Source organism: Mastacembelus armatus, chromosome 6 (genome assembly GCF_900324485.2).
Source record: "Mastacembelus armatus chromosome 6, fMasArm1.2, whole genome shotgun sequence".
Lineage (NCBI taxonomy): Eukaryota > Metazoa > Chordata > Actinopteri > Synbranchiformes > Mastacembelidae > Mastacembelus > Mastacembelus armatus.
Genome location: NC_046638.1, coordinates 14,231,716 through 14,303,804, shown reverse-complemented (window position 1 = coordinate 14,303,804; position 72,089 = coordinate 14,231,716). Strand labels below are relative to the sequence as shown.

Below are 72,089 nucleotides of genomic sequence, written 5' to 3'. Positions count from 1 at the left end.
AACAGCACAAGTAAGGGATGGTTCAGAATCACCTGAGCCAGCCCTAACTATAAGCTTTGTCAGAAAGGAGAGTTTTAGGTCTAGAGAAAAACATAGGAGATTTAAACCATTTCTCCCAACAATTATTATGGGGAATGTGAGGTCATTCTGCAACAAAGTGGATGAACTTTCTGATTTAGCTAACAGCCAGCGAGTGTACAGAGAGTGTAGCTTGCTTTGCTTCACCAAGAACTGGCTGAATCAAAATATACCGGACAGCTCTCTTGAACTGCCTGGGTTCTCGCTAGTGTGAGCGGACAGAGGGAAACAAAGTGGCAAGAGAAGGAGAGGTGGTCTCGATATTTTTTTCAACTCCAAATGGTGCAACCCCTCGACATGTAAAAGTGAAGGACTGCATCTGCACTCCAGACATTGAGCTGTTGGTGGTTGGACTGACGCCATACTACCTGCCCCGTGAGTTTTCACACACCATTGTTGTGACTGTTTACATTCCTCCATCAGCTGCAGCACAGAGTGTATGTGACCTCATCCACACAGTTGTTGTTGGTCTCCAGACAAAACACCCCAACGACCTTATAGTAATTAATGGGGATTTTAACCATGTCAGTATTTCGGGAACTCTGACCAACTTCAAACAGTACGTGGACTGTGCAACTTGAGAAAATAAGATTCTTGATCTCCTTAATGCCAATGTGAAGAAGACATACAGCTCTTCAGCTCTCCCTCTGCTTGGTGGATCAGACCACAACTTAATATATTTAGTACCAACATACAAGTCCGTAGTAAGACAACAGTCAGCTACCAAGAGGAATGTAAAGATTTGGTCAAAGGAGGCTGAGGAGGCCCTGCAGGAGTACTTCAGGGTTACAAACTGGGACCTTTTCATGGATGCTCATGGTGGGGACATCAAAGGCATCTCTCACTGTATCACAGACTACATCCGCTTCTGTGAGGACAATGTTGTTCCATCCAAAAAAGTTTGTTGTTTCCCCAATAATAAGCCATGGATAAATAAGGACATTAAAGGTCTCCTCAACAAGAGGAGACCTTTAATGTCTCATGGCAAGAGACAAGGAGGAACTCCGAGCTGTGCAGAAGGAACTCAAGAGGAAGCTGAGGGAGCCAAAGAGGCTCCATAGAGGCAGAGAAGAGCACAAGTAGAGACAGAGTAATGTCAAAGAGGTGTGGAATGGGATGAAAATAATGACTGGCTATAAGAAGTCACACACTGCTGTGGAAGGAGACTCAAAGTTTGCTAATGAACTTGACCTGTTCTTTAATAGATTTGACACCACCTCTGCTTCTTACTCTGATCCATTGTCCTCACACACCATCCCTCCTCCCTACACCACCTTAGCTGATGCCTTGGGGTCTCTTCACATCCCCCCACCCAACATCTCTGCCAATGCTGCCTCTCCATTGCCCACTGATGCAATACCTCCTCCCCTGCCCTCACCATCTGACTCCTCATCAACACAATACACAGGCCCAGCCTTTGCCACAGAACAGGTGAGGAAGGAACTAGCTAAACTAAAGGCCAACAAAGCAAAAGGACCAGATGAGATCAGTCCCAGAGTACTTAAGGTGTGTGCTGGACAGCTTGAAGAGATTTTCCAGCAACTCTTCAACCTCTCTCTGAAGCTCAAAAAGGTGCCTAAGTTATGGAAAACATCCTGTATTGTCCCATTACCAAAAAGAGTAGTGCTAACATCACACGTCATGAAAGTGTTTGAGAGACTGGTCCTGCAACACCTGAGGTCTCAAGTGTCTGAATTTGCATATCAGTTTGCATATCAGGAACACATTGGAGTGGAAGATGCCATAATCTTCTTAATGCACAGAGCATACTCCCATCTGGAGAGGCAGTTGCAGTTGTGTGCTGGGGAGGTGGCATCAAGGCTGGTGAGGCCAACAGACAAAACAAGTTGATCAGGAAGGCAAAATCTGTTGTTGGACTGGGACTGGACAGTCTGGAGGCTATGGCAGAGAGGGGGATGGTGGACAAAATCAACTCCATACTGGACAATCCTGCCCACCCACTTCATGAGGAACTGTGGCTGAATGAACGTCTCATTCCTCCTAAAGCCGAGACTGAGTGATTCAAGAAGACTTTTGTGTACACGGCCATAAGACTCTATAATTCCACAATATAAACAATAGCACACACACACACACACTCTCCTTCTTCTTCTGAAAGTATAGAGAGTGTCTGTCTCAGGAGAGGAGCTGGATAGCTAAAGGATCTGCCTCCCATTCTACTGTTGGAGTCAAGCAATTTTGGATAGTGGGATACTTGCGCTTGTCTTTAGGCTTCCCCCCTCTCCCTAAAACACACACACATACACAACAACAACTGATTTGACTCCTTCATCTTGATTTTGCACTGCACGTCTTTTGATCATCACTTAGAGTAACTCTTTGACTTTTGACTTGAATATGAGCTACTCAGCAAATACGTGACTCTAAGCTTTTCCAGTGTTCTTTCTTTGCACACACACACTTATACACACATCATACACCAGGGTCCACAGTCCATCGCAGCTGTTTGCACTTGACAAACCATCAAAACATATCTTAAAGCACTTCAGGGTGTTTTCCATATCACAGTAACAGAGCAGAAAAATCTTGTTCTCAACTTGCTGAGACACTGTGTGGTGTATTCTAACTGAACAAAAACCTTCAGATTGACTTCTAGTGTGATGGATCCTTTTTATAGTAAAGAGCCTCCACTTCTATAATAATTGTACCTTTACTCGTCAGAGCTGAACAGGAGCCCATAGGAAGTTGATGTTGAACTTCCACCTCCCACCACATAAAAGCAGTGTTCCCCGTCACCATGCTGTGCAGAGTCTCACATTTACAAATTCCCCAGCCCCTGCAAAATTATGTGCGATTCTGTGCTACACACCAGGTAGCTGCTGAACAACTCAGCATGTATCATTAGAGCGCTACATAGCTCACTCACATTTTATGCCCAAAGACACCAACAGAATGGGATAGAGGAAAACAGTGTATCCTTTGATTTTTACTAGTCACAAAGACTGACTTAGCCTATAAAAACAATCTTCTGAGGTTCTGGATGAGATCTGTCAAGTTAAGACAAAATAACTCTGATGATATAATTTTGATGTCATTATGATTAAAGTTATTCCTTGAACATCAAGGTAACACAAAGGCTGCATTAAAAATTGGGGGATTTTCATTGATGTGGGTGTTTACCAGGAAGGAAGGATTCTAATGGAAAATGCTTCTGATACTTCCGCTGGTGTCAGCAGGTTCTAATCCTGTGTTTTCAATTTGAATACTGGGGCTACCTTTTGTATTTATTTTAATTGTGCCCTTAGGTTTTAATATACTACTTTTATCTGACAACAAAAAATACATCAACTATTGTCCTTAAGAACTGTATATCATCTGTTGTTTTCATTTTTGTGAACAGTAAAATTTGCTCACAGTTAATTGTATGAACATTTGTTGGTCCCACTTTTTAAGTACAAACCATGCTCATGAGTCAGTTTTGAGAAATTTGAGCATTTTCTCACCTTCTATCCCCTCAGCATACACTGAAGCAGGTGTTGCTGCACATACTACATGGCAAATCACCATAGACACTATCTGACTCTCAGATCACCCAGCCGCCATGATGTAAGCCCCCACAATCCCTCATGTCCCAAATTCATTGTTACAGGACTATTCTTTGGCCTCTCCACCTTCTCTAATCTTCTCTGTCTCTGTGTGCAGAGCAGCTGAGGACACTTTGGGCTCACAGCTCAAATATCACATAGCAACAAACTCTCAAGACCCCCTGTGTTCTACTCTGTCTCTCTCTCTCTACACTCTCACTTCACGCTGACACCCTGCTGCCTGCTCAAACTGATGATGTAAAATTTCTCCAGTCTGAGTTGAAATCATTTAGGTTTGGAGGATGTCAATGCAAATATGACGTTTACCACAGAATCAGTGACTTGGAACATTTTAATTAATGTATGCTCATTTCCATTGCCTCTCCTCCGAGAAAGTCATTATGCCAGATTGATGTCATATTAGGTTTATTATAAATACAAACTCGTGACAAACAGTTCACCTTACACTGATACTAGAGTCATTTGGTGGATTCTTATATTTAATATGATATAATTGTTTATAGATATCAAAAAGATATTATAAGCCCATAAGAGCACATGAGAAGTTTACATTAGCCTTTGGAGAAACACTTGATTTGTGTGAAGTTAGGTTTTCTCATAGAAGCTTTTTTTAAACTGACTTGAATCTTTTTTCAATTGTTCTTAACAATGGTTAACCAAATAATTATTTGATGGAAAATTATTTATCTTTTCAGGCTCCATAGAAGCCAGTAATGATCAATATAAAAGTCCATTTTGTTATTATATCTGACCTAATGTCATTACCTGATGCCTAACACAGAGGAAACTGCTCACAAGGTGCACTTAAAGACAGTGGAGGCACCTATGAGAGTAAAGCCTGATGGGCAGCGAAGTCACTGTAGCTGCCTCACTGTTTGAGATGAAACCTGACAGTGCGTAGGAGGCTTACAGATTCATCTCCACTACCGCTGGAGGGGAAAACAATGCAACACTAAAACCTGCTTTTGGCTTTTCCCTCCCTCTCTCTTATTTAGATCCACATTCACCATCTCACAGCTGACTTCAGAAGTGCTTTACTGGCACATGCAAGATGGTATTACCAGAGCAAAACAACACATTGAATGGAGAATGGAATGGAAAAAATGATCCTCAGAGATATAAAGATGCTTTTTTTATCTGTAATTTTATATGTATACTGTTTTGCATGGTTCCATAATGGTTTGTTTAACTCTTTTGTTTTATACAATGACAAAACGTAAGATAACCATTTTTTAATTATTTACATTTATGAATGCAGATCATCATCTAGGTTACACAATCTACTCAGGATCCAGAAATGTTTCTTTTCTTTTCCTTTCTTTTCCTTTCTTTTGTTTTATTAGGATCCCCATTAGCACCACCTTCTGCATTGGCTATTCTTCCTGGGGTCCACCACACATACACGTACACCATACATCCATTATCTATGGGCAATTTAGAATCACCAGTCAACCTGTGGGAGGAAACCAGAGTACCCAGAGAAAACCCATGGAAGCACAGGGAGAACATGCACACTCCGCACAGAAATGCTCTTGCTGGATTTTGAACCCGGAACCTTCTTGCTGTGAGGCAACAGTGGTCAGAACAGTGGTTATAAGCTCATCACAAAATGTTCCAATATTCCTCAGGTAGACAAATGGAGTAGATCTGAGTCTGTGGCTGGACTCTCTATAAATTAGATGACATATCCTCGTGCTGCTTTTATGTTTGATGAGCTTGAGTTTTCAGATGCACTAGACAAAGTTTTGTTGATTTCCTTCACAGAATTCCTTTGAGCATGTTACAAATATCTGTTTTTCAGTACATGATCGTAAAAACTGGTTTGTACTGCTTTATAGCTTTGCTTCTTTAGACTAACATGACCAGTGGAAAAAAGCCTGCTTTAGCTTTCCAGACATGTTCTATAAAACATATAATCTTACAAGGCTCATTTCAAAAGGATTTATTCTGGGTTTCTTAGTCACCACTCCTTCTGCTGCACAGATTTAACTTTCTTTTTGTTACTACATTGATCTGTGTTTTGCTGAGAGAACATTTTCTGCTATAGTCTAGCATGTTCTACCTTCAATTATAAGCCAACAAGTGAAGGGTTTATATTTTATTTCTGTGAGCCAGTAACCAATATGTTTTTCATTGCAGGTTTTTCAATCCACTAAATCCTACAGTGTGACACAGTCTCTGTATTTAATATCATTTGCCACCAAACCCTCTAAATCCATTGACAGTAGAGCAGCAGCTTATGACTGATAAGATGTTTATCACTGATACATTAGTTCAAAAATTATTTTGCATACAAAATGTTATATATTTCCTCGCAGAGTAAGTGATGCTTCTGGGTGTTCTGCTTCATCTGACTATAAATGTATTACAACATTTACAGAACAACAACTGTTTATAACAGCACCTGAGGCACTGATAGGGCAACCAGCATTTTTAAAGCATAGCATTCAAAATTTACCATCCATCCATCCATTTTCTTCCTTTTCTTCCCCTTATCCAGAACCAGGTCATGGGGGCAGCAATCTAAGCAATGATACCCAGACCTCCCTCTAACCCGACACCTCCACCAGCCCTTCAGGAGGAATACCAAGGTGTTCCCAGCCAGGAGATATAATCCCTCAAGTGTGTCCTTGCTCTGCCCCAGGGCCTTCTCCCAGTGGGACATGCTTGGAACACCTCCCTAGGAAGGCACCCAGGAGGAATCTGAACTAGATGCCCGAACCACCTCAAATAGCCCCTCTCAATGTGGAGGAGCAGTGATTCTATTCTGCGCTCTTCACCCAGGGGGGTACCCAGCCACCCTGTGGAGGAAACTCATTCCGGCAGCTTATATTCAGGATCTTGTTTGACCAGCACATTGAGAGTTTTGCCTTTGGGCTTAGCTCCGTCTTCACCACGACAGACCAGTACAATGACTGCATCACTGCAAACGCTGTCTCAAATCTCTAGAACTGCCTTCTTTCACTTATATAACATTGCCAAAATTAGGAATATCCTGTCTTAAAATGATGCAGAAAAACTAGTACATGCATTTATTACCTCAGGGCTACATTACTGTAACTCATTACTATCTGGATGTCCCAGTATCTCCATAAAAAACCTCCAGTTAATCCAGAATGCTGCAGCCAGAGTCCTGACAGGAACTAGCAAGAGAGATCATATTTCTCCTATATTAGCTTCTCTTCATTGGCTCCCTGTAAAATCCAGAATAGAATTTAAAATCCTTCTCCTCACATACAAATCCCTTCATGATCAAGCTCCTTTATACCTTAAAGACCTCATAGTACCATATTATCCCAATACAGCACTTCGCTCTCAGAGTGCAGGTCTACTTGTGGTTCCCAGAGTTTCCAAAAGTAGAATGGGAGGCAGAGCCTTTAGCTATCAAGCTCCTCTCCTGTGGAACCAGCTCCCAGTCTGGGCTCAGGAGGCAGACACTCTCTGTACTTTTAAGGCTAGACATAAAACCTTCCTTTCTGACAATGCTTATAGTTAGGACAGGCTTCAGGTGATTCTGAACCATCCCTTACTTGTGCTTAGTTATGCTGCTATAGGCCTAGACTGCCTGAGGACTCTCAATCGGTGCACTGAGCTCCCCTACCCTCCCCTATACTAACCCTCCCCTCCCTTCCCTCCCCCAGTAGAGGTCATGCCATCCATACTGTATACAGTGTGGATGGCACGCTGTTTCCCCCTTGGTGCACTAGACGTTTTGCCAGAATCTCTTTGAGGCCGATTGTAAGTCTTTCTCCATGGCCTTACCAAACTCCTCCCACACCCAAGCTTTTGCCATGGCCATTGCCAGGACCACAGCTCGTTTGGCTAACTGACTTATTAGACTTCGAAATTTTATATTTCAAAAAATCTGAATGAATTTCCAGAATTAGTGGTCAACATGCAAGATCCAGACTGTGACTGGCAGAAAAATTTGCTGACACTAACATTTTCTTGGCAATTACCAGGGCAATGTCACTCACTAGTCATTTCCATGTTGTCCATCATGCTGTCCAAAATTTGCTGCTCACCATAGAGCAAACCAATGAGTGTTTGTTACATAGGGAGTTTATTCCATGGCAATTTAACAAACTCAGTCTTCAGATTTTACAGTTGAAATCTCTGGAACAACTACTAAATAGACACTGACATTATCTCAGTGTCCAGCTCACTGTGAAACAGACTGGAAATGTTTATAAATAGTCCCATGGGAAATAGTCCCACAGCGAGCTCTGTATTGTATCCACACAAATCATCCCTGTAGACCCAACGCATTTCAGCAACAAATTAAGTGCTCACACTGTGTGATTTTGTTTTTTTAACCTGCTGTCTACACTAGGAGTGAGTGTGTGTTGTGTTTATGTAGGCCAACACCTCCTGCTTGTGATCAGGATGTGCTGCTACTTATGTTTAATTATTTGTTTATACCATTATAATAGGAGACATTGTCTGAGTGTCTGTTCAAAGTGTGATGCATGTCCATTCAGTATTTCTCCATCCAAAACACTTTGAGCCACAGTTTTGGTGTATTTACTCTAATTCACACTGTCGAGCTCTAGCACATTTGAGATGTAAGTTGTTACTGAGGAAAGAGAATGAATGAGAACAAAGCTGATCATCTTTACTGAAAAGCATTTGAAATTTAAGCCTATAGTAGTGGCACACTACTTCTGCTGAATATGACAAAGATGTGAATGTTTATATATATGAAGTAGTATGATGTAAAAATTGTCTTTTGAATCGTGCTGACTTTGAAACTTATTGTCAATTCTGCATTAAAAAACCAGCAGCTACTTGTCATAGTCATAAAATAATGAGGACTTACTTAGTAACTACTGTATTAAGTACTGTATCACTTTACTTTGGGAAACCCAACAGGATAAGCAATTAATAATCATGACATGACAGGAGCCACCCAGAAACTAAATATGATGAATCACCTCTGGAATAATGATGTAATGAATGGTTTGTGTGGTTGGTTTGTACAAACAAACACTGGACCAGATCAGAGCCAAATGTAATAACATCTGAGCTGGATAAGAGAAAGAGCTTTACTGGCTTTCAAATGTACATCAGCCTAGTAGCAGCACATGAAATTTCCATCCATCCATCCATTATCTATACCTGCTTATTCCTATTTAGGGTCAAGGGGATCTGCTGGAGCCTATCCCAGCTCTCTTTGGGTGAAAGGCAGGGGTCCACCCTGGACAGGTCACCAGTCCATCACAGGGCCACATAGAGACAAACAACCTCACACACTCACACTCACTCCTATGGGCAATTTAGAGTCACCAATCAACCTGACATACATGTTTTTGGACTGTGGGAGGAAACCAGAGTACCTGGAGAAAACCAGATGCAGTTTCTGTTTTATACCTTGACCCCATCTTTGTTCTCTCTCTCTCTGTCTCGCTCGCTCTCTTCCGGAGGCGGTCGCTAGGGAAGTGGGTGTGGCGTCGTCGCTAGGCAGTGACGTCAGCAGGAGCTGTTCGGAGTGGTGTGGTGCTGAAGAGACAACTCTCCTCTCGGCTCCGCTCCCTCAGTCAGACAGCCAGACGCTCGTTCGCTCGGTTGGTCCGCAGCCATCAGCTGGTCCGCTGGATTTCGCCGCCTCAAAGATCGTTTATTGGCGCTCAGCACAAGAGGATACACAAGAAAAAAAAAAATATCTGCACCGTTTACACGTCACTTGAAGCCCATGTGGGAAAGATTTCAAACAAGTAAGTCCCGTCTTTTCTGTCTAGCTTCTATTTAATGTGTCAGAAACTAGCACGGGTGGGTGCACCTTTACCGGTTTAAAAAGGCTAATACATCATATAAATCATAAGTGAGCTGCCGAGGGAGGTCATTGCTGTTGTAGTACAGATGTATCCATGCTGTCTGTAATTATCAGCCTGTTCGTGTCCACTGAGGCAAGTCTTCCAGCCGCGCCTAAATCGTACCCTTCCCGCCTGAGGTAAAACATTTGACTCATATTTGCATGATGCCATGGTCAGAAATGCTCTCTCTCTCTCTCTCTCTCTCTCTCTCTCTCTCTCTCTCTCTCTCTCTCTCTGTCTGTCTGTCTGTCTGTCTGTCTGTCTCTCTCTTGCTCTCTCTCTCGCTCTCTCTCTTTCTCTTTCTCTCTCTCAGACACAAAAACACACATTTTGCTTTCTTTTGCATGAATGCCAGAGATCAGAAAAGCAACCTGGAACTGAATAAATATGCGACCACAGCAATACTCCATATTATTTTCATATGTAGCTCTATCTATCAATGTGTGTGTGTGTGTGTGTGTGTGTGTGTGTGTGTGCCCTCAGACACACGCTGGTTAAAAGGGCTGACTCAAAAAACACCACTATTCTAGACTGTAGTTGGAGCCTCAAGTTAATTCAACTCTGGCATCTAGTCATTCCGTTTGTAATTTTCCAGTCTCCTGACCCTCTGCCCACATGTTATGGTTTTGCTGGTTTACACACATAACACTGACAATAGTTAAAGGGTTTCTTGATGTAGCTGATACAGCATAACAGCCTGTGGGAGAACGTACAGGAGTCAAGGAATCTGCTGAGAGTGTGATGATTTTTTGATTCCACAATACATTTAGGTGTGGCCGGGCCAGCCTCTCTCCTCTTCACCTTTTCTCTTCTCCTCTCCTCGCTTTCCTCTCCTTCTCCTCTCTTCCTTTTCTGTTCTCCGTTCCCCCCCCCTGCTCTTTTCTCATTTCCTCTCATTTTTTCTCCTCTCTTCATGCCCTTGTTTTATTGCCATGTCTGATGTGGTAAAACAGAGTCTTTCCTTTATACACACATGTATATAAAGTGAAAGGGAAGAGACTGGCAGCTGTTCTATTACCTCATTCTTGCTCTGGTAGTTTAGAATACAGTGAAAGTCAGTGTTTTAATCATTACTTTTCAGTTCATTTATAAATAAAGATACCATTTCTCACTGAATTTGCTCAGTTTTTTATCTCACATCATTAAGTGTTAAGTGTTAAAAACACTCATTTACATTCTTGCATGTTAAACAGTAAAGGAGATGGTGACATTTCCATTAACTTGGGGACTTCAATAGTCACAATCAAAGCAGCACAGGCCCAGGTGTCCTGACTTTTAGTTTCCAGTTTGGATCATACTTTTCCCATATCGCAGCTCAGCCACACCAGCCCCTGTCTTTTAAATGTCACTGCCTATGAAACCCTGCCCCTACTGTTGCTAATTCAGGCTTTATGTTCACATTTTTAACAAGCCTGAAATGAGATCATCCTGATGGCATCACAGTGACATCATCATCTGGGTAATTTTTTCAAACCTTGAACGGCTTCATTTGAGGCCAGAAAAGACATTGCAAAGTAGTATTCCTCAGAGTATATAAACAAAAACTAATGTGTAAAATCAATTAAATGCCCCTTTAAGATGAGGAATTGTGACATGTGGCAATAGCCCTCTTTTATTTTTCCTTTTCCTTTGAGCTTTCCAATTCAGCTTCCACAAAATGTACACGGGCCATCTGGGTGCTTGCAGGGTTCAGATTGAGCTCTTTATGCTTCCTGAAGTGAACATGTTCTGACATGGCAGCACACAGGCAGATATGTGAAAGGTGACATTGTTGGCATTATGACATGATTGCAGAAGCATATGATATATGCTTTATGATTTATATCAGGGCTTGTAGCCCAGCAATTCTCACTTTTAACCTATTATCTGTGTATCATTGTAATCCTGTGAATTTAGCAAACACCATGTTAGCTTTTGATTCTGTTCTTGGCGTTAGACCAGCCTGTTAGAGGAGCAGAAGGCTTCACAATATGTCCACATCTTTAAACATAATCTTGAGACTAACCTTTTCAGCCTGGATTTCATGGTGTGTCCTTGTTTGGTGGGTTGATGGCTTAAAGCGTTACCTTCTGTTTGATATTTCTAAATGAAAAGTGTTAATCTAAAACCTCTTGGATGAGTGCCTGCGGATGAGTGTTTTTAAGTGTGAGTTTTAGATCTGTAATTTGTCAGATAAAAGGCCTGATATCTTTATCAAACTCAGAAGATGCTCAGAGTTTTCACGTTTTAAATCGAGCTCTGAACATGTTTAGTGTAACCCTGAATGATAGGCACACAAGTATGAAGTCCTGTATGGCTTCTTTCAGTGTCATATTTTCACGCTTGAATAAGAAAATTGTCATGTTTTTCCTGTCAACTGATGTTTTTTCCTTTGACCTCCCACATCCCATGGCCTTTTGTGGTTTGAGAAAAAAGTCAGGGAAAAGGTCAACTCCTACCCACCTTCTCTATGCACATCCACCAAATGGTCCCCTGGATGTCCATAGGGACAGGTCTCAGTTCAGGACAGAACAGGAAGATGAGTGAAGTTAGCAGGTCCATGTGACAGGGGGGCTTCATTAGGGTCCAAACATCCAGTGACACCTGGGATTCTAAATCTGTGTGCAGACAGACAGATTTTATGTGCTTCCATGGGAAGATCAGAGGTTCAGTGGGGCTCTACTTTGGGCCAAATACTAGTGTGAAATTTCACCACAATTCAGCCAGTATTTGGTAAAGATTTCACTTAACTCCACTCTGCACCATAATTGGCTGTACAAAATTTTATGGCAGTCAGTCACAACTTATAAAGATAAAACCCACATTCAGTTAAAAACACAGGTTCTCACCAAGTTAGCTTTATCTTGGCTAGTTTGCCAGTACACTGGGTCATTTTACATGCCCCTGCTTTGATGTAAGCTTTCTAATGCAGTCTGCCTCCATTCACAGCCAACTCTTCCTTCTTTCATACTGTTATACTACATATATAGATATAGATATAGATATAGATATAGATATAGGTATAGATATAGATATAGATATAGATATATAGATACTACATAGCTTTTTTAGGCATCAAATCTTTTCACTCTTGGTGCCCTGCCAGCATTCAGTGTATACTGGGTTGGATTTTACTGGACAGTGCTGTTACATAGACAAACATAACGTCTTAATGGACTGTCTACTTGACATATATACTTTACTAATATGTATTAAACTGCATTTCAATAAAATTTAAAAAACTGTCCACTGGCTGGAAAACTTGTCTGAACCCCAACAGCTCCTCAAGAGCTCACTGTTGCCCTCTTAGCCCACATTTTATAAACCACTGCTCCAGATTTGGAAGATACATCAAGCCTGTCAAGCCCAGTGAAGAGCAAATACCCTACTACACCTCTGCTTATTCATAGTGTTTGTGTTTAACAGTGCCACAAAGATGAGCCTTTCCCCTATATTTGTGCAGTCTTCACACATCTCTGTTATTTCCTCTCACCTCCTTCAGTAGGTGCTCTCAAACAAGTCTGAATAGAGTTTATTGTCACAACCCCTGACAGCAGGGAGGGTTTGATTTCCTGCTTAGATTCATGAGCAGGAAGCCTGCATCCAAAGTAACCACACTAAGGTACTACAGGTCAGACTGCAGCAAATCTTATTTCTTTTTTGAATCTTATTTCAAAGCTGAAATCTGTATCTGTCCTTGTGCTGTTACCCAGTGCAGCACTGCAGCAGATATGTGAGAGTTGTGGACAGCTGGAGGCCTGCTGTGTTTGAAATTAGTGTCTGCAGACCTTGAAGGATTTGTGATACCTGTGGGCTTATGTTGTTCATTTCAAACTGTGAAGATACAAATATAATGTGAAATGTGGCAACCAACTCTGTTGACACTGTATGATAACACTCTTATAATGATAATTTGGCAAAACAAGTACAAAAGAGGTCAAAACTTAAACTTTTACATACTGGCAGCTTCCTGCTACACAGTCAGTAAGCTGGATTTTGCTTGTTCTCCTCACTTCATTCATTCAGCTTTAAAACAGAAGCTTTGTTAGCAGTACCAAGAAAGAGATACATGTTGCAATAACAGTTCTTATTTCTTTCTTATTTCAAATTCGTGTATATAGAAGCTGTAATTTACAAGTGATATTGTAATTGCATGTTGAGACATGGGCTTCTAAAACCTTTTTGCATTAAAGTACAAATGGGAAAATTTAATAAAATGTATTATTTGGTTATGGCTGGCATATTCTGTGAAAATGTCTGACAATTGCAACTGTACTGCAATTTAATTTAATATTTTAGGAGAAATGTTGAGGAAATACATGAAGTACAGGCTGTTCCTCTCCCAAAGATCACTGTCAGGTTTTAGATGGTTTGGACTGTAGAGACAAGCTTGGCATCAACATAAAAAAATCATCCATTGTGACCCCGCCTGTAGAGCCAACTCCAAGATACACGTCCACATGCAATGTGCAATGACAGAGGGAAAATGGATCTGTTATTATTGTATAAAAGAAAATAGGATGGCATATCATTGTCCAGTAAATGTTCCATAGCCTCAAACCTGAAAAGAAAAGACCACTTTTATCTTTGCAATGAAGGGTTCTTAAGGTCTGTTTGGTCAGGATGCAAGTCTTAAATAAAGCTGAGCTTTGTTTGCCGCTACAGAGAATTGTTCTTTAATAGCAACACTGAGGCTCATTTTTTATGTTGAATTCTTTAGGTCTCCTTCCAGAAATCGTTAAATTATGCTGACCTGGTAGCCTACCTCCTTTATTTTGTTCACACAGAAAGAGAAATGGAAAAATAGTTTGTGGTTTTAGGGGAAATCTAAACACATTCAGCACGACAAATACACATTAATATCAATATCCTCTCTTGCTCTCAAAAAAGAAAGAAAATCTAAACATTTATCAAAAGATACCAATTCACTTTGTCTTCCCTTTCTCCACCCCCACTGAGATGGTGTCATCGAGCTTCTGATTGGCTGAACACACCTGGTATTTCACAAGTATGGCTGTTTCCCTCCAGAGTTATTGGTTGGGCATCTCTGCTGTACAACAATTGTGGAACAAAGTACAGGTACAAGGTAAAACTGACTTGGTGCTCGGGTTTAGCATACAGATTATATATACTGTACACACACACAAACATACTGTATATACATATGTACATACATCTATACATATGCACAATACATTACAGCATATGGCTACATTAGCCCTAATTAGACCATGTGGAGGTAAATAGAGGCCAGGCCACTTTATTCTTTCATTTCAGACTATATGGGCTTCATCTCTTCATTCTGTCTTCATGTGGGCGTGTGTCCTTTACATCTATCTCTCTCTTCCCTGTCACATTTGTATGTCTGCCATCCTCCTGTCTTCTCTGTATCCTCCATCTGTCTATCTTTTTCTCTGCATCCATGCTGGCAGGATCATGTGCCAATCTCTGCTAATCTGTATTGCTTTGGGTGGTAAGTAGCCATATAGCATTCTAATGCTGAAGGATGAATGCAGCCAGACATTCTGTTCTTAAGAGATGTTATTTTGTTGTATTTTAATTGGTCATCATCAAGTGACAATTCTTAGTTTTAGTATTGAACCAAAATGAACAATACCAGTGAATTACTCTCCAGTCTGGAGATGCATTTATCTTTGAAACTTCTGGTCTTAAACACTGGCTGTTGATTTTAAAGGACAGATCTCAAATATTTTTGTTGATTTCATGATTTGCAGATCCATCTGAACAGAAGATCATTTTTAAAAAAGTATTACCACACACCAACTGTTTTGGAGACACTGCTTTTGAGGAAAGATAACTGTCTGTAGCATGGCACATGGCTCCAACATGCCCCTACAAAACTTTAAAAATATAGTTTTCAGAACACAACCATCCATCTAATGTGAAAATCAATAAATTAGCAGATTTCCCAGCTTTTGCACATCAATCATTTCTGGCCCCTTGGGGAACAACATGCCACCTAACAGTTTACTAATTACACATCCAGCTGACATAGAGGAAAATTAGCATTCATTTGGAGTCATATAGACACTTTATAATTCTAAGCCCAATAATCTTCCCTCCTCTCTTAGCACTCTTTTCCCTTTCCAGCTCCATGTTATAAAATTATAACCTCTAGTATCATCCATAACTGCTAATCGCTCCACCGTGTTACCATTCATCTGAGTTTTTAACTTTGTCTTCCTGCCTTCTCATGCTGGACAGGTAGTGTACACTTGGTTTCTCTGAGCTTTTTCAGAGATAGCAGCTGCCTCCTGAGCCAGGGGTGATAAAAGAAGTGAGACTGAACCATAAACCTGAGGGCTGTAAAACCTGAACAGTTTGGTGAACGACACTAACTGCAGACTTGGGTGATTATTCTCTGGGGGTTGAGTCATGACCACTTTCATGACAATTCATTTGGCCCATTGTTAATGTAGAACTGTTGATTAATGCAGCTTTAAATTATGCTGCACAAAAGAGATCATATTTTCTTACTTTTGCAGTAAATTCCAGAATTATGTAGTGTAGAAAATCCAATAAGACAAAATTGTCCAGAACAGCACAGAACAATACTTTAAGTTCTGAATATTTCAGTGACACATTCTCTTATATAGCCTAAAAGCACATTTTGTCTGAGATGGTTTTACAGCCTGAACACAGAATCCCTGAACTCAATGGGTTGCTCTGACAAGAACGTTGCCACAGAAGATATACTGACAACATAATTTTTTTTAAAAAGCTTCTCAGAAATACATTTGTTGAGTGTATATGATTATATACTGGACAGAATATTGTCAATTCAGGGGCATAAAAATGAGACTGTCCAAACATACTTGCAGAGAATCTTAGCCCTCCTCAGCCTTCTCTCTTATGTTTTCAATGATTTGTGGCTCCCTCATCTTATCCTCCTGTCACAGAAGACAAACATGTCAGGGATCAGCTGATGTCATGTATGACAGTGGGAAATAAGACTCAAAATGTAACAATATGAAAATCACACTGAGGTGGATATGTGGAAACTGAGAGCAGTCTTGAAAAGGGCCCAGTCTGTGCACTTCTATTTTGTTAAGGGCCCCTGTTTTAAGTAGATTTCCACAGACTACTCTTTTTCTAAGTGAGTCATCACATTCATTTTAATGTTTGAGTGGCATTAGGATTATAGAAAGGAACTGGAGTTACAGTAACTGGCTTAAAGAGTAGTCAGCCTAGCTAAGGTCAACTGTCCACTGCAGGGACTACAGTGTAACTTAACACACACACATGCAAACATGGTGGAAACACGTTAACCTCACTTGTTCTCTGCGACACATAGAGGAGATTATATAAATCATCTCCTGCGTCATACATAGTAGCACACAATTGCATGCAAGCATGTGTGCGCACACACACACACACACACACACAGGAACACACACATTCTTCTCTCCAGTCTAATTATAAAGAGTATGAATTGTGTGTGTATGTGTGCATGTCCTTAGGCATGTTACCTTGGTCACACTGAACCTCTTTGCTAGTATATTACGTGGAAGTTACCCTATAATTTGGCTTTAAATATGTAATCATTGTTATTTTTATACTGTTAGTAACAAGAGTGAAGACAAATGAGTCTTAAATCTAGTAACATGACAGCACCCATCCCTGATTTATTCCTGAGAAAGGATGGAGCTACTCCACACCAGGACAACTTGGACAACTTTCAAAAGCCCTCGCCACATTCTCAAATATTATAAGACTTGTGTGCTGTAATACATCAAGAGTGAATCAGTGGCTCTTATTCACAACATAGATCAATGTAATGGATCATACAGAAACAGCTCTTCATATTAAGAAACTTTATATGTCCAGCTGGTGGTGCAGTGGTTAGCACTGTCATCTCACGAGGGTTCTGGGTTTGACCCTGGGTTCTACCTGTATGGAGTTTTCATGTCCTCCCTGTATCTGTGTTGATCTTTCTATTTCTACCAGGGGTACAGTATTTCTTTTTAAAGAAGGAACATAAAATTCCACCACCCCATCTGTTACCAAAAAAACAGTAATTAATCAAAACTAAAATTGCTTTCAAATCTCCAGTGTTCTAAAACATATAATGCAGATGAATTTGTTTGAACTTACATCTAAATAACTGTAAAAAAACAAAAGTGTCCAAATGAGATGTTGTTAATGTTAATCTTTATACTGCCTTTGGTAAGTAACTACTTTATGATCCCTGATGTAAACTAAAGGACCCAAGATTATAGCATCAGTTTGTTTGAACTGGTGTTTTGGGAGGAGGATTTTGAAAGGGAGTGGTTCCTCTCTGTAATCTATCTCAATGAGATTGGCTGAACGCTATTTACCCTGGATTATACACATTTTGTTGAAATATGTGGATCTTACTAAAGCTACTTTTAGGGGGAACAGCTGTGCGGTGGAGAGTGAGTGTATGGTTGAAGAGAGAGTTGGTTGGCTGCCTGCTGCTGTTGGCAGGTCAGTGTGAACAGACTGTGTGAACATGGAGAGATTATGTTTCCACCGCTGGTCTTGTCGTTACCTCTGCTGAGAGGACGCCGAGAGCCGGATTTGGCTTTGGTTGAGTTAATCTTCCAGTCTGAGGTTTATATTTAGAAGCTGTGAGAGTATGAATGTGTGCTGTCAGTCATCTCCCTCCGTTAACTGATTAAATCATCATTCTGACTGCTGCATTGACTGTGTTGAGTGACAGTTTGCTCCATGTCTTTGCAGTTCTTCTGTTTCTGTTACACATTATAGTTCTGTCTGCCATAGGCGAGCCCTGTTGTTTTTTCTCCCAAAGGCCCTAATCTGCTTCTTGTGTGAGGTCAAAAAGAGGTGCTTTTAGTGGAGTCATGTCTCTATCAGAAGTGGTCGCTGTAGCTGAACCATGCAGCTTCAGACATCTAAAGAGAACCAGCCACACACACTGATAACAGGGGGAGAAATCTCAAACAAATGACTATGTGTGAGGCCCACACAGCAGCTACACACACAGCCTCTCATTACCTGCATGGACTAGAGGCCATGTTCTGACCTCAGTGACTGTATATGCATGTGTGACGGTCAGAAGGGTGGGGTGGAAAGAAAGGATGAGAGGCAGCCCTGTATAGTAATTAGGGAGTGGCTGAAATTAAAGATGGCATTCAGGCAGGGAGGACTGCCTGTTAACCTGATTTTCAACTTCCTCCGAATTCTCTTTCTATTCTCAGCCTCCCATGGGTTAAATTCAAAGTATTTCTGTGGCTGAGTGGATTCAGAATGCAGAGTTACCGATGCAACCAGTGTAGCTGGCAGCACTGACTAGATTATGTTCACAGAGATTCTGTTAGAAACCGAATGGATCAGATGCAACCTATGAACCTAAGGGAATACAAATTACCAAAAGGGGCCAGGAAACCATTATCACAGCTAAACTGTTACAGTTTAACACACGTGTTTAAGCTGATCTTTACTTTTATGAACAATGGAGCAAATTACAATGTGAGGTGTCAACCATAGTGGGTACTGTGGAGGTTTTATAGCTTGTACTATTTTGGCTCAGTCTCCCCACTTTCATCAGCCTTGTTTTTAGCCATATATACAGTTACAATCATTAGGTGGGAAAAAACACAAATAAATAGCAATGTTGCTCCTAATCTTCCTTAAAGAGAGCTTTATATTGTGATAACATCACTCCAATGTCATGCCACTCCAATGTGGGCAAAAATCTAATACCGTTTTTATTTGGACAGCTGTGTAGATATCACACATTGCTGCTCTATGCTACATTACATTTACCGAATACCGAATTGCATATTAAACTGTAGCTACTGGATTTGTTTTGCTTCTTCAAGGGCTACTTCAGGGCCAAAAATATCTTTCATGGCAAACTTTCATGTTGTAAACTGTTGAAAGACAGCTACTGTTGCACCAGCTCCCTGCTTCACTGTGTTAGCAGACACCTACTGTAATATCATACATATGTAAACAATCATGTGGGAACAAGATAAATACAGGGCACCTTGCACTAAATCACAGGCTGAACCAACAGGATTAGATGTTCTATAAATTCTGACAGTCTCAGTCTTTCATCCAAACCACTGAACTAAAGTCAGCAAGGCCAAAACCCATTTCAAGCTACATTAACACATTCATCCTGTCTTAAATATAAATGTGAACTGAAATTCATTTCAAGGTAAGTCTTGCATTGTTAAAGCACTAGAGCTGTTTTATTTTGTGCTAGAAGAATTAGAAATTAATCTTCCTTATAGGTTTACAAATGAACTCAAATAGGCAAATAATGACTATTCCATCTTGACTTAAAAAGACAATGCATATGCATGTTCATAAATCAATATAATATACTGCCATCTTGAATGCAGCTTTTATTCATATTCGGATTCATTGATTAAAAACCCAGATAGACTTAACAAATCAGAACCATGCACTTCATCAGATTTTTGTCTGTGAAATTTGTCATGGTACATTATCCATGATGCATTGCTCTCAAAGCTGCACATTTCAGTGCTAACAAAGGCTTAATGTAACAGTATTATTACATGCTATTAGTAGCTACTGTTAAAAGCTCAGTTGATATCACAGAGTAGATGGTGAATAGCCCTATCATACCTATGTAAATGAATTATTAATTTTACATTTTAATGATTATTTTACATCATGGGCATTGCTGATATAATTGTGACAGATAATTCATGCTGACATCAGTTAGGTGTTGTTTGTAATATTGTTAGTGTCTCTGCAACGTGTTTGTCCACAATAATTGATCTATAATACATACAGTTAATACTTACTTTATAGACCAATTACCAAAAATAATTCAAGCAGAATGTCAAATAAGCCAGAGAAACAGATGGTGTTGCTAAGTTCAACGGGTCCTTTAGGCTACATCATATGTGAATCCAGACATGAAGATCACAGAGGACAAAGAAGAATCACAACAAGCACATTGTTCAACAGGACAAGCAGAATAAGATAAGGAAGAACCAGAACTTTATCAGTTACCTTGTCTGCATGTCTATAATATCAAATGTACCACCTCATCACAGTGCAAAGTGGAGTGCATAATTCAATACAAAATATGATCCTTAAATTTAATATTTATGTTTTTACTGTGTTTATAGTAGCTATATACCTAGCATTTCTAAAGGAAGCAAGTCTTCTGTTTCTAGCAGCAGTCATATTAAATAAAGATCATTTTATTGGTGTCTATTCCTGTATTACATAACTTTCATAACGAAACTGCGTACTGTTAAAAAAAATACTAGGGCTTGACCTCACTGAGTACTGTGAACCGAAAAATTAGATGAACCTGCTGAAGACCTAATCCCATTCATTAATCCCCAGCTCAGCCAACCTGTAATATTCAGTATTGGCGTTGTCACCTCAGTGACAACATCCGTATGAGTTTAAGACAAGGTTTGAATCTAAAGCAGTCTGGTGAGTTATATACAGTATGTCACTGGAAATAAAATAGATATTTCACACAGTACAGCTGTTAAGGAGCTGTACTGGTTCTTGATTAATGTTATATAGCATATGAACCCTAGCATTAGCATAGATGAACTTTAATTCAGGTTTCCAAAAATGCTAAAAATACGAATAAAATAAGATCTCAGGATTTTTAGAAAGTCAAGATGTGATTATTTGCAAAAAGAATTAGATTAGAAGAATAACAGAGCAGATAGATAGATAGATAGATAGATAGATAGATAGATAGATAGATAGATAGATAGATAGATAGATAGATAGATAGATATAGATAGATAGATAGATAGATAGATAGATAGATAGATAGATAGATAGATAGATAGATAGATAGATATCATCATTATGCTGCTGTCTTTACTCTAAACTTCACTAGAATTTTAAAATGATAGCTAATCTGTACTGTATGAAGATGTAAAAGCACATTTCATGTCCAGTCTCTCACTCATAACTTACCTGTGTTTGCCATAGTCTGAACTTTGGGCTGTTTCCATAGCAACATTCATCACACTTGGTGACGACAACAGCCACCGTTCATTTCCTTTGGCCTTCCCTCTACATTCATGGTGACATTCTTCCCCCTTTTCCGTTTGTTCTTTATCACCTTTCCCTTGAGTGTCCATAGAGCTTTATGAGCTTCATCAGTTTAAGTGAATCAAAATTAGTTTTATAGTAGGATTTTCTGATGATTAAAGGAAAGAATAAAAATCCCCCATGAAGACTTCTTATTTGTAAGTTAAGTTAAAAATCTAACACCCATTAGGCAATACTCAGAACTCAGAGATTCCCCTCCAGGAAAATCCAAATACATGTAAAAAGTTCTGATAAACAAGAACCTGAATCCTTTCCAGGTGTTTCCTGTGTTTAGTGTGGACAGGTAGTGTAGTCTGGGATATTAGACCTCTTTGTCTGAAAAAAGTGCTGCCTGTTGTTGCTGGAAACAATGGTGAAAGGAACTGTGAGATTGAACAACTTGCAGGTTGTAAAACCTGAAATATACCAACACATCTGAGGGGACAATTCAATATCTACAAGTGACTCTGTTTACATTATACCTGGTCATTTGACCCCTTGTTAACATAGAAATAATAGGAAGTGCAGCTATGAACTGCACCAGTTTTGTCATTTTTCTAATTTTTAAAGTTTCCTACAGTTTTATGTATTTGCTTTTAATATACACACATACAAACTATTATCCTCTTGACATGGCCCCAAAGTAACATGGTGAGTGATTGCAATTTCCTGTCTAAGGGTTTTAAGAAGAGAGTTTAACCTTTGCTTTGCTTCTGCTTTTCAAAAATAGCACTGCTCTGTTCCTATATGTACTCTATATGAAGATATGATTGCATATGTGCTGAAGTGTTTCATAATTGTTACACTCCATCACCACCCTGCTCCCAGAAACCCATGAACTGTTTTTTTAATATAATACACACATGAACACAAAGCTACTCACAAACTGCTTTTTAAGATGGTGTGAGAAATAACAGACTTACTTAAACGAACAAGTTTTAGCTTATATGAATCTTTTCCATTTGCACTCTTCTCTTGTTTAAGCCTATCTGCCTTTTTAATTTGAGTTTAAAGACCACTTTTCTTGCTGGTTTGGCTTTCACAGTTCTGCATACAGTGCTGTCTGTGCCATGTGAGAACTCAGCTTTTTCAGTGTTTTCATTTTCCAGTATTCACCATCTGTCGGTGTAGAACTTGAAAAAATGCATGATTGCCAGTGTGAATTTCCCACCACACCACATTTTTAAGATGTGTTAAAGTTGATGTATGAGATTCTGACATCATATAACCTTGCTACCGGGGACATGTGGGGAAATCACCACAGGCAGAATATTTTTTAATTGGGGTGGGTAGGGATGGGGGGCATGGGCAGGAGGCCAAACCTAATTAAAGTCTTGTTTGGTATAGTGAAAGGCCTGTGACTGTTAGAGCAGTCCTAGTCCCTTTCAATGGGACTAGGAGTGACATTGTTCTTATGTGATTGTATTTTGACAGTGGATCAGCATGGAGTTGTTACTTGTAAAAGATGTAGAGCAAATCAATGCTGAACAATCTATATGGTTCTGTCTGCAGCCAGGCCACAGAGCAGAGTACAGTGTGGGAGTGTGTTTGTGACTGATGTATTTGTGTGTGTGTGTCATTGAGATGGCATTGTATGTTTGTACCAATGTGCCAATAATGTGCACGTTATTGCCCCAGTCAAGTATTGATGATTTAATGTAGATTGAAACTGTCTGCCTTCATATCTCCATGCGTGTAATTTGTTGCCTGGATGTGAGAATATGTGTGTGTCTGTGTCTCTGTGTGTATACAGGCCGTTTGATTGACACAAGGGCAGGGAACAAAGGTCACAGTTCTGTAGGACAGAGGAGCAGAAACTGAAAAAAAGGAGAAGCATGTAGAGACAAGAATAGTACAAAAAAGAAAAGAGAAAACGAGAATACAATGTGCACAGACACCCACACACATATACAGTTGACATACAGATTTTGCACATATAATACAAATCTCTCTGACTGCTAGGGGAATCTACAAATACCACAGATATATAGCAACCAAGCCACTCAGAGACACACCTGCACAACATTGTCATGCTGGGGATGTAGGTCAGTGCAGTGACATTCTAAATGAACCTCTCTGCAGACAGTTGCACTGAAAATACTGCAGGTACTGCTGTCATTGGCTCCCATTTGAAAGAACACAGACAGCTTGAAGCTTTGCTTTGTAAAGCTCAGCCACTTTTACTTGTATTGATGCTTGCAGCTGAATAAAAAATAATGGCTCTTTCACAGGTGTTATTTTTCAAATTCTATTACGATTGACTACACTGCAGTTTGCAGTGTGTCTCTGCCTCAAAAACCTGCACAGTAGTACCAGGTTCATATGGTATATTTTGTTTTAAGAAAAGCATTAAAATATATTTGTGAGTGGTAGTTGATTGGTAAAGCTGATGTGGAATTGGCTTGAAAGAATCCTCAGCTGATTTAGCAGTGCACCCCTATTACACTGTTAGACCCATTGGATCAAAATTGCTTGAGCTCAGCAACTGATACTGAATTTGTTGTTACACACACTTGTTTTCATAGTAACATTAATGTAACCTAGATTGTCTCTTCATAAATGAGGAGTGAACTATAAAGTTGGTAAGAAATAGAAAGGTGATAAATACCTTTTCTAGAAGTTGTCATAGTCTCAGGGTGGCACGGGGGAAAAGTGGTTAGGACTTACAGCAGGAATATTATGTGTTTAAAACACATTCAACTGAGGTCTTTCTATGTGTTTGCATGTTGTCCCTGTGCTTACTTGGGTTTTGTCGTGTTCTGACACAGTCCAACATATGCAGGTTGGGGTTAGGTTAATTGGTGACTCTAAATTGCCTGTACGTGTGAATGTGACTGTGTTTGTCTCTATGTGTCAGCCCTGTGATAGACTGATGATCCGTCCAGGGTTTGCCCTGTCTTTCACCTAATGTCAGCTGGGTTTGACTCCCAGCTATATGGAGTTCTCAAATTTAAAAAGCCCTTTTTTTGATCAGATGTCAAAGACAAGTGTAGTGACATCAATAAATGAATTAAACCAGGTTCATCCTCCCCTGCTCAGATAGCATGGCCAATGCAAAACAAAGACAGGGTGCAGCTGAGATATTTGGAAATCAAGGCCACACCTGGATATGTATAGTATTCTAAAATCTGGATATCAATACATTGGAGACAAAATTCAGACAAATACCATCAGTGTTTTAAGAGAGGTGATTATTCAGCATTTAACAGCCTCCAAAAGTCATTTTATGTGCAAGACATCAACCAAATGTCAAGTCTATTAACTGAGTAGACAGGGCCAGTGAGAGAACCATGAAAGCACATCTACTGTGGTCAGAGCAATAAGTAAGCAATCATAAAAATATTTTGACTTCTGTGTTGGATGAGCAATTCTCAGGAGTGCACTATTCAGTTCTAATGATACAACCATGGGAAACATTCTACAACTACCACAAACTTGCTGTGGATACTGTTACTATCATTGAACAGGCATTTCATGATCAATGTAAATGTAAGATGCATGTAATGTAACATCTTTGTAATAATCAAGCTGTCAAATCATGTGTTTAGCTGGGCGAGGGAGTGCAGGCACAAACCAGACAGGCCAAGCAGGACGAGGATATTTACACAGTTTATTAGACTACAAGAGCAAACAACGACTTAAGAGTGTCCAGGACAATTAGGCAACAAAAGCACAAAAGAAAAGAATAGCCTGGTCACGTAGCACAAAAGGTAGAGGTACACAGGGATTCCACAATAACACAAGAAGTAAATCCAAAAGACACATAAATGTACTTGCCAGACAACAAGGATACTACTGGGGATGCCATAACAAAGGATCTCATAAAGTACACCAAACACAGGCTGAGATAAATACACGAGGGGAACTAATAAAACACAGATGAAAGTAATCAGGGTAGATGAGAAGCAAAAAGCTACAGAAATTAAGGAAAAGAAATTCAGGTAAATATATTGCAAGGGTTGTTATGGTCATTTTGTTTTTTGCTATTTTTGCAAGTTAAGTGCCCGTAAAGTTGCAAATCACTCACAGCTCTATATCTTCAATCAATTAATTGAATGATGCCTCCTACTATATACAGTGCATTAGAGAACAAGCCACAGGAGTGCCTTATATTATTGAACTGGCTGGTGCTACACTGATGTCCATCAGTCTAACGTATCGACCCACGTAGCACTGGCTGTTCTGGATTACACAGAGCAAATAGCAACAGCTCTGCACACATTCACACATTCATGCAAATACTGTAAAAAAAAAAAAAAAGGGCAGGCACACAAGAATACACAAGGTACACGTCTGAGCTCCGCTGCTGTGTGCTCTGAATCCGTATGGCTGGCCAAAGGGCTGTTGTGGTTAGCTCTGTTGCCTCACAGAAAAAAGGTTCAAAACCTGGCAGGGGCCTTTCTGTGTGGAGTTTGCATGTTCTCCCTGTGCTTGTGTGGGTTTTCTCCAGGTACTCCATTTTTCTCCCACAGTTCAAAAACATGTATGTCAGGTTGATTGGTGACTCTAAATTGCCCATAGGAGTGAGTGTGAGTGTGTGAGGTTGTTCATCTGTATGTGGCCCTGTGATGGACTGGTGACCTGTCCAGGGTGTACCCCTGCCTTTCACCTGAAGAGAGCTGGGATAGGTTCCAGCAGACCCCTGTGACCCTAAATGGGAATAAGCAGGTATAGATAATGGATGGATGGATGGGTGGATGAATGTGATTGCAGCTAGTAAGACTGTGCTTTGCAGTGGGCAGGTCTACATGGGCTTTCTTATAATGGCTGTCAAGTGGTCACGCAGCCATGACTGTGGAGAGAGATAATGAGTTGCTGAAAGCTAGGATGGAAGCCATCAGTAACTCTTGTCAGAGTAATTGAGTTGAGGCTTTGTCGTGTACTTTACTGTAGTTTTTTAGGATACTTTTTAAACTGCCTCCCTGTTCTGTTTGTTAAGCTTGTTTATGATGAGCAGAGGAAGCATAGCACAAGGAAAGCAAAAGCACTATTGATCTGATTTTAGTTTCCCTGAGATTTTTGTTCTTGCCCCTGCAAGATCCTTTGTCATAATTTCATAATTTTGAGAAATTAAAGAAAAAACAATGGCAAGTAGAAGATGAAAAAGGAACTTTGTTCTTTTGAGCCAGATGATATATAAACATAAGTAACGCTCTACTGAATAACGAATTATGTTGCTGATGAGCTTATAGGACCTTGGAGTCTGCACAGGTCCTGGTACTCATCACACAGAAAACATAGTTAAAACAATGTATAATTAGTCTTGAAAAATCCAATGTTGGACATGACTCTGTGTATTCGCAGTATTGTTTTTTGGCAAATAGATTATGTCACATCATTGCTTGCAAATGGTAAGAGTCACTGGTAGTTATTGATCTAACAGAACGCAACTGTGCCATATCCCTCAGCTATATGGAATATGTTTTGGTCTCTTTTAGCTCATTGTTTTAGTTTTACAGCATGCACCTTTCTGATTCCTGGACTCTTCTGACTCTTTCTCACAGTTTTTTTTAACATTATTGCCAGCTGTAGTATAGGCCTTTCTCTTGCCTAATACCAAACACCAGTCTAAATAACCTACTGGCTGGTAAACACACTGTGGTGGAGCTTTTGCAAGCTAAAAAGCTAGACACTTCCCTCAGGAGTTGGTAGAGACCAAACAAGAGACTCATCAGTCTCATTTGGTCTTGTGTTGCTTGTTTGACTATGATATGGTTAGAGTTATACAACTTAAACTCTTGATTGGGGTTAAGGAATGTTTAGCAAAAACAAATTAATCATACAGCAGCATACAACACTCTGATGACATGAACAGTCAGACATGAATTGGTTTGTATTTTTTTTTAGAATTTTTGGAAAGTGCTTTTGTGAAACGAAATAAAATAGTTTTTCTCCTCATATACCTACCTGGTGTGTTCACTCTGGCTGAGTCAGTCTTGCCCAGTTGACTTGTCATGAGCGCATCGATGTTGCTCAGGAGCAGATGGCAGCAGGTCCTGATTGAATTACTGCACTGATTACATTGTGTTTCAAAATGATAGTATTATATACTGCCACTAACCATGTTATAGAACCGCAATTACACTGACAAAGGAGACAGGGAGACGGAAAGAGAGGAGGAGGGTGTGATCTCTTGATAGCTCAAGATACTCACTTATATTTTAAGTGTAGGAGATACTGTAAATTAATTTGGTAACAATGCAGAGGCCGTGAATATTAAATTGTTAACACTGCCATTCAAGCCTCGACCTCTGACTTCATAAAAATAGATGCAAAGAGAATTATTAGCACCAACCTGTTGGAGAAGAATGTATGAGTTTGACAAAGAACAAAATTCACCTAAACTGTCTGGGTTTACAGGAGCTGATCTTATCCTCTTTAAACACAGACATACATTTTAGCCATGCTAGTGATATGGCTCTAAGGAGGACGTGTCATCTAGGGACACCATCAGACTTTACGTTATCGTTTTATTTAACCTTCCCTAAACTAATGACATTCCGCCCTCATGAGTAGTTTGTGTTTAATGACAGTAATTAGCCAGTGTTAGCATGCCAACATGCATTAGGGTGGTGAAAATAGTAAACATAATATGCTTACATATTAACATTGTCATTGTTGGCATGCCGGTGAGGATTTAAAGGATTTAAAGTTTAAAGTACCACTGTTCCATATATATCGTCGTAGAGTTGCTGCTAGCACTAATATAGATGCTTTGTTTGGTATTTTTATATTATTTTGAGATTGTGTTAGGCTTTATGGTTATATCTGCATAATATAGCACGTCTAATCTGACTACAGAGACTACTACAGAATTACTAACTAATCACGTTAAAGGTTTTTAATTTGATCTATAGTGCATTTATATCTGAAGCAACTAATGAAAAGAGGGTTAATGGGACAAAATTTATTTCAGGTTAATGTTTCTGCAGTTCTGTGGCACGTGCAGTAGTGCAACCCTCCTAACAAAACAGAATTTTAAAATATTTGCATTCAGTTGATGTAGTTTGCTAGCTCATTGCTCATCACACCACAGTTTTTAAAATTATGTCATGGGTGCATAGATTCCCACACTGTCACATGCATTGCATCTAGGGACTTCAAGTAAGGACTATAAGGAACTTTCCAGTATATTTAAAGGGTTTGTGAAAGCTGTTATGGCTAAGATGATCAGTTTTCTGTTTACATTAACCACATGGCTACTTTGCATACATCAACATAAACACACAAACACAAATTAGCAAACCAGTGTTAAGTCACATATCATCTTATGACCAAATTATACATATTTAATTGATTTATATACCACATAAACAACTCTGTCCTGCTGCAAACACTTTGAAAGGTAACATCCCTGCAGTTCACTAAACTGATGAAGCAATCCCTGTCCATTTTCTCCTTTCTGTCCTCCTCATGCACTATACTTTACCCATCACTGCACTACACATTTACACTCCATACTTCTCAGACGTCCTTCTTATTTTTACTTTTTCTCCTGTTTGTCAGTGCAAGTATTGTGTGTCTAATAGAACTAAGATTAACCAAAATGAAAGGCGCTGAATAGTTTTATTCCCCACTAAAGACATGATCAAGGAATCACCCTTGCCTCATGGACATTGTGCAGCAAACACAAAAGTATAGAAACCTGCTAAGACATGCTATAATATGACTGGAAGCAATGAGGACAATTAGCTGCATGTTCTTCTCCTGATGATAAATAATTTGACAGTTTATCCAGTCCAGTTGAGCAGCCAGAGTCCTAATGGAAGTTGTTGTTCCACCCAGACTGCTTAATTAATGATGGAAATGTGTAGCAATTGACAGAACCACAAATCGTAATTGATTGGAAAATTATCATCAAGGGGAAAGCATGTGACATGGGTATTACTAGTACCCATATAACCCACTGGACCGTAAAACATGGACTAAACACCTGGCATGTTTCCTAGTGGCAGCATACATGCATTGCTTCTGTTGTCTGTGGCTTGCCACGATACACAGATATCCTCACAACACTTGCATTTGTATGCGGGATCCAAAGCTGCGTCCTGAATGTGCCCGTGTGTGTTCACTGTACACTGACAGGCAGCCACACTAGTACAGTTACTAAGTGCATGTGACTGCGTCACCATGACAACCGAACTCCCTGGAGCATGCTGAGAGCACAGTGACATCACTGGGCTTTGCATGTGTGTGTTCATGTGTGTACAGCATATGTGGCAGCTGCACAGTTACCTGCAGGAGAGCAATATGTGTCAGAGACGGACACAAGGAAGGCGAAGAACTTAAGGAAAGCAGAAACAATGAGAGGAGACATAGGTTGACAGAGGAAAGTCAAAAGATGCATTAGATGCAGAGAAGTAAATCCTCTGATCTGCACTTTGGCATTATTTTAGTTGTAACTTGGTGGTCTTATTTGTCTTATCACTACCACTGCTGTGTGTGTGTGTGTTTGTGTGTCACTCAATGCTCTATTCTCTGTCATACATAACAAAAGGAGGGCATTGATTGCTGTTTTGCCCCATTCAGCTTTTGCACTGCATTATACTGACAAAAACACTCACATACATGCATACAAACACACACAATGATTTACGTCTTACACTGTGTACATGTACATCTAGAGATGTACACACACTCAAATGAAATTTCTGTACACAGTAAGCATAAGCATACATGCTACTGCCAGGCTCAAGCACACGTACACAGTCTGAAGCAGCAAGCGCTCACACACACTCCTTTTCTCCTTTTTATCCAGACAGCATTGATTGGAATCAAGGGGGAATTTCTCTGAAGCAGATCTGTGGGAACACTTTAACAGACTACACATCCCAAGCCGACACAGTCATTTATCACTCACTTCCTTGTTGTTGATCTTTGCATCCCAATGAGCGTTTCAGTACAATGAGGTGTGCATCCTATTAGAGAAGGTGTTTGAGTGTGCGTATGTGTGATTAGAGATTTGAATGTGTTATTGTCAGTTTGTGCTGTACTTAAAGGCCACGTTGCTATACAGTTTGCTTCCCAGTAAATGCATACTATCTACACTTAAATACAAGTCTAAATGGGGGCGGTGCTGCATTTCAAAAATAGCAAGGAATTAAATGAAGGAAAGAAGGTAATCTGGCCTGCACACTGTCACATGTACCAACAGCTTCTGTCCCCCACAACATATTTTACTTCCAGGTATTCACATTGTCCACTGTGTGTGTAAATCAGTGAAAGGTCATTTTAAAGTGACATCGTTTTTGTCTAATTAGGAGACAAACTCCCACACTGCTCTTTGATTAAAGCACCACTCATCATATTGGAAACTAGCTGCAGTTTTTCATTCTCTGTAATGTAAAATGCTGCACTCATTGCAGAATGCGTGCAGATAACAAAGTATTAACTATTCGAAATAGGCACTTCAGAAAAAAACACTCACATTGACTTAGTTTGTCCTTTGGCATCTCTGAGAATGTAATTTTGGCTCGAGATCTATTATATTTTGATTGTAAAAATACATGAACATGCCTGTTAGGATGCCAAAATCTGATATAATTAATTGTATTTCCTCATAATTGATACTGTTTTATTGGTACTGATAATAGTAAACAGTGCCTGGCTGCCAGATTTTATTTTATTTTTTCATAAAGTGGTACAGTAACTAAAACATAAATCAACCAACAGTTTATGGTTTAAACTCTAAGATTTACATCAAATATCAAGAGTGAACATTAGCAGTATAATCATAATCAGTATATCATCATGACTTATCCAGATGCTTTTGTCTGTCTTTGACTTATTCATATAGCATAGTAAAGATTTAAACAGTATTACTACATTTTATAATCCCCAATGAAAGATAAACAGATAAAGGTAACATGTAGCTCTGAAGCATAGTGGAGTGTTTATCAACTTTCATTTTTCTCAAAAGTTGATGGAGATTACAGAACTTAAGCCTGTCTGATAAACAAAATTCCTATAAATTCTGAATTGTCCTCCCTCAACTGATTCAGCTTCCTCTATATCACAGCTTTGGTAACCTACAGCATGTAGCATCTAAAAGTATAATCTATATCAATCTGGTCCATAACCTATAACAAGTACACAGTTTCTGGGGTGAATGATCAATAAAAATTTGTTTTCAAGCTATTCTATAAGCAAAAGTAACTCACTGTCAATTTACCCACTTTAAATGTTACTCTTCCTCAACAGGAGACATACTGCAGGTACAGACAATGTGTGTCTGCATTAGTTGACATCATTAGTCTGCTGAAATCTCAGTGGCAGCAGGATGAGTTGCACTAATTAGTAGCCTTCAGCTCCTAGGCTTAATGTAGCACAATAAAAGATATGTCTGTGGCCCAGTGATACACTGTGTACATGTCTATGTCTACACACTTGTGTCTTTGGATGGTGCTTTATGTGTCTGTGCTTGAATATGCATGTGTGGTTTTGCCTCTAAAAGTGGTGTTAACATTCTCTCGGATCTTATATATGTATATTTCTCTCCATCTCTAAGCCCGTGTGTTCAGGTATGAATTATGCACTGCTGCATTTCACCTGATAAGACCAAGAGTGACAGCTATACACTATCAGTCTGTGATTGATAAGTGTGTTTTTCTGGGCTTAGCTGTTGATGGCACTTGCAGTTCCAAAGAGAAAGTTCTTCACATGTTATGACGAAACCTGTCTTGTTGAAAATGGAAGGCTTTATCATTGTTGGGTCATGAGATTTAATGTAGCATCATAAACTAAGCATAAAACAAACAAGCCTGTGCTGCAGTTAAAGGTTGTCTCCCCTCTCACTTGGCCAGCTTCACCCTACTCCATTTGTCAATCATCTTGGCAAGCTGCCTGCCTTGAAGTGGCATCCAAGGAGGAAGGGAAATGCAGGCAATCTGGAATAATCAAAGCTGTGCTGATTTTTTTAGTTAAGTTTTCTAAATGCTTTTCTCTTCTTTCCTATTTTGTCCTTTTTTCATTCTATCCACTGTTGCACTGTTTCTTCAAACCATACATTGACACCTAGAACGTGCTCATTGTACTCCATGCCTCTGTAACATATACAGTACGTACTGTATCTACAAAATATATATAACATAGACGTACAACCTTGGCATTGGAAATAGGAGAGATACAATTTGCAGGAATGGCTCAACATGTTAGGAAATATATTAACAGGCTTTCTTGCTAAGTGTAGGTGAAAAGATTGACACCACACACATTTCTGTCCAGAACTACTAAAGCTAGGTGTTTAGTTCTGCGTAGCTTAGCTAAGAAGCTAAGAAACTAAGAAATTAAACCAGATGAAAATATTACTGTTGGCTTTGCCCAAAGGTAATATCTCTATTTTAACATGTTTATTCTGTCCTGTTAAATTCATACAACAATCAGAATATAAATGTTTACTGTAAACTGTGGTGAACGGTGTCCTTTGCCAACAGGGAAAAAGTTTTTTTTGAAGATCAAGAACAATCAAACAGCAAATGTAAAACAGAAATTATAGTGAACGTCTTTTAAATCATTCATGGGTTTTTGGTGAAACCTAAAACAATGAGCCATAAATAGTGCAAGTTAATGAGTAAAGGATGCAAATTGCAGCTTAAAAGCAAGGCACCAATGCAATGAGTGAATTTGTCTGAATTAGTTTTTATTAAGGGGAGTGAGCCTTCTTTTTTCCTGCCTTTCATTAATTCCCTGACTTTCTTCAGTCTTCTGTTTATCATAAATGGATACCAGTTTCATTGATAAGTGGATTAAATTGTATTTTAGCCAATTACCATCACAGTAACTATGCGTCACACCCCCAGCCCAAGTACAACATAATAGACTACGAGGAAGTTGTATTTATCCCGTTAAAAGTACTGACCTCTCGACCTACCAGACAATCACAAATCAAGTCAGAAAGCCATTCAGGCAGCAAAACAGTCTGTCAGTTGGCAGCACAGCAATTCTTCCAGCCAGGCCTAGTGGTGTAGTCAGCAGGTCACCTCGTCATCTCTCACCCAGTCAACTAGCACACCAAGAAGTCAGTCAGTAGGAGTCAGTCATCTTACTAAACAGGCAGCAGTTCTGTCATAACATGAATCATTACTGTACACAAAGGTTTTGACTGCACAGAAGAAGATTACTAGGATGGAAGAGACAGTGATTATTGTTATTCTGATGGAGATGTGTTATTCAGAGGATGAGGCCCTCTAACAAAAGACTCTAATTTGAGAAAAAATAGCTGGTACAAAAAATGGCTCACACTATGGTGTTTTGTTAAAAAGTACAAATCCTAAAAAATTGAAGAGCTGCCCCTGGATTGAAATAAATGTATGACACGACATCTGTCATTCGTGTATGTTTTGTTTTGTTTTGTTTTGTTTTGTTTTGTTTTGTTTTGTTTTGTTTTGTTTTTAATTGGGACAATGTGTTGGTGTGGTCACTGCATATAGTCAAAATTGAGGGTGAAAGAATAGACTGTCAAGTAGTTATTGAAATGAAGCCAAATGAATTGTATAAAAACTAGAATACAAGTGATCATATTATTTGACAGTAACTTAGTGTAACTGGAGAGTGTTGCCGCATGTTCAATGTGTGATGTGCATACACAGTAACAAATTTTAATACTATATGTGTACAACATATGCTGAGTTTCTGCTGTGTGGTTTGATGGACTTTGGAGTCATTTTGTCACACTTTACATGAGATAGCATGTTAACTTCAAAGCTTGAGGTTGTATTCTTGCACTGGTGGTCTCTGTTGGATAGGCCTTTATATGGTTACACTGAGACCAACAGTCTCTTTGTGGCTTCTTAAACCCCCAGCTGTTGACATGAATGAATTAATCTATTCATTATTTATTCATGCTGTTGGAATTGATTCTCTTCCCACTCTGGCTCCAGTTGGTATTAACATCGGTTGAAAAGCATTTCTGGTTACATTTTCTGGGGACAGGAAAAAATGCTACTGTATCTTTTAAACAGCAACGGCTGGTATTGCATTGATTGTCATCCTATCTGTTGTACCTGTAAAGCTGTTTTCACACCCTGTTTCTTATTTAAAAAAGGGTCTTAATTATTAATAGTTGTGTTATTTTTGATGTTATTGTAGTCAGATTCCAACAAATTTAAATTTCTAATAAATTAGCAGTATAGTATAACACACATAGCTTGGCTACATCTCTACACATGTATTTGTTATTTATTATATGTTCTGCCTGGATGCTAAATAATTTGCTAGCCCTGTTAGCTAAGTTGAGACCTTTTTTTTTTAACCGAAACCTGTCATGCATATCATAGATGTGAATTTCCCTTCTACTCTCATCATCCCATCAGATATATTTTAAAATGTTTAACATTTATACATCAACACATAAAAAATGACATGTATGAAAACATGCAAATCTTAGCTAGCTCTGACTTCAAATATCAAAACCTACAAAATTGTCATATACAGGAGACACACTGCAATTGTAATTTATGCTTATAGACGTACAGTATAAGAGCAACATAGAGCAAGCCAGTGACTGATCTGCTTATTCCTCCCTTCTCTCTTTCTCTTTCCCTCCCTATTTCCTTCCTCTATTCTATTATCCATCTGCTCGCTTTCTACAGATTCTAAGGAAATAGTGATGTTTAATGGCAGCCCCCTCCGGAGGTAGTTGCAGTCCTCGCAATCATATTTCCATCATCCAGGGAGAAGATCTGGTCATGGCGACCCCTGCGCTCCTTGACCCCAATTATAGAGCGTGTAAATGCTGAAGGAGGGGCAGTGAGACAGATACAAGCTTGCCTGTGAAAATAAAAATCACCAAACCATGTAGTGTACCTTTCTCAAAGGAGGGGGGAGGGTCTACCACTGATTTTTTTTTTTTTTTTTTTTTTTTGCTTATGTAATCTCTGGAACAGATTTGTACTCACACACCCATTTAAAGAGTTTATGTGGGTGTGGACAGAGCGTGAGAGGTGAGAAGAAAGTCACAGAGAGGAAGTGAGCAAAAAAAGGAAAGAGATGGTCCTCCACATCAGCCCTTACTCCAGTGCCTGTCTGCACTTCCTGGATGGCTTGTCATGGAGCCTGGTGTTCCCCTGCTACTGGCTTCTGGACCGGCTCCTGGCCTCCTGTGTGGCCACCTCGCTGGAGAAGCGCCAGCGTTCTCAAGATCCCTGCTCCTTCCTCACTCTGTGTGTCCTGATCTCTGCACCCCTTTACCTGCTCCTACTCCTCGCCTCCCTGCCTTTTGCCCTGCTGGGATTCATCTTCTGGGCTCCATTGCAGGCTGTCCGCCAGCCCTACCTGTACACCTATTGCAGGTAAGTGTTGACTTGGGTACATGTGGCAAAGATTTTTTTAATCGTTACCATTTAATCTTCTGGTTGAGTCATATATAAAAATACCTCAAAGTTGTGGCCAAATCACAAAAAAAAGCTGCTCAGTAAGTTTCTGTTAGAAATTAAAACTTTTGAGACTGCATACATAAAAATATAAGGGTCATCAATTATGACTCAAAAAGTGCATTTCAGTACAAAAGATCCAGACACAGAGGTTAAGACTGTGGTTCCAGTGTGCTTAAATTTGCCTATAGCACAATAAGCAGCCTAAGCCTTCATGATGGTCCTGTAGCTCTCACTGGCTTCTTGTCCACAGCAACAGTCCTGTGGGTATGACACAGTTTTCCAAACTTGTTTCTTAAAGACAAACCTAAAAGACATTAAATTGTTAATGGACATAACGTAAACCTATTGGTAAATTATGCAGTTTATTATACAATTTCTAATGTTGAGTAACACTAGGGAGATAATTAAAAGAATCTGTCCATATAGGTATAAACACTTGGAGCTCTGTTTTCCTGCCAGCACAAAGCCAGTATAGCTTTAAACACAGTCTTTATGCAGTTTGTCTATTTTTTGTGTATTGGTGTGCTCGGAATTTTCCAGCCATGAATGAATGTGTTCACATAGAGGTTGGAGGAGAGGTGCAGTTGAGTCTGTGTTTATTTTGATCAGGCAACTGCTCACCTCAAATGCAAGTGCATGGAAATTGTGCTAAAAACAGTGTAGACTAGGAAGCATAAGAACAGAGAATGTATTTAAACAGACACACTAACTTAAAATAAACTTTTAAATCCACAGCTGATCTGCTGGGATTCACTGTGAATCACTTATCTTGTGATTGAATATAGGAAGATTATTGAATTGAATGTAGGAAGGTTGTTTTCAAACGATAAATAAACTGTGTGTGTGTATAGATCTGAATATCAGTAAACTGGGCCATGAAGCATCTGGCTCTATAAAATGCAGCCAGGATTAAATAACGCTATATAATTGCTGCTGGTTTTGTGCTTTCATTCTTTATTTTGTTTGGCTGTAACAGATATTTGATAGTTTTCTATTTCACACTGTCTTCAACATAAACTTGTCTTAAACCTGATTAGATAAACATAACATTCACTATCAATACTCTTTGCTTCTGATTTTTAAATTCACTGTCGGATTCTCTTAAACTGTGCATCAAAATGGGTTTCAGAATTAATATGAGGTGAAAAACAGGCCATACAATTACAAAGTCATGTTTCATTTGATAGCTACAGAGTTGGTTTTTCATGTAGTTTGGTAATATCAAGAGGCAGAAAATGGAGTCATTATGTACCGTAAATATATGGTCTGGCCTGCTGGCATTCACAATCAGTTCTAAAACACCTACCTGACTGGTGACTACCATAACCACAAACTTTGAAATAATGTACTTAGTTCTGTTTGCTGTGTAAGGGCAGCATTCTCTTCCAGCAACTCAGTACATTTGATGTAAAAACACATTGTAAAATGTTATGTTCCATTTATTATCTGTGTTTGTTTCCATTAATTATGCTGCTGTCCCAATATTGATATGGTAGTGGTTTATTCTATTTTATGGTAACCAGATGCTGTGTTTTGATAATATATGATAAAACAATAGTGATCCTGGAATGGGTCGGGGCGAGGAGGAGCAAAAAGCAGAAGTAGGATATAGTTTTGGCTAGAAAAATATAATGACATGAGAATAAACTTATGATATATGCAGAATAGAATAGCTTCTTAGATTTCAGTATTTCAAAACACGTTCCAGTCTGTGATTCAAATTTGAACTGTTTAGGCAGGATACACTGACTCATACAATGTGGCCATAGATCAAGAGAAGATAGGACAAAGAACATAATGGGACTTCAGCAAGACAGTGGATTTGATCTTCTTGTCAAAAGTTCAACATGAAAGTGAATAAATAAATTTCCTAAAATGTTAATATGATTTTTTCTTTCTTACCTTGTGCAGACCAGACAAACATCAGGCTGAACAGGGCCAGGCAGGGCTGGGGGGTGTAGGTATTGGAGAATGGAGGCCACAGGGCAGAAGCTTCTGTTTCTGCAGTGCCAACGTATGCCTGCTGCCCGACTCTCTGGCTAGGTTCAACAACCTATCAGACACCCACAGGAGAGCCCGTGAGGTTGGGAAGAGGATCCGCAATGGTGCCAGTCGGCCTCAGATTAAAATCTATATTGACTCACCTACCAACACATCCATCAGGTGAGGAGAGCTTTCTCCCAGGCTCTTGCTGCTTATGTCTTACAAGTTAAAAAACAAACATTTTCAATACTTTTTTTCTTTCTGTCCCATTCATCAGTGCGACATCCTTCAGTAGTCTTGCCACAGGCTTCCGTCGTACATCCTCTGTGGACCACCGTCCAGACCAAACACACACCAACAATGGCCCAGCTGACGCTGAAACTGAACCCCTCACCGAGTGCCCAATTCATCCCTCAGGTGCCACTGACTGCCCTGTTCACCCTGTCGCTGGAGACCAGAGCTCCTCTAAATGCCCCCTTCACCCAGATGGAGCAGACACCATGGCCGACAGCCCCCTTCACCCTGCAGGTGCTAACAATAGCTCAGACTGTCCCATTCACACCTCAGGAGAGGATCCAAACTGCCCCATACACTCTACAGGGCCACAAAGTGGCCCTGGTAATCATGATTGCCCCATGCATGGGGAAGGGGCCCAGCCAAAACCCTCTACAGACTGCCCAATTCACACCTCAGGGGTCCAAATCAGCATCAGCGCTCCAGAACCGGACGCCCAGGAGGAGGAGGCTGAAACAGGGAGCCACCGTCCTGGGGAACAGGCAGGAGGAGACACCGGCAGCATGACTGCGTCCAGGGAGTCCCTCACTCGTTACCATGGAGGTGATGGCAGCATAGGGATATCTTCCAACAATACCCTCTCTCACGTTCCTCGTACCTCAATCTTTAAGCGGACAGGTCGAAAACGCCGCCATGGAGATGAGACATTTGACCATGAGATCTCTGCCTTTTTCCCTGCCAACTTGGATTTCCTGGCTCTACAGGAAGTGTTTGACCATGGATCAACAACTAGACTCCGGCGGCAGTTGCACCGCTACTTTCCCTATGTACTGAGTGATGTTGGGCGGTATGGTTGGAAAGGCTGCTGCTCAAGGTTCAAATTCTTGAATAGTGGCTTGATGCTGGCTAGCCGTTACCCGATCCTGGATGCGCGATTTGAGTGCTACCCCAACGGGAGAGGGGAAGATGCGTTGGCGGCCAAGGGGGCATTGTTTGCCAAGGTCAGAAGTTATAATACTTTTATTTTACTACTTTTATTTTACTACTACAGTCACTTTACCCAGGCAAGAGACAGTTGAACATAATGTTTTTTTATATAAATTAAACAAGCCAATATAATATGTTAGACAGACATTTTTAGATGTGCTAGTAAATGGAACATTTTCTTTGGACAGAGCTGATTCCCCCTGCTTCCAGTCTTTATTCTAAACTAAGCTACTCTATGCTAATCATCTCCTACATCCAGCCTCCCTCTGAACTCTCAACAAGTAAAGAAATGAGCATATTTCCAAAAATATTTATTTCTTTAAAAAAATAACACAATCTGGAAAGTAATAAAAATTTCCTTGCAAAAGGCAAGGCAAGATTATTTGTATAGCACCATTCTTACACAGATTAATTCAAAGTGTTTTACAGAAAAGAAGAAGACAAGTTAAAAGTACAAAGGCAAGAATTAAAATAAAAAAAATAGTAAATAAAATAAAAAATTTGCTTGAAATTAAATTATGGGTGCAGATAAAAAATCGCTTCATAAATATATTTGAGAGTCATTCTGACTAAAACGTCAAGGTACAAATCAGTATAAGAAATGTCATAAGTAATATCATAGGCTATAATTGGCTACTTTTTGTAGGATTTGACTGCAGTGCAATTCTCCCTCTGGTATCATTTTTGAACTCTCAAAATCTGTTCACCTTGTGGACACAACACAAAAAATAATTTCATGATCACTGAGCTGAATTACAACTTAACATCACCTAATTTTATACTCTTCCTGCAGCAGAACTGTGTCTACGGTCTGAACACTGCTTGGTGTTGTTTCAGCCAAAAGTTCATCTTGTTATCTCTGATGCTGCTGTCTGTAACTTACTCAAGGTGGTAATTGAATCTGCCTATTCAGTCTATTTATACTAAAATAACTTTTTCACTTTTGTAAAGTGGAGTGTGAATGCAAAAGAGAGTGTGAAAAAGGGAGGGAGAGTCAGAGTTAAAATGACCTCTGGTTCTATTTCATAACCCCTTTGATGCCCTCATGTTAGTAATGCTACTCAGCCACTTGGTTGCTGTGATGAAGAATCTGCAGGTTGATGACAGTAGCTGGCAAATACGCCCACATCCATTCACATATTGCACATCTGTCACTGTGGCGAGTGCATGCAACACAGTAATTACAAAACACTCATAACCTTTTCCACACACTGCGGTGGAAAAAAAGCACATTGAGCTGTTCCATGCAGGTCATGACAGGGAGTGGAAACCATATGATCTCCTTTAAGGTGTTTAATATCATAGTAGAGGAAAATATATTCTAAATCATGGTTGACATTGCAAATAGCATTTAAATGTTTAAGCTCTGGTTTGATGGTAAATGGAGGGATTGTTAATCAGGTATTCTCTACAGGCACTTCTTGTTCCCAGTGTGATCGGTCACTAGCCTGCAAGCACAAGAGAATAGGCTTTACAAATGGATCACTTAGCAAACTCTGCAAGCAGGTAGTGCTCATGGGAATTGTAGTGTCTTAGTGTCAGAATTAAATTAATAAATTATTTCATACTTTTGAGAAGATTACAATTTTTAAAAAAGATATAGAATTCATCAAGTTGAAGTGACTCTGTGACTCTGTGTTTTTAAAGATATTTCAGTGGTCAACTGACAAGCCAGCACTGCCAGCATAAATAGAAATAATCGATTTTTAAATTAATGTCCTGCTAAAGATATTGTTAAATTTTAGAACTGATGACACTCACATGTCATGGAACCATTAGTCTGCATACAGAACAGCAAAATGGTGGCAAAATGGTGGGGGTGCCTGTTTTATACTTGGAAACACTGAAAACCTTTGCATAATAAAATGAGCATTTATAGAGCTAGTTCCAGATGCTTCATATCAAAATAATACAGTATCTGTAAGATATCCTGCTATTTTTCTTGTTGCACTCAGACCAATGCGGGAGGGTGATCTGACGTCTGATGCCATGTATGTTCTAAGTTCATTAGTAAGTCCATTAAGCACCTTCAGCAATGAGCCAGATGTTACAAAAAAAACATGGCATCACAAGCAGTCTTAATGCATAGTTGGAGACACTTATAGTACAGCAGTTCCCAGGAAGCAAGATGGGTTTATTAAATGGCTACAAGTGCATTATCATGGGCTTCCTGCAGAGTGATAGGATTTCTACATTGGCTGCCAGTGTACATTTCCTTATCAGATTTCCCGTCAGGCTTCTTTTGAGCTAAAGTCTTTTTTGTCTTGTATAAGAAAACATACAGAGTTCTCCAAAGAAAGAAAAACAGTAGTGCATGGTGTAGCTTTATATAGACAACATGCAATGAATCAGTGATGAGGTGAATACAGTAATGGTTATATGTGTATATGCCATTGTGTGCATGTGCATCTGCATATGAGGGTTGCCAGTCTCTGAATTCATTAATCTGCCTCATACTGAGACTGTCAGGATATGAATCTAAAGCTGATCCAGGTCCTACTGGGATGGATCCGCTGTATGTGACCTGGTGCTGATGATGGGTATGTCTGTGATCTATTTGTGATCTACACATGCCCTTACATATACCAGATCTAATAAAGACGCACACTCCATCACAGCTTGCATGCTGACAGTGTCATCCTATTAGATCTGCTGCCTGCTGACTGTTAGTGCAGCTTACAAGCTGGCCTCACATCCCTCTTTTACCACATCCTTGTACATGAAGTCACCCCAAGCTCCTCTGACAAGCTGGCTATCATCCATCTGGCATGTACTGTATATGCTGCTTAGTTTCCAAATAATGTAAGGAAATCAAACAGGGTTAAACAAAATGATTCTCCTCGCTGCTATGTCTCCAGGTCTGGAGTGATTGACACATATGCCCCCTCTGATGTAAAATTGTCTTTAGCTGATCTTCATACTAATCAAGATCATCAGAAGATTTAACATGTTCGGCTTTCCACATGTCAAAATGTCACTCTGTTTACCCATTATCCATTTGCTTTTCAAGATGGTTTTCTGTTGTTGCTCCAGAATTTCATTTCAAATGATCTCCAACAAAAAAACAGACTCAGACCTGTATAAAAATCAGGCATTTTCCATCCTTCCATCTTCTATACCCGCTTTTTCCTGAAAGCCAGGGTCACGGGGATCTGCTGGAGCCTATCCCAGCTCTCTTTGGGTGAAAGGCAGGGGTACACCCTGGACAGGTCATCAGGCATTTTGTTAGAATAAAATGATGCTTCAAGATCTTTCTAACTTAACACAGTCTTAACTCAAGATCAGAATTGCCTGCTTTTTCCAGATCTTATGGTCTTTGTTTGTTCATTAATTTTGTTGAGTCATCATGGAGATGATTCATTTGTCAATGGTCTTTTTCTGGCATTAATGCAGCCTCTTGTGCAGTTCTGCACTGGACTTTGGGCCACTTGAAATTCAGCTTAGATGTCACATGTTTAAGTAAACTGAATAATATGAGATTCAGACCATGTATTTTTAAAAATTGGTGTAACTTAAGGCTGGCACAGATTCATGATGTAGGTAATTCCATAAATTCAGTTTATTGTCCAACCTTGATGCTGCCAAAAGCTGACAGAGACTGGAGAAATGTCTTAATAGTTCAGGTTTTTCAGACTTTGAATTGCACTGCTATCAAATATCCAAACAGGCTAATCAACAGTGGCAGAGTTTAAATGGACATTTGAGACACTGTTAAGAGCCACTTAGTGTTGTGTGATGTAAATCATCAATACTGAAGGAGCTTTTAGAGCCTCCCTGTTTATTTTTTTACTACAGCATGCTCTGTCTGGGCTGCATGTCGTTGTTCTCATCGTTGGAAAAGTCTTCCGGCCATTGCTAGCCCTTCCTATTACCTGCCTATCTCACAGTCAGCTTCAGGCCTTAATCTGCCTCCTGTTCATTTCTTGCCCCCCTCCATCCTCTATATATCTTGGCAGCCCTCCAAGGCAGCATCTTGATGTGAACCCCCGCTTCCCCTCCAGGAACCTTCGGTCATTCTCACTCATTACCACTCTACACTTGCTGCCAGCTGGGACACATCTCATTAGATGCCGATCATTTGATGTACCTGATGTTCATGCTGTGATTCTCTACACAGCTACCAGACTGTTTTCTTTCATATCAAACACAAACCAGGATGCTCAGTCAGAAGTCACTGTTAAAGTGCCAGTCCTTTAGATCATTCCTTCTTCTGTTTTATGTTGTTTGATACTGAGCAGTCATTATTTTGGTGCATCTTATTTTGCTAAGATAATATGTCAGTCAAAACACTGTAGTTGCACCATTGTCCACAGATAAATTTGAGTTCAAATCATACATGATTTTTTCCATAGCTTTGATTGGTAATGCTAACTACTCAGTTGGTCTATTTATGTCATGCCAATTCCCACACAATAACTGAATGAAGAAGCTGTAGTTATAATGAGTTCATTATACACTGCAGACTACATATAAACACACTATATTTCTGGAGCAAGCCACTTGTTGTTGGCACATTGTTAAAATAAACAGTATCTGACATGCAACATTTTCCCTTATGTTGTTTCACTGAGCATGCTGTATATTTTCAGCAGACTACACATTATAGTATGCCACCTATATTTAAAAGTCTTGACAGTGAGATATCATTGCCGATTATGGCTTAGACATGCAGTTTCATTACAAGTGACCCCAGCCATCTTCTGCTGATGTTTCCAGACTGATTTATTTCAATTATAAGTATGTTAACTGCTGTTCATTGTATATGAATTCAGTCTGTAGCAAATAAAACACCCCATGTCCCAGTGGATGTAATTACCTGGAGAGCAGCAGCAGGTCAGCAACATACATCTGAATTGCCTCTTGTGGAGAACTGATGCACTAGAGCAAGAGGGAGTGGGAGGGAGGGAGACGAGGTAGAGATAGAATATTAATTAAAAAATGTTTCCCTAAAGAGAGCCAGCACTGGCTCCATAATTAAAGCTTTTCAGGCTCAACATTTATCCCCTCTTATAATTATTTCAAACTACTAAGTGCATGGTTGAAGAGTTGTGTGTGTGTTTGTGTGCACGTATGTGTAAATACACAGCTCAAATACATTACTACAGATTAGACTTCAAAACAAGGACACAGCTCTCAAATCACACAAATCACAATGAATTGGATAGAATGGAAATCTGTGGGAGAATTCCCCAAATCTACCCATGGTCATTAATGGACTAAAGGACGTCTATTCATTGTAAAGGTCAGTACAGTTCATTGACACTAATTGCATTCTTGTTCAGTGGGAAAGGGATTTCAATCTGTCTTTCCGTGCAGAACTTCATCAAACCCTGGTAAATGTAACAGTGCACAGCACAGGTTTCGGCTCTAAACTACACAATGTCTTGTCCTTTCTAGCAGTAGGTCCCAACGCTACCAGACCACCTGTCATTTTACGCTAACATCTGTTTTTTAAAAATACACATTTGGAAACCAGGGCTCATAATAGGTTGTGTTTAAACAGTTTTTGGTGGTTGGAGTTCCACATTAAAGGGTCATTTTCTGCTCCTTTTTTTAATTCTAACCATCTGATATACAAGACATACAATATGATATGCAAGAGCTTGACTTGACTTAAGACTCAACATGAGTCAGAATTAAGTGACAAGAATGATGAATCACTGGAACTGACAATAATGAACTTTCAAAGATCATTGAATTCTACGTCATTTTAATTGCCTAAGACTGGGAAGGCTTTCAACTTACAACTTTCTTGCTCTTTCTATCTTGTTCACCATTGCACCCATTGAACCACTGAACCAAGACTTGAACTTAAAGGTTCAATGTGTAATATTTAGAGTGCTCTATTAGCAGAAAGGGAATGTAGTATTCATAAATATATTGTCATTAACATGTAATCACAGTAAAATAGCAACTATTGCATTTCTTAATCTTAGGATGAGATTTAATCTACAGCAGGCTTTAAAAATTGTGACAGTTTTTCTACAGTAGCCCAGAATAGACAAACCACAGAACTGGCTCTAGACAGAGAGTCGTGTTTTGTTTAAAAGGTGACGGCCACCGTGCCCTCCCTCGTCTCTTGAAATGGGGGTTTGGGGTGTGAGGGATGCTCAGAAGGTTACATTCTTACCACTAGATGCTGCTGATCTTTCACATTTTACACATTGCACTCATAGTGCTTACTCATAGTTCAGTTCAAGCTTTTCTCAAGTTACTGAAATATTAAACTGAACTGGTCTTTCCTGACTTGAGACATGGCACTTAATTTAAGACCTGACTTGATGTTGTCTTGAATTGAACTTGTCTCGCCTGAGTTGCGACTTACTTGAACTTGCCTTGACTGATCAGAGAATGGATTTGAACTTGTCACGATTAACTGGAGATTGGACATTTTCTGTTGATTTGAACTGGCCCAGTGAGTTAAAATATCTTTGTAATGTATTTGTATATGTGCTGAAGAGTAGCAGAGTGGATTTAAACATCCTTCGAGTTAAGTATCAAATTCTCTGATGCAATAAAATGAAAGCCTCTCAGCTACAGGCAGGAGTCTAGCCCAACACCAGTAAATCTTTCCCCACAGCAACAAAACAGAGCTGACTACACTAACACTACTACCACACTTACAGTGATATGACTGAAATAGCAGAATATTTGGGGTTTTGCTCATCTGGAAAGGCAGAAAGAAAAAAAAAAACATGGCTCATCTGTCGCCCATTGTGACAATTTGGCTGATGGTTTTCAAATGAAGCAATCAAATACATGCAAATACTGCGAGGAGAAATTTCAATTTACCCCTCATCTGATCGTAAAGTTGAGGTAATTATTTACAGCACCCTTGGAAGTTTCATAATCAGGCTTTTGTAACTCAACTGTATGGTGTGGTTGGCTTCCAGTGTGAAATCATCTTTCCAGCTCATTACAGTTATGTTGAGTTCTGTCTCAGTGCCTTGTACTGACAGGAAGTCTTGGGAAGTTAGCATCTCATATTCTGTATTCTGACTCATTGCATTAATAGAAATTGCTGTTATTTTTAGTCAATAGCAGAAGAGGATGAAACACTTTCAACTAGATTTAGTATAAATTGCACTTAGTCAAGGCTTCCTGTCACCACTACACAGAACTTCAATTAGAACAGGCATAATCTGAATGCCATATGCTGCACAGACCATGGACAATATAAACACACTCCTGCATGCATGAGTTTATGCAGACACACACACACATAACAATCCCCTTGGGTCTTTTGTCGCTCTCAGCGTGCACACACACACCTATTGAAGTATAGATAAGCCATTTAAATATTAATACAGAGCATGGCATACAGATGAAGAACAGAGGGAAGGAAGTAGGGAGAAAGAAGGAAAAACAGAAGAAAGGAGGACAGAGTCTGAGAAAAAGAATAACATTTGATGAAATTTTAATTATCCCTGTAGCAACATTTAGTCAAACTCAGAAATACGAAAACAAATGAAGGAATAAAGGTCATGTGATAGAAACAAATATGGGCTTAAATAATATGCTTGCAATATTAACAGTGGTTAAAGCAAAATGAGTGGACCGACTCTCTGTGGCATTTATGCATTTAATTAAGACTGGTCTATTAAGACTGGTAGTATTAAAAAAGTTAACATAGCATCTATGTCTTTAGCTTTTTCTGCTCTTCCAGCATACCCATACTCACAAAACACTAATTCCATAAAGAGCTATTGAATTAGTGCCATAAGTCCTTCATATGGAAATATATGGTCTTTGCTGCAAGGTCTATTTACTTTACTTCTATCTACAATGTGAGCTTTGGTTTGGCATTAAACTCAGGCTAATTAGGCTAATGCCTTATTGTGGCTTTTAGGATTTTTCATTAGAGGCTCAGTACAGATACCAAGCCAAAACAGCCATCCTATTATTGGCAATCAGTTTTCATTTGGCTGGATGAACGTCCTCTTCTAAGTGAGGCGGTTTAACACCCTGGCAAATTCTCCAGAGAGGTAAATGTGGATTTCCTTCTTCATTATAACAGACAAGAATTGATCATGATTTATGCACATTAATTTGAGAGAAGGAAAGCTTCATGCAACACGCATGTTTTAACCCTCCATATTTAAAGGGAAATTGTACTATAATTTTACTGCTTCAGGTTAGTTTCACTGGCATCATCATCATCATAAAGTCATCCTCATGTTTAATACAAAAACAAGACATAAAAGGTGAAAGAGGAGGATCGTTCCTGGTAAAAGCCTCAAGATTTTTCAACAGCAAATGTAAATGTTTTCATTAACTAGAAAAAAAGCATAGTTAAAGTTCTGTGTTTTAAACTATAATATCCATTGTTATACATGTTTATGCATAAAAATGTTACAGTTTGTGATTTTTTCCCTAGATTAAGCCACATATTTATTGTTAACTCTATGACTTTATAAACGTCTTTGAGGATGGGGCTACTGTATTTTAAGAGCAGGTTACCTCTTACAATACTTCTGTCCAAGGCTGTCTTTAAGCTGGCCTCTGGCAGGGTGTACTCTGCTTGTTACAGATCTACTCCACCCTTCCCACTTCAAACTAACCACCCCACAATCACATCTCTCTTTCTTTGCAACCCTTATTCCTCCTCATCATCAGTCTGCGTCCACCCACCAGCACTTCAGAGCTGCCAGAGCTCTGTGTCTTGTTTTTGTGTTGCTGAAGGACTTCTCAACACTTAAGCTAAAGGTGTCTGCTTAAATCTCGAGTGATGTTGAATTTATTGCAGCTTTGCCCACACTCTGCTGCTCAGAGAATGGAGAATTTGAGGTCGGAAAGTGGTACTGAAATATGTATAAGGAGTATGATAATGTGCTGAAAAAAAAACATCCTAATCTCTGTATTTAGCTCACTCTAATTGAGTCACCCAACATGTGCACAACCTTGCTTACCCCATTTGATTTGGGCTATTGGTGTTAATATCAACCCCCCCCGCAACATGTCTATGCACTAACATAGACAAGACAAGACAAGAACCAAAACTGTTTCTGGATGTTGAATGCTGATCACAAGAGACAACACTGCACAATGTAGACAGCATGTTTCCAGCAATTCTCGCTGCTGCCTGTCTTTTTTTAGCAACCTCAGTGTACATGCTAATGTAGCCTGCGGTGAGCTAACGGAGCTGAAGAGAAGTACTTAACTCACATGTACCGCATGAACATTACACAAGTGAGACTTCATTTGGCCTTGATTTCACATTTATGCTTTGTTTCTGTCTGTGTTCAGACAGTCTGTTGTTTTGTTTTTGTTCAATACAAATTATGTACCGTACACCCTTTCACATACAGGTGAATCAACTTTTTGCATGCTTTGTGTATTATTTCCTCCAAACTCTCACATCCTGATCTTAAATCTGATTGTTTTTACTTGTGATTTATTTTCCAGTATAACACGGCATTCAGCAAAGAAAAATTTAGAGATACTGTTTCATACTTATGAGATATTCTTCCATAATTAAGAAAGCATGAATTGTCAAAAGTAATAAATTACAAGAAGCAAATCTCATAAATATGAGAAAATTATGGAATTTTCTATTTTGTGTGTAATTGGAGTAGGACCTAACCCCAGCTGCTTTGATGAATTTAGTGCAGTAATGACAGTTTTCCCACAGGGATAAATAAAGTTTCACTTTTCCTTGTATGAGCAAATTAGCAGTTACCTCCCATACACAAACAGATTTAGTAAATGTGATTTGATGCTGCCTGTTTGAACACATCAGAGTGACATCATGTCATGTTTGTCTCTGGTCCCCTGCAGGTTCACGTGGGCACCTCCCACCAGGAGCAAAGGGTTGTGGGCTATCTCACGTGTACACACCTCCATGCCATAGAAGGTACAGTAACATGTTCTGTAGCTGTCCAAGCTCTTTATTTTTCACTCTCTTTCTGTCTCTCAGGTACACACATACACACAAGTAAATGCCAGATACTTATAACCAAACCAGCTCCACACATGGCCCTCTATGTGTATGTTTTTCTGTGTCCAGATACCTTGATAAATGGGCACATCAAAACCCCTGCATGCCTCCTCCTCCTGTTCCCATGGCGACTGGCTCAAGCCGTTTAAGGCGTCACAGACCTATTTAAAGCCTCCAGTTGATGCTGCCCTCATTTTTTACCAAAGACACATCTCCCCCTTTGCCTGCTATTCTGAGCTTGTTCTATGCTTCTCCCAGTTCTAAATATAGCAATGCTGAGGATGTTTCTAAATATACATCAAACATAAAGGCTTTGGGGGAGAGGGAGCTGAGATGTGGGGGTAAAGCAGGAACAACAGGAGGAAAATAAGAGGAGGAGCACAGAGACCTGATTCCTTTCTGAGAGGACTTGCATAGGAAAAAATTTTCCTGCTTGGCTGCAAGATGCATGATGCAGCATGGGTAACTATACTCAACATATGAGTATATACCACACTTAATATCACAATTACTGAGTGTGCTAAACCCTTAATCTGACATTATTCTGATTTGTCACTTACTCAGTTTTAGCATGGTTTGCTGCACAAAAATAGTCAGATGCTTCCACCCACTTGTTTTCAGACTATATGGATCAGGAGAACCCTACTCCACCTACTAGGTGGTTGAGTGGTTATCATGCCATGTCATAGTTACAATAACAATGACAATGACAGAGTTTACATGCTTTGTGCACAAAAATGACATGGTTATGTTCAGGAAAAGATTGTACATTGAATTAAAATGTTCACACATTGTTCAAACATTTTCTCTCTCCTGTGGGAAAATCCTGTGTTTTCTGACCCACTCACAATCTTTGTCATCTAATTTCCTCCTTTGCTTGTGTCATAATTACTATGGCCACTGGAGGTCACCTAATGACTACATCTGGGAGGAGCAGGAGGCGCTGCCTCAACCATATTTAGGGGCTTGATAACTGATAATAATCATTAAATGGTGTGACAACACTCAAAGCAGCTGCTGTTTCTGTATTTCTGTGTACTGTTCTCTTTTTACACTCCTGTCCTAGCAGCTTCTCAGGTGTATAAAAGCTTTCTTGACAGCGTGCTGATAGTAGCATCAGGAATATGAATAGCAGTAGGAGTAAAGCTTTAATTAATGTGTATTTCAGTGAAAATTTTGAATTTGTTTTAGTTCTGTAAACAATTCCCCAAACAATAGTAAGCAAATGCTCACAACAAAACAGAAAGTAGCTAAAAAGAATAATACAGTATGGCCCCTTCTATTAAAGCTTCCCTTCTCATTCTTTGACAAAGGCAGCCTATGAACCTAAGTCCTCCAGAAGACTTACCCAGCCTGACATCTATTCATTCTGAGGCTGTTTTGTTTTGTAGGCTATAGCCCTGACCAGTCAGCAGCTGGTGACATATCTGCCCCACCATCACCTTTTTCATTCATTATAGAAGATGGAACTTAGTGTGTCATGTCAATCTAAAGTAATCATCTGTACATTAACTCACAGCTATTTTATTCTTACCCACACTTACATAACACCCATTTATTTAAAATGAAGCTACTTTTTCTGTGTTAGGTGCAGTTAAGTAGTTTCTGACTGGCTGGTTGTTTTTTTCCCCTGAAAACAAGAACTACTGAGAAAGCTAACATCATTCTGGCCATAATGAGGTAAATAAAAGGGGAAGTTTATGCATTGTAAGTTATGACATAGATATTATTATTATATTCTACTACTATGACTCCACAGAATGACACTGCTAAAGGCTCATTTGTTTTGGGAGAGAGAGTGGAAGTGTAAATTTTCCTAAATTGTGTATGTATGTATTTACACATGTAAAACTCAGAGTTATGAAAGTTCCAATGAAAAAACAGAAAGTTGCCAATACAGTAATGGAAAACAGGTTGTTTAAACTGGAAAAAGACTGAACATTTCTCATTATTATTACAAGCTGCAATAGTCATTTACACACATTATGATGAGGTGAGGTTATATGGATTTATTTATTGTTTATATTTTTCTGTTTAAATTCATGGTTTTCATTTGGTAATTTAGTTAAAAATCTCTCTTATAACAGTGGTTGTAAGAAGTTTAACACGTCATGCAAAGTTGTGTATTATGTTACTGGAGTTTGTCATTTGGCACAACAGTGGCATAATGTGTCAGTAGTGAGACAGATGCTAAGAAAGAGCATGTGGCCCAAAATATCAGTATTCTGCACTTGGTTCAAAAGGTGCAAATATAATTATCTTTTGTAATTCTTTATTTGTGTAGAATTAAGTCAATGGGGCTGATATGGACAAATGTATTATAAGTTTATTTGGTTTATCTCAGTTTTGTTATGCTAGCATGTCTGGAACTGTCTTAACAATGGACATCCTCTGAGAGACCTTGAAGTGGTTATGCCACATGATTTAAGCTGGTTCTCATGGTTATTGTGTGTTCACTATTTTTGGTAGTTTTCACACTGTCTGCTGAAGAAAAAGAGTGAGGCAATAAAAAAGTTCAGAAGACATCTGTATGATTCATGGCCATTACTGAATTAAACCATTGTAGCTACAAAGCAGGGCAGAGGTGCTTAAGGATATACCTGCTCTCGATAGTACGGAGTTGGACCATAGGATTGATCATATCTATTGCTACTTTTTTGTTGAGTTACAAATATATAATTATTAACACAGTTTTTCAGGCAAGAAACAGAAAGACAGACAGATAAGCTGTAACAAGCACACACACACACACATACATACACACACACACACGCACGCACGCACAGGTAAATGTTCAGCAAACACTTCCCCACAACCACCACCTTTATTTAGCTCTAAGTGATCCAGTAACACAAAAAGGGGGGGGGAAATTACATTTCACATGGACTCGAGCAGGAGCTGAGTGGACTCAAAGCCAAAGCCACCTACTCAGCCACCAGTATCTTGACACCTCTTTGTTTCTCACCCTCTCCACTATTCAGCTGTTATTTCTCTCTCTCACACTGCCTCCCTCTATTCACCTCCTCCCTTCTCTCTCCAATTTATCTGATTTACTGGCGTGAGTGGACATAGGCAAATGTTGCCAAAGCAAAATAGCACCAAGAGTCACTTAATTTTATGGTGCTAAAATTGGTGGGATAATAAATAACCGTAGCTTAGTAAATATATATACCACTAAATAATAGAAGAAAACTGTCAGTAGGATCAATGAAAGTTTTGTGCAGTGTGTACTCATGACATGTGATATAGTAGTTCTGTAATTATACACAGAAGCTATGTGCAGTGAAAAGACGATGATCACAGCATCTTATGAAACAGCAATTAGCAGACATGAAGCAACATTAACATTCATTTGTGGTTGTGTTTCTGGCCACCTGGCGAATGTTAAATCTGGTATTCACTCCTCTTTTCCTCCAGCAGAAATAAGACTGTCAAGAGTGGTTGAATCGAAACAGTAAAGTAAAGTAAAACTGAAATTAACTGAAAGATACTAAAACACTGCAGAGCTGGACTCACTGGAGGCTGTGGTGGAGAGATGAAGACAGAAAAGGTTAGATGCCATCCTGGAATACACTGATCATCCCCTTCACAACATCCTGATGGAGCAGAAAAGCAGCTGCAGTGGACGACTCACCTCACTGCACTGCAGGACTGAACAATACAAGAGATCCTTCATCCCCACTGCCATCAGGCTCTACAACACCTTAGCCAATGGCAGATGACGACTGACTACTGACTACTCTGACTACTGACTTACTAATTAACTACAGGACTACCTTAATTTCCCTTCAGGGATTAATTAAGTTTATGTGATCTCATCTGTCATATTATGTCATAATAAATTTTATGCTAATTTAAATTTGTCACCCATAGCGCTGATACTGAATTATGCTTTGAGGTCTTAGATAATAGACAGACATGCCCTCCATCTTTGTCTTTCTCTTACTCCCTGTTTTGTAGATCACTTTCATCCAGACATGGTCGGATGACTTGATGGTAAGCATTTTGCATTAATTTGCTTCTTATCGTTTGCCTTTCTCCCTGCTTCCTCCCTGTCTTTCCTACACATGCACTGCGCACCAGGTGATGCTTCTGTACGATGTGAGCAGTTGGACCTGTTGCTCCAGTGGGGAGCCGAGTTTCGCCAGTCCTCATCTCAGCCACCTGAAGGACAGAAGGTGCTGGAAGACCTGGTGGCCTTCGATGTCATCCTGGGAGACCTCAACTTTGACAACTGCTCCTCGGGTATGTAGTTGTCTGGACTAAAGTGTAGTTTTTTAATAACAGTCAGTTCACACAACAACATGATAGAGGTTTCATCTTTCAATTTCTCTTTCCAAAGAAGCCCTAATGACATGCCCATAATGAATCATTCATGTATATGTAAGACCTTTTTTAGTTCTGACACAGGAGGTGGATTGTACCAGGGTTTTTACAGTGGAAACTAATAAAATATTAATATATTTGCCATTAATGGTAAAAGCTGAAGTGAACAGTGAACTGCAATGCAGAAACACCTGACTCATCAGTAACACATTAACGTAAGATTGTTATTCCTCTAAATGTAATTGATATTAATGTACAAAAAAGTACACGACACACTCAGATCCTGATTCATTTTTGTTGTTTGTTGTACATTACCCTTTTTAAAACAAATATCTTAGTCCTGAAGAGTGGTGAGACAAGAGATAATGGTCTGCAGATTCCTCTGTGCAAATGTGACCTGATGCCATGACATCCATTTTTTCCAGTGCTGACGTTATTTCACAATACTTTTCATCACAGCATCTTGGCCTAGTAGTTGAGACAAAGAAGCTGATGTGATTGGTTTAATTACACCAAATCAGCATAGGTATAGAAACCACATACTAATGTCCTGGCATTTAATGTTTGCTCATTCATTAAAATAGCAAACATGTGCATCAAAGCTGTGTAGCTATACTGATCAGTAACTAAAGGTTAATCCACACCTTACACCTATCAAAATGGACAATTTTCATTGCTTGAAGCCAATCTCAGTTTACACTAGGGTACACCCTGGACAGATCACTAGTCTATCACCAGGCTGACACATAGAGAGACACACTCACACTCAAATATACACACATTTAAAATCCTGCATTTGTTTGCACCCATGTTCTCTAGCTAGCAGTCTTTTTTTCCATGCTTTGATTGGTACCTTGCTGCATATCTTGGTGAGTTACTGCCACTTGTATGTTGGTGATACAGTGTGAAACCATTGACAGGACTGTGTGTCACAGCACATTAGTATATGTGGCCTTGTGTGCACACATAAAAATAATAAAAGAGGACACCACTGTGTTAAGGTATCCTCTTTTGTGAATGAAGAATTTGGTAACTATATCCTGACAGAAATGTTCCTTGATATTTGGTTTCCGGATCATTTACACTTAGTGCTCAATTTCCCCTAGTTCACAGGAACTTGCACAGATCATTTTATTTTATTCTCAGATTTCTCTGAAATTTCTCTTGCATCAAAAGGTGCACAGTTTTACATTTAGCCATAACACTATAAAACACTACAAATATATATAGAATACTATATCACATCAGTCATTAGAACAATGAAACAGACATTGTAAGGAAATGATTTGACATCTTCAATAAATAGAGCAGTAATGTCTTAAAAAAATGACTGTGCTGACCCTGCACCGTGTGTGTCCTTGTATTTTTCCAGAGGACAAGCTGGAGCAACAGCATACACTTTTTACTCAGTACAAGGACCCATGTCGCCTGGGGCCAGGAGAGGACAAACCATGGGCTCTGGGTAAAAACACACCCACAAGCACATCCATGTGTTCTTCTATAGACAGAGTCTGATATCATATACACTATAGTCCTTATGCACAAAAATGTCCAATATATACATTCCTAGATGAAAATGTACACCAGTGCTACAACCTAATCCTCATAAAAGGATGTTATACTGCATTCTGATATGCAGGTGTCAGTTATACACCTAACCAGTGAAATCCAGTGAATGTGGAGTAGAGCAGACTATAATCTCTCTCTGTCTAGCTAAATCAGGATGCACCCACTGTTTGAATTAAAAAGCACCCAGTACAGCCTGTTGATACATGGGCATTAGTGACGTAAAAACCAGAGAGTTTTGGTCTAGATATGAAGCGTTATTTAGGCCAGCGGTGGTTCAGGGACAGTGTGGGCAGGACAGAGTAAAAAGGCTCATTTAGAGAAGGGCTTATTTATTTATACAACAACATTTTTCATGGCCAACATGGGGAACCTATGCTGTTTGGGTACTATCATTGCAGGGCAAGGGGGAGGCAAGAAAACAAGGATGAAACAATGAAAGAAAAGTAGATTTCTAAAGCTTATGCAAAGAAGATTAGACTTAAATGAGTAAAGTATAGTAAACCCAAAAGAAGACAGGGAGCCATTTTGCCAGCTGTTGTCAGATGTTTCAGTGAAGGTGTAGCAACAGATTTCTTAAAATGTACTGAACTCCAGGAATCTTCTCGTCAGGCCACCCTGCTGAACAAATACTGTATACACACAACCTGCTGGGCCTGTGCTGCACTCAGATTACATGGGAGTCACAGTGAGCCTGAGACAACTTGATAGTTAAAAAGCAATGACATGACTGTAGCGCTTCAAATTAAAGGATTCCATAAAACTCTCTTGCCATTGATTATATTCGCCCCTCATGACTGCCACGTCTCTTTTGATGAAGCATTTGAGTACATGTTTGATAGTAGAGTAAACATGTCAACCACAGACCAAAAGCCAAGCAAATACATAAAGTGTGAATTTGCATGTATTTTAAGAACTGAGGTCAAATTGGTGTGAATGAACATTTATTTGGTTCCCCACACATGCACGACAGCTTGGTGTTGATGTCAGAATTTATGGACAAGGTCATATTAGCCAACTGAAAGGTCATATTAGCCAACTGAAAGAGGGAGTATTAGTGACTGTACTTTCCCAGATGAGTCAACAGCAGCACCATGCATGTGTCAGAGAGGTAGTAGCCAGTCCATATAGCTGGGTGCGCATGGCTGACTTATCACCATCTTTGTATTAGTGATCTGACACCTGTTCTTGGCCTTGCAAAAAGCCCCAGCTGCACATCAGACAACTATTTTTCATAAGAACACTCCTGATTTGACTGGAATGTCAAGCTCCACCTATAGGCATTTTAACACGTTAACCTTCCCACGGCCTTACATCCTCATTGTCAAAATAATACGAATACTCTCTGCTGTTATATTTCACTGGCTGATGGCAGTAGTTTGTGGTCTGAGCACCATAAAGGCAGAGAAATGGGCTCTCATAATAAAGCCTGCTGACACCTTTGGCACATCAAAAAAGTTTTAGAGGCAGATATGTGTGTTGCTGGAAGCTGCCTGTCATAGTGAGGGGGAGGACTGTAAAGCATACAGGAGTTCAATAAACAGGGTACAGAAAATAACTGTGGCCATATTTGCAGATATGTCACTGCAAACAAAAAACTTGGAGTAGAGGTGGAGGCTTATTATCTTTTGAAAAGTGACTATTGGTGATCCCTACCCACCAATTTCACATTGTTAAAACAGGACTTTTTGTTATTGCTTTTACTATATCCTTTAGACATATACATGGGCAGTGTAGGTGCAGCAATACACCACAGTATATCCAGTATGTCCCAGCGACGTTCCCAAACAACCTTAAACCCCATCCCACAAGACTACGAATAGGTCAACATGTTGACAGTGTATTACTTTGTCCCACCCATTTTTTTAATGGATATTTCCATACAAAGTGTATCAAGAAAACAATATATAGCCATTGGATGTGGTGAAGTGGATGTGATGATGAAGAGGAATCATCACATGCTTATAATTATCATAGGCATGTAATGAGGTGATAGTTTTGAGGCAGTATGTATTTCCAAGCTAAGCAAATGAAAAAGAGTAAGAGTACGGGGGTTAAGCAACAAAAACATTTAAGGTTAGAGAGGGTTGTGGTTTTGGTTAATGGTTAATAATTTATTTGGCATTGGAAGTACACAGTGCCAGACTACCTAAACGTAACCCTAAAAACTAGTACATCTTCATTCAATGTTTCAACTTGCCAAATGCATTAATTACCAACAGTTTCTCTTTATGTTCATAGAAAATATAACGGTACCTCTAAAACATGTCTTCTGTTGCTCTAACTGGTACTTCATTTACAAGCAGAAAATGTAGTAGAGTATGAGAATGATTGTATTACTTTCTGTGGGGATATTTAAAGAGGCGAGCAGATGTTGCAGTCAGAAATGATTAGAAATGTGTGTCTGCCCTGTGATGCATTTTAATGTGTCATTACGCAGGTACTTTACTGGATCCCAGTGGCCTTTATGATGATGAGGTCAGCTCACCTGAAAGTTTACAAAAGTAAGTCTCACACACACATGCACACACACACAAACACTTGTTTTAGTCATTTACATTGAACTGGTTTTCATTGATTCCCCAATTCTTTATTATATCTACTGCATGTTTAAAGCCAACCCTAACTTCAAACTAAGTCTTATCCCTAATTTTAGGGTTAAGACTTAGTTTGTAAACCATTACATTTGTAATGCTTTTTGCCCATAATGAGTCCCTGTAATTTAACTCATTAGCTATTTGGTACTTTAAAAAGTACAGCAGTGAGGACCACACACAGATTTCTGTTTTACAAAAATATCTCAAATAAGAACAGTATATCAGATTATCTTAATTATATTAATTTATTACCCTAATTAAATTATGTCTGATTCAATTTTTTATCTGCATTTGCCTTATTCATGGTAAACCCCAATATATTGCAACAAATGTTGGTTGAAGTCAGTACACTGTAACTGGAAATGCAGTTGTAGCAGGTTTAGACTTAAAAATTATTAATTTTAATGTTTTAATTTATTAAATATTAATTTAATCTTGTAACTCTCCATCCTGCTCAAAAGCTGACTGCAGCCCTAAGAACTGCATGCAATCCAGTGCATTTGCATGTGATTCTACTGTAAATGGTTCTCATTGTTACTTTTCCTGTACTTGAACAGTGGCAGCATGTATTCAGGGGTACATCCTCTGTCCAAACTTCAGTCTACTGATCCTCCCCTTTTTCTGTGTTTCTCTTTAAGAGTGATGGAGAACGAGGAAGGGAGGAAAGAGTATCTGGTGTTTCCTCCCAGTAAGAACCAGTGTCCCGCCAGCAGTCAGAAGGGGAGGAAGATCCCTCTGAAGGGCAATGGACGCCGGCTTGACTACATCCTCTATAGTGACGAAGGCCTACAGCAGGACTGGAAATTGGTATGATGCAGTAGAGGATTAGAGGATGAATTTAAAGGACAGCACAGGCAGTGCTGTTCTTCTTACCAACAAATTCTATAAAAATACTAAAGCTAACACTGACATGACACTTACATGTACTGACTAACCCAGTTCAGCAACACCACAACAAGCGACATGTTTTTTTTTTTTTGAAGAACATTAATTAGCTGAAGTAAAAACCAAATGTAAATCTGTTAAGTACATTTTCACCACATAACATGATTAAAGATTACAGAAATGCTTCTTTTTCAGTCGAATAAGAAGTCAATGTCAATAAGTCAAGGAGCGATGTGGCCAGTTTCAGCACAGACTGATTTTAATTGGTCTTGCTATACAGTATTTGAATTTTTTTTATAAGTGCAATTATTCTGTAATTTACAAGAAAACAGATTTTAGAAACACCAGAAAACAATATAATAAACAATGTCATGCCCTGCTTTCTTCTATTGTCAGTCATCTCTCAAACATTATTATGTTTTTTGCAGTTGTATCAAAACCTGCACTTTTCTAATAATCACAATAGCTCCAGCAGATCAAAACATCTCAGATCACAGGAGAATGTTTGACTTGCTAAAAAGTTAAAAACTATCTCAAAACATAAAAAGCTGAAGATGGAAACAATGAAACGCAGTAACACAATGTGGAATAGAAAGGAATAAGGGCAGCACTGTCATTCCTGTGTCTGTGCCGGGAGAGGATTTGAAACCAAATTACATCATTTACATCTCTGTCTCTGCCTGTCTCAGGGCCTCACAAACCACAGCCACCTGATGCCACCTTGTGCCAGTATGCAGTTATTTCTAATGTCGTTTCACAGACTTCCATGTGAACCTGATCCAATATATTTCTGTCTTTCTTCAAATATTGTCAAATAGGATTTTTTAATTTCTCTTTCAGGCTCATTTTTTCATGAAGTTGTTTCTGTTTGATCAGTTACTTTTTGTGTGAGAGCACTCAGTTGCAACTAAATAAGGTTTTGCCTTATGGCTTAAAGTATGTACTGTATTGCTGTTGTCATGCTTTTGGTCTGGAGCTGTTTATCATGGTTTGGAAAAGCTCCCTTTGTACCAACAAAGGAAAATTGTTTGTGCTACAGCACACAATAACATTTTTGTTCTTCCAACTTTGTGGAAATACTTTGGGGAAGGCCCTGTCATTTTTCTACATGACAGTGTTCCTGTATACAAAGTCAGTTCCATAAAGACATAATTTTCTGAGTTACGGAGATGTGAAAGATTTTGACTGGTCTACAGAGAACTCTGGTCTCAAACACATGCCTAAATCCATCCACACTTATCACCCAAAGCTGTGTGTCCATATATTTTACCCATGCAATGTAGAAACATTTTACTTTATAACATTAAAAAATCATGTTGGATATAATTCATTATAATCTGTATAGTATTTGTCAACAATAACATCTTTATCCTCAGAAGGACTTATAAGGTAGCCAGTGACAAATACTTATGAATATTTATTCTATTTCTGTGTAAAAAAGTTTATTAATTTTTATAGTCTTTGTGAATAGAAAGACTTGAAGTAAAGTGACATTTTAAAGTTACAGAGAATTAAATTAACTGATGCGGTTGTCCTTGCTAGAGCTTTTCGGCTCATTCTGTTTGTTTTCCAGGCCCAGACTCCACTGCCATCAGCCGCAGTTTTCAGTGGAACATCTCAGTTGAAGCCACTGTACTGTACACAACCTGCCCAGCACAAACAGCACTCAGACAAAGTTCGAAACTAGCTGGTTATGCTAAAGTGGCTGATCGTTTGAAGGAGTTGGTAGAGACCAACACAGAGCAAAAACAAAAAACACTTACCATAAGAACTTTGTCAGAGCACAGTATAAGATTGATGAAACCCTGATGATTTAATGACGGTGGGTCTTACTTCTGCCCTGTACAGGAAATTGAGGAGTTCAGCTTTGTCACCCAATTGGCCGGCCTCACCGATCACCTGTCTGTGGCCATGCGTTTGGCTGTTTCCACTGGGGAAGAGGAGCCTTAGACTGCCCACCTGAGGTTTTCTAATATACTGCCATGGAGGAATGACAGACAGACAACCAGGAAGAGGAAAAGAGATGTAGAAATGAAGCTGCTTGAGAAAGACAGAATGCAGTTCTGCAAGAGGATTGATGTGACAGTGAAACAGTGAAGCGAAAGGACAAATCAATGCAGGAGTGCTTGCTGGATGAATGACTACAAAGCAGAGGCGTGATATGAAAGCAAAAGACTCTGGAGGGGTGAGATAAGCAGGGGAATTCAGTTTAGAAAGCCAGAAAGATATTTACCTTCCTGGTAAACCACATGCATACACACGCAAACTCACTAAATACAAGACCAAACACGTAAATACAAGCGATCGACATGTTGAATATCCACTTGGCCTCTCTGCTCCTCTCCTCCAGTTCTCTGTTAAACTGAATTCAGATGGCTTTATTTACAGTAAATTGTTTCATGTAGCCAATTTACACACACTTCTTTTACTGGATCTGTTGTAGGTGTAGTGTATGTATATTTTTTTATTACCTTTATTTTTTTCAATGATCCTACCTTCAGGGACAGTTGGATTCTCATCTGTAATGATTAAAAGGAAAACACAATTCACAATTTAAGAGATAAGAATGAAGCATAAATCTGTGACTGGCCTTTACAACGACCGTCTGTGTCCTTGTGTTATGCGCCTTCCTGGAAGGCAATTGGTCAGTTCCACTGTCAGTTATTGACCTTACAACTCCCGCGTCAGTCCCAGGAACCCCAACAAGTGTCTTTTTTTTCTAAAAAACAAAACAAAACAAAGCTATTCTTTCTCAAAGAAGAAAATTAATATGTTACAATTTCTACTGTTGCCACACCACTTTTTATAGGGGGGTTAATGCCTGTTTAATACTCTATTGTATGTTTCTAAAAAGAGGTAAGTATGAAGGGATGAAACTGAAGAAAAACGTTGCCTGATGCAGTGCAATCCTTATAGCATGTTTTCAAGCCATGACTGGCAAAAATTTGTGAATTAAAAAAATTTTGTAATGTGATAATGACAACGGAAACTACACTGATGCATGATGCGAAACAGTGTCAGTTTACAACATTAATATAATGGCTTGATACACTTGCTTTCCTGAGTCTGGATGCCTGGTAAGTCACATAGTATTGTTCTGTAAACCACACACTTATTAATGCTGGTGTGCATGTGAGACTTTATGCTGCTGATGACACATAACACACACAAAGGTGTGCACAGAAACGTATTGAGGTTTTACAAACAGTAGAAGGGACACAGCTACATGCGTCCTGTAGGCTTTCAGGCACTGTAACATCATCCTTAAATGACAACTTGTGATTTGGCTGTCTCTAGGAAAGTTGAGCTTATCATCCTGTTAGCTAACAAACCATCAGAGCTACATGGTAAGTGAGCTGTCGCCGTGTGGTAAGCACTGGCTAATATATGTGGCAGAGAGCCCAGTTTTTGGTTTGAGTGCAGCCAGTTGTCCAATGAATCACCATGATGACAGCCATATTAAAACACAACTGCAAAACCTCAAACTATACAAACATTTTGAAGACCTGTGGGCTATACATATATATATATATATATATATATATATATACATATAAAGATCAAGAGAACACACCCATTAATATACAGAATTCTCTCAACACAAAAACTAAAAAAGACAGAAAACCTGGTTGTAATGCAACACAAGGTGTGCTCAGACTGGAAGCAAAACAATGTCACTTTGCTCAGGGCAGTGTAACTAGAGGAAGCTATTAAATGAGATATATGAATGAGTTTAAGTAAAAACTTTTTATTTCAAGGCTTTATGGCTCCAGTTCATGAACAAACAAGGATAAGCAGAAAGGATATGTAGTAAAATAACAGAAATAATTGGAGTTGAGGTTTTGCAATAAGTTAAATCTGGTTGTTAGAACAATCATAATGTGCATAGAGGCCAGCAGTCTAAATTCACACAAATAATTCAAGGTGAAATTTTGCTTCAGGCTGAACACACCTTTAGCAATGAGCTCCTCTCACCTGTTTGTATATTACAGTATTTACATACAGCATCTGCTTCTGGAGAAACAGGAGGATGTGCACCACTTCAAAAATATTATAGCATAGCATTCACATTTGCATTTAACTCCCAGTCTTTAACAGAGCCACACAGACCATGGCGTCAAACAGGAGCTGGAACTTTGTAAAGGCCAATATTTTTGTCAGTATCAGCCAAATAAGGCTGTTGCAGCAAAACCTCTGAGTAAATCTGTGTTTTTATCTTATATGAATTCAGCTTTTACTTTGTGAAAAGAAACCTGGTTTATTTCTTTGTGAAGGTGTACACTTTCTAGATTCTAAAGATTTGTTGGTTTTAGTGATGATAATGTCCCATCACTCATCAGTATGCATGTTAATCTGTTAAACTCTACAGTACCAAACACATGGCTCATGTTGGTGCCCATGTTGTCCTCAGTTAGCATGGAACAACTCCTACAAATCATGCTGTATATTTCTTTTAGAGACATGTGTAAAGAAATCAGTGTAGAATAAAACATGAACAGAGTAGGGTTTCAGATACTGTTTGATTTCCATGGTCTGCACAGTGAACAATGTTTACAGCCATTTTTTGACCTGTTTCTTGGTACTAGAGAAGAGCTATTCTAGTGTCAGTTTCAACACAGGATGTGTGCGTACATTTGGGCAGCTCACTGTTATGTTTTTTTTGGGGGTTTTTTTTTTTCAGTACAAATGTAGTAGCCAGTGAACACTGTGCTGACAGCTAACACAGGATGTACAGCACAGTTTGCATTCACAGATGTTGCAAATGTGTGAATGTGTGTTATAGTATGTGTGTGACTGTAGAAAAGTACTGTTTGTTCTCTTACGTCTGTTAAAATCATAACTTGTTTTTACATACAGTATGAGTCCACAGGTTATCTGGCTGCTCTAATATCTCTGTCTCTGACTCACACTATTGTAATTATTATGACTATTGTGACTAATATATTCTTATTATTACTAATCTTTGTATCTGTACTTTTTTCAGTTCAAGCTTCACCATTTTTCCTTAGGAAATGTCTGTGTCAGGCTCATAGTAACTACCACTATTTTGGTTTGGGTACATCTGAAATGAGTTTGGAAAAGAATTTGGAGTTTATTTATATTATTTATATATGGTTTGCTACATGTTCTGTGTTTGTATTTCTGCATATTTTAATGCCATAAAAACTGAAGCAAGTGATGAGCAAAGAAGCTGAGCTCAAAGGTGACAGTGTAAAGTCAAAGTTCCGATTTGTGTGGATGTTGAGTATTCGTGGTGACCCATAGCCCAAATATAGGAACAGTATGTTGGTGAGACCCTGACATTTTAGTCACTCAAACACACACTAAATTCAATATAGTGGGTAATGATTTCTAAGGTGGAAACAAATATGCTAGGTATGTGTAGAGCAGAAAAACTCAAGTGAGTTTCTTGCATTAAAGCTGCATTAATCACTTTTTAATGCCACATGAGAGCAGCTCTGTTTTGGGCTCACAAGCTTCTGTAAAAAAAAATATCTGCCTCTTTAGCTGCTAAACGCTCCTCTTTGCCAGTAAAACCTGAAACCTACTCTGCAGGTCTCCTCTTTAACTGAGGGGACCTGCAAAATTAACAAAACTTTGTGGATTCAGCAGTACAACCCTTTTTTACCCTTACACCCAGTAATTTCACACATTATTCATTGTAATTTTCCACTTTAGCACCTTACCCCATCACAAACTGTATGAAGGCCAGAGTGACTATAATATCCCAGCTCTGTCATGGAAGCACCAAGGTATGTAGCATGACAGGGTTTGGAATACCATGTATCTGCACAGGGTTTTATGGCAAATGGGAGCCTTACAATGTTTGCAGAAATCAGAAAACCTTCTCTATCTCGTGACGCTGTTGCTAATGACAATCAAGCATCAGAATTGGCCGGTTAATCATTTCTCAGATTCTCTGTGGAGCTGCACACTCCTCACACAGACCTTTTGCACTGTAAACACCAAGAGCAAATGCAGCTGCTGTGTTACATCACACCACAGCCAGGACTCCTTTTTCCACGAGTGTAAGTTCAAAACATTGTCCAAACACAAGAATCCATATGGATTTGTTCATATGTGATGAGAACATAGACATCAAAATAATCTTTGTATCCCAGGTGCTGAATGCAAGCTATCCACAAAATATTGAGTTGATTGATTATAGAAACTAACTGGGAAAAGATGCACTATGAACACAAACAGGTCAGGACTCATACATTGTTTTCGTGTCTATTGTAAGATGACAAATGGGCCCTTTTACTGACAAACTGTATTTCCTTAAGTATTTTCAGTATTTTGTAACATTATTGATTAGCAAACACTGCCCCCTCATGACTCTCCAGGTCAGGACAGAATTATTCTGCAGTTGGTTGGGGTACAGCCAAACTTTTGTAGCTGCATGAATTGTATTATGTGTCAGGCTTGTAGTCTTGATAGACCCAACACCTCACTGCTACTTTTTTCTGGCTTGATTTCTATTAGTATCTGTTCATGTTTTTTATTGATTTTTTGGTTTTTTGTGTTTGGACCGGAGGTGTTTCTTGATTGATATATCTTGCTTGGTCTCTGTAATGTGGCTAGAGGGTTGATAGCTTTTCGCTTTCTAAGCTCCTTCAACAAACTGCTTATTTTCTTCTGTTTTTTAAAAAAGGAGTATTCTCTCTCTACATGTCTTTGTGTTGTTATTCCTGCATCCATGGGTCATTCACAGTCAAAGCTTGTATTGAAAAAATAATGAATTTGACAAACAACGGATTTGATAGAAATGTGGTCAGTGGAAGTAGTGGCTGACCTTGTCAGATATGAGGTTTTTTCAATATATAACACAACCACATTTTCAAAAGGGAAGAATGTCACTGAGTTGAAGGATTTCCCTTGTTTGCATATATTAAAGGGCAGAGTATGAAGAAGTGAAACAAACTTTCACATAGTCCTTCTGCTTTTTATGAACTGGGGAAGAAATCCAGCACTAAAAATGTACAGAGTGCTGTGTTAGGTGTGAAAAACTCCCCCCCACACACCGAAACTAACAACAGATCATTCACACATGACAAGAACAGATCATGATAAGGAGACAAAAACTGGACTGAAAACCATGAAAATCTTTTGTTTAATTTCCAAATTAGCTTCAGTATAGCTGATGAACATTAAACGAGTTGTGAAGTATTTTCTCTGATGTCAGAGCTCACCTCAGTTAAAGCACCAACAGTCAGTATTTTAACATAAATAATGAATTAAACGACTGTGCCACAATACTATAATAATAGTAGAATATAGATCACATATGATTTCTGTGTATCTAAAGTAATTCATTCAGTCACAGGAGCAGTTAGTTAGAGGCTGCAGGGAGAAGCACCAACTGAAGGTCAGAGATTTGGGAAAGTTTTTGTTTTCATTATGTCTCCTTTGAGCGAGTTTTGGGATGTCCAACTTTATAAAGATAGGAGTTGCACCTGAACTCTGTTTAGTGAGAAATGGGAAGAGTAAGTGCTTTCTCAGAAAGAAAAGAAAGAAAGGCAAAACAAAATAAATGCAAAAGGAATAATGAAGTGCAGCACACTTGGTAGACGACTTTCACTGTACTGTGTGCCTTGTCTAATGGCATCAACACTGCTAAGACTGTTCATCTGAATCCTTGGTTAATAGGTCTTGTTGAGAAATGCCCACGAATGACACTGTGGAGCATTTAGGTCCTAAGGAGATCAACAGTCTCAGAAGGTGGACAGAAACACAGCCTTACATTATGTTAATTTTGTTTTTATGAAGTATGCAACAAGCACGTGAACACAAACAAACAAATCATTGTTACTGAACTGATTATAGAAGTCCACTTTTGACCCTGGGATTTTTTTTTTTTGACAAAATAATCTCAGTTGTAGATCAACTCAATTAATCTGAATTTTCAGTTTCAGCTGTCTTCTGCTGAGGAAGACCATAACGCAAACTAACTTGAGATGTAGTCTAGTGGTGTTGTGTCATTTGTTTTTCAACACAAAAAAGTTGAAGTGGGAAATTTGTGTTTTATCCATCCATTTTCTGTACCCGTTTATTCCTTAACCAGGGTCACAGGGATCTGCTGGAGCCTATCCCAGCTCTCTTTCAGGTGGAAGACAGGGGTACACCCTGGACAGGTCACCAGTCCATCACAGGGCCACATCTAGACACACAAAGACAAACAACCATATACACTCACACTCACTCCTATGGGCAATTTAGAGTCACCAATCAACCTGACATACATGTTTTTGGACTGTGGGAGGAAACAGGAGTACCCAGGCAAGCACAGGGAGAACATGCAAACTCCACACAGAAATCCAGGACTTTCTTGCTGTTAGGCAACAGTGCTAACAAATTGTGTTTTATTTTGTACAGAAAACAAACTAAATTTTCCAGTCTGGGTTATTTTCTCAAATGCAGGTGTTTACATGCTGCTGCAAGGTCTCTTCACATGACTGGCTTACACATTGTTTTTATTATGACTAAACCATGCTAAAAATATTGAGTAGTGATATGACTCAAATATACTGTAAGCCCAGTAAGGATGTACAGCACTAGCCTTTTTACACAAAGCTGTACACCAACTATACATCTTTACATCTCTGACAGAAGGTGGCAGAGACAGACAGCAGCTTTGGGCACAATCCTTCCCCCAAAGGTATAATTCACAGGAAAATCATATTTGAGAAAAACAAGTTTCTTTTATTTTTAAAGATGATCACAACGTTCATCAGTGAATGTCAGTTTGTTTAGGGAAGTGAAAGAGAATACACAGGCAGACACACACAAAAAGGCCCACACATGAAACTTCCACTAATGGTAAATCCCTTCGAGATAAAGGTTGAGTGATACTGTAAATACGTCACTGTTAAGTCCCAAGATGGAGCTTCGGGTCTTCCCCAAAGATGTCCTTGAACTATATAAAAGCGGAAGCAGACTATCAATCCACACAGCAGAGAGAACAGGCTGATACAGCTCAACTGAGACTTTTACTACACACTGAAGGAGAAACACAGGCTTATTTCAGGATGGCTGCTCCTCGTCTCGCTCTGTCTGTGTTTGTGCTGATGCTGGCTGTCATCACTCTGAGTGAAGGTAAGAGCAAGGTTGACAATGCGTCCATTGAGTTTGTTAGACTTTGATTTTGTAAAACTGATGGATGTGTATGTGGAGTTAACCTGCCATCAGCAACTGGAAAAACAACATTTTAAAAAGAAAAAATACAGGAATATAGGAACATTAATTAAAAAATCAACAACATGGTATTGTCTGTATCACTTACATATAATCATTTTGGAACTTCCACATTGTATGCTATACCCAAATTTGCATTCCAATTTGACAGCTTTGACAGGCTGGATATTTTTATGGTGGTGCAATGTGAAAAGGGTCTTTCTTATTGACAAACACAGACACAGTTTTGCCTATGGACCAGTATTATAAGCCTCCTTTCTATTAGCAGGTTGCTTATGATTATAAAACTGCACATCAATATTTTAATCTTAATGTTGGGTAAAACTATGTATTATTATGTGGTCGTAGATATGATTAAAAATGAATGCTAATGCTGCTGTCTGCCAGCTGTGTGGCAGCTGTGTCAGTAAGCAGTTGTCTGCTAACACAAAAAAATGTGTTGACCCAGTTTTAAAATTTAAGAAACCATGGTTCAAAACCAAGCACATGGACTGTATCAAAAGAAAATGCATCAATCCTGTTTGAAAGAGAAAATTCTCCATAAATTAATTAAAATGTTACTTATAGTCCAAATTGAACCAGTCCTTGTTTAATTGAAACAGCAAAGTAACACACGTCAGAGTTTTTCCAAATCGCAATGGAACAACTGAACAATGATCAGCTTATCGTCACGCAGGTCAACAGGAAATTAAAAAGGGAACAAAAAATGGAAGATGCAGATTCGAGTCTGTGTTTTGTTGTGGGTTTCAGAGATGTTAATACACAGCTGTTTATTTGTAGGTTTGCGTGGCCCTGGCCCAAAGAGATGCTGCTTTCGTTTCAATGAGACCCCATTGCCTAAAGAAAGAGTGGTTGGCTACATTAGGACCAGCCAGCGGTGCCCCAATCCTGCCATATTGTAAGTACACAAACTTAAAGTACTTTATCAATTACACCACTCAATCTGCAAATGAACGCACTGAGCCTGACTGTCCTGTTTCTGCATATGTTCAGGTTGAAGACAGTGACTGGTAATCACCTCTGTGTCAAACCTGCCAACACCTGGGTGCAGGACATCATCAAGGCCCTGGATGCCAAACCTTTGCCAGGAGAAAGTAACAACCTGTAACCATGGCAACAGTATGCCTGCTATAACGGCCTGTCATAAACAAAATCTGGCCTGCATTTTTTCAACTATAACTTTTAATCTAAAAAGTGTTTTATACTAATGAGTATTTTACTATCCTCAACATAATGTCTGCAGGGAAACAATCATAAGCTAAAGAGCAGCTCTCGGCTTATCTACGTACAAAGTATTTACTAAATATTCTTATATTTTGCAACATGAATATGTATTTACATATATAGCATAACATATATAAGAAAAATTTTCTTTTTAGTTACCATTCTTGTAATATTTAACATTAGCACCATTGTTCTTTTAATTTTAATTTCTGATTAAGAAATTATTATATGATTGTAAGAAAAAATGGGCATATTTTTGCTTAATACAACACTCACTCTGACCGTCTACACTGTGAACTGTATTGTGGCATTGTAATCAGACTTGGGTTACAGATACTACATTCACTGTAAAAGAACAATACCTCCCAGCTCCACATGGTGTCATCAGCAGACTATAAGCTATGGGCTACAGCACTATTTCTGCACAGATCTGTGAACTCTGCTGGATTTATTATAGAAAGTAATTGTGTGGGGTTTTTTTCTGTTTTCAAGCAAGTGGTAAACTCAGTTACTTGCATAGATAAGTGACCAAATTTCACAAAAATAATTTTTCTTTATGCTGATGCTACAAATTTGATTCTCTTGGATTAAAGCAAGACAAAGTGAAAGTCTGACTGTGTGGTTCTCTTTCTAAGCAATGTCTGTGTCCCTGGGAATGTCTGATGACATTTTTTTTGCCACTAGATAACTACCTGGATTGTTTATGGTCTTATCCAAGCCACTACAAACTTGATAACAAGTGTGCATGGATTTTTTTTTTTTTTTTGTTTAGTTCACAGTGATACCTAATGCCTCCTTACATTCTGAGTACTGTACTTAGCAAAAAGTCAGTGCCATTGTGAATGTACATGTAATACATAGATTGCTGTATGTCTTAAAATTATCCCCTCTGAACCAATACTAGTTTATAGTACTCCCTTAAAAAAAAGCTGTTTTTGATATGCAGTTTAGATAAGGCCTACAGTACAATTTATGTCCTATATTCTGTGGCAGTTACAGTACAGTATATTTTTTTCAGTTTATTTAAATAGTGCCAATTTACAATACACTCATCTTAAGGCATCTTAAAAACAAGAAATCCCTTATGATGAAGCACTTGGTGACAGGGGAGAGGAAAAACTCCCTTTCACAGAAGAAACCTCCAGCAGAACCAGGCTCAGTTTGATCATCTGCCTCGACCGGTTGGGGTGAGTGGATAGAGGAGAGAGAAAAGAACAGCAACAATAAACAACAAATAGACACTGCAGGTTGGTGGGGCCAGTAACTGCACATCAACAATATACAGCTCCAGGACCAGGGACACCTGCAGAAGGTACAGGGAGAGAGAGAGAGAGAGAGGGAGGGATAGAGGGAGAGAACAGGAGAGAGAGCACAAAGTTAGTGACATTGAATGGTGCCATATATGTTGTGTCTCAAGTTTGTCTCCCTACAGTCACTGTAGCTGCCCTCCTTATTGTCACGGCCCCTGCTAGCTCCTTAGTGGCTAGGCACTTATTAGCTACTTCTTATAAAACCGACTCAGCAGTATGCTGACTGGGATCCCTGGTTTCCATACACTCTGCAGCCTCAGCATATATTTTGCTGTCTGGACTCTTGTTGGTAAAAGGTGCTTCTGTGTAGTTGGTGTGTGCTCCTGAAGGCACCGCACTGTTTAGCCAGGAGACATCACCAAACAGGCGTGTTATGTGGAATCTATGAGGAATAATTGCCACTGCTGCTTTGCCTATTGTAAATTGGTTGTTTCTGTTAATTGTTTATCACAAATATCTGCCAACACTGAAGGTGATATAAAGTACTCAAAATTGAAAACACATTATTTTAAACAGAGTAACATTTCCAAGCATCTGTTCTTGCATACACAATGATTATGGTTTCTTTTTATATTTTGTAAAGGGTGTATTGTTTGTTGAATTTGTTAATTCTCTCAAATATATAATTTATCTGTTATTCATCTGTCAGTATCACAATTCTATCCTCTACAAATCAATTCTGTGACTTCATTATTATTGTTGAATAAATCTATGCCTTGACTTGTGACAACTGTATACAGCTAAAGTATATACAAGTTTGAAAACCTTGGTCACATAAGCGTCACAAATAGTCAGAACAGAAATCGTTTTAATGTAGCCTACTTGGTATGTTCTACTTTGGTCATTTTTCATAAAGTGAAAAACCTCAGAAAGTTTGTGAAACAAAACTAAGTTAAACTAATTTAATTAGCGGTAGCCGCGATGCTAATTCACGCTAGATATTTTTAACTAAAACCATTAGCTATGGGTAAAATCTACTAAACACTAAATGATACAACAATTGGTGGTTCTGAAATACAGTTGTATGGTTATTGTAAGCATGTTGAGCTACAGAAGATTAGGAATTTCAACAGTGACATTAAATTAACTGCTAAAGTCTAAATTTTAAAAACATAGCTATATAAAATGTTTCAATGTATGGAAAGTAAAAATAAAATAAGGAATGGATAATCGAATGCACATACTGTGTGCTGCATGCCCACAGTTACTACACAGTACTGTTGGTACAGTATAGACTTACCTAAACTGGATCCACAACATTAAAATCACTGTGTATGCAGAATTACTGCAGTTGTTGAAAGAAGTAGTAACAAACTAGAAAGAGTAATGTGTTTTGAATAGTTACATTTAATCAATGAAAACTGAATATCTGAATGAAATAACTATTTTATGGAGAACAATAAAGAACACAATAAATAATAACAAATCTAAACATCAAATCTATCAGTCTATTTTTTTTGTCTTCTGCTTCTTCCACCATCTCTGTCCCTGGAATTACGAAGCCACACTTTGATTGCAGTCTCCACTTCTGACTCTGTGTCACGGCTGCTTTTTGTAACAGCCTCTAAGCAAGAAATAAGATAATGGAAATAAAAAAAACAAAGGTTGTACAAAATATAGTAATCACAGTGGCACAAGGGTTACGGCATTAAAGAGAAGATTACATACAACTAAATTATAATGTTCCTACTGTTGATTGCAACTGCTGTCATTCTCTTATCTAGCTCCAACTCAATGTACTATGTCTTCAATTTATCTCCACTTGGAAAACTGCTTATTTCCACTCTATACATTTTAATCTATATGTCCATAAACATATTGCTAGTTCTGCTATGTAATATGTTCATCAGCAGTTATGGTTGCCTGTAAATGTGGCTATGTAAGATTCAGCACTGATTAGTTTATTAACAGGAGTGCATTGCAGGATGGTCATTTGTGTTTGGCTGTGGCCACGAATGAGGTGAGTAGGAAGCAAATACAGAAATT

General features: G+C 39.0%; 2 protein-coding genes across 2 annotated transcripts; both read left to right on the top strand.

Moving 5' to 3' along the window:
• The first annotated feature begins 35,376 nt into the window (after positions 1–35,376).
• smpd3 (sphingomyelin phosphodiesterase 3) lies at positions 35,377–60,795 on the top strand. Its single transcript, XM_026311845.1, has 9 exons — positions 35,377–35,775; positions 37,771–38,022; positions 38,120–39,077; positions 48,841–48,916; positions 53,084–53,245; positions 54,699–54,788; positions 57,333–57,396; positions 58,128–58,296; positions 60,223–60,795. The coding sequence occupies exons 1-9, from the start codon at positions 35,474–35,476 to the stop codon at positions 60,322–60,324; spliced, it is 2,175 nt and encodes a 724-aa protein (XP_026167630.1). The 5' UTR covers positions 35,377–35,473; the 3' UTR covers positions 60,325–60,795.
• Positions 60,796–67,313: 6,518 nt separating this feature from the next.
• On the top strand, positions 67,314–69,401 carry LOC113132382 (monocyte chemotactic protein 1B-like). Its single transcript, XM_026310379.1, has 3 exons — positions 67,314–67,470; positions 68,350–68,467; positions 68,563–69,401. Exons 1-3 carry the CDS (start codon positions 67,404–67,406, stop codon positions 68,675–68,677), a joined length of 300 nt encoding a protein of 99 aa, XP_026166164.1. The 5' UTR covers positions 67,314–67,403; the 3' UTR covers positions 68,678–69,401.
• Positions 69,402–72,089: the final 2,688 nt, after the last annotated feature.

Bases quoted from the DNA above. Each gene is read 5' to 3' on its own strand.
- smpd3 (XM_026311845.1), top strand. From the start codon at position 35,474: ATGGTCCTCCACATCAGCCCTTACTCCAGTGCCTGTCTGCACTTCCTG. The intron at 38,023-38,119 runs GTGAGGAGAGCT...CCCATTCATCAG, and splicing joins CCTACCAACACATCCATCAG to TGCGACATCCTTCAGTAGTC. The intron at 58,297-60,222 runs GTATGATGCAGT...TGCCCTGTACAG, and splicing joins TACAGCAGGACTGGAAATTG to GAAATTGAGGAGTTCAGCTT.
- LOC113132382 (XM_026310379.1), top strand. From the start codon at position 67,404: ATGGCTGCTCCTCGTCTCGCTCTGTCTGTGTTTGTGCTGATGCTGGCT. The intron at 67,471-68,349 runs GTAAGAGCAAGG...GTTTATTTGTAG, and splicing joins TGTCATCACTCTGAGTGAAG to GTTTGCGTGGCCCTGGCCCA. The intron at 68,468-68,562 runs GTAAGTACACAA...GCATATGTTCAG, and splicing joins TGCCCCAATCCTGCCATATT to GTTGAAGACAGTGACTGGTA.